This window comes from Puntigrus tetrazona, chromosome 7 (assembly GCF_018831695.1).
Source record: "Puntigrus tetrazona isolate hp1 chromosome 7, ASM1883169v1, whole genome shotgun sequence".
Classification (NCBI taxonomy): domain Eukaryota; kingdom Metazoa; phylum Chordata; class Actinopteri; order Cypriniformes; family Cyprinidae; genus Puntigrus; species Puntigrus tetrazona.
In genome coordinates, this window is record NC_056705.1 from 19,822,094 (window position 1) to 19,892,578 (window position 70,485).

Genomic DNA, 70,485 nt, shown 5'->3' on the forward strand with positions numbered 1-70,485 from the left:
TTTTTTTACAACATCAAATTTCTCACCTTATAATGTAAAAAAGCATTATAAGCATGCATTGTATTTCAGAAATAATGCAAAATATACCTGTAATATATTTGCAAGATAAAAAAAAATGAAACATCCTGAAATCATGGCTAATAATGACAGACGGTAAATTCAGTCATTTCCTAGTTGTCAACCCATAGAATAGAATAGAAATGTAACACTGAAAATTCACATATAAATAAATATACATATTTAAAAGGTTAGTTAATCAAATGAGAATGTGCACTGAAAAACAGATTTACTTTAAAAAGACTCTTGACAGTAAATTGTTAATAAAATAATTAGAGAAACAGCACGTAACACTGAAATTTTGAAAAGAAAATATGAAAGCAGTGGGCAGCTAATAACCTCAGTTTTCAAAAATCATGTTCTTTCATTGTGCAGTTAGGTTATTTTGATTAGGTAAAAATTTTATATGGGTATGGGTAGTTGACGTATGAATGCGTCCCATTATGTGTCATAAAAATGTAACAAATAAATAAATTAATAAATTAACATTGAAGATAAACTCCCCTCATGCTATTTGCATAGTTTTTTGATGTTATTTATTTTAATTATAATTTTTTTAATTACATTTTTGCTACGTCACACCACAGGATACAGTCCCATTTTTTTATTTATTAACTACACACACACACATTAATATATCAATGTATTACTGATGAACGAAAAGCTATCAATGAATTCTGAAAGTTAACAGTCACCCACTGACACGCACACACACACACACACACACACAAACAGATGAATGCCACTATGTGCCCATCAGGAATAAAATGAAGAATGGATTATCTTCTTTATATATCACTGTGGCCTGTCTGATAAACACTGGAGCTAAACAGCAGAACTGTGTCTGGCTCCATGGGGACCATATTGATTTCTCTGCTGCAGAGCTATTGACAGGAAATGCTGGACCGTCTACAGTGCCTCAGTCTTTCATAAAAAAAAAAAAAAAAAAACTCCAAGCCTATAAAAATATAATAATTCAAAATTATATGATGGAGCAAAGGCAAATATTTTTCCTCGGCAAACAAAACAGCTCGAAAAGAAAACCACTTCCATAGACACATACTTATCTAAGGGTTTGGGGTAATTCAAAGTACTTTTGAGATTCAAACGAGAGGGGGACATAGATGAAGAGAGAGAGAGAGGTCTTTGAAAAGAAGCGAAAGGGTAGGGAAATGGTTTTGGCAGCGTTTCAGGATCTGGGTCTAGCAGTGTTATGTCTGAAGGATGTTTAAGGAGAGGGCCGTCCCGAGCCAGGCTTCCAGTCTCACTATAATTACTACAGTGGCTGACAGACATAGTGCTTACAGAAACAAAACAGAGACAGGATTAAGAATAAACACCAATATGCCTACATGCCAAACTCTACACACATAAACGTATACATCACAGACACATTACATACATACACGGAGTAGAGTTATAGGGCTGCTGAATGATTTAAATAAAAAGAAAAAGGGTGAAAGAAAATAAAGGCTAAATATTATATTTAGATAATTACCTGATGACAGAATGATTTATGATGCTGTCTACTTTTATTTCACTCGCCATGCATTTTCGAGGCTTCATGGGAATAAAGAATGAAAAAATGAAATAGCCGATATGTAATTAAATGTTTTACGTGACATCAAAATGGCATCTCTGCATTTTTTTGATTGGTTTAATCTGCTTTAGCTCTTTTCCTAAAGGCCTCACGGCTCTGTCGTGTCATTGAGATTTTATTAGGTTCATCTTCTCAAGCCTTCATCAGGAAGGCTTCTTCCAACAATAAGCAATAACGTTACAGTGGTGATAAACACTCATGCGTTCATTGAATTTGGTCAATTATCCTCCTGTATGTTCCTCCAAAATATTATCTTTCTTTTCTTAAAAAAAGGTAGCGTTTGTCACACAAATTAGTGACTGCTGCATTGTAAATCTACTAACGGAAGTGTATGAAACAAATTGTGTTGCAATTTATTTGTCTTCTTTTATTTAGCCGTCTTTCTTTATTTTTACGAAATTAGCATCAACTCGAAGCACAAGACTGGCAAAATGAGACACACGGGTTAATTACATTAGCCACCTTAAAGAAAGGCAGTTGTTTGATTTGAAATGGGGTGTGCAGAGCTACTCTTCTTTAGGAAAATCAATATATAATCACATATACAAAGGGGAAGCATTTGAGCTAATTCTTTGCAAGTTAAACTATTGAATCCCAAACTAGTACGATCTGGTGTGGCAGAAACCGAATTAGAGCAGCTTCGGCTGAGCCAAAATCACCGCACTCACTCAGAAATCCAGTTCACTGTGAGGTCAGCCCACCATGGAGTTAAAAACACCACGGCTAGAAACCTCATGCAGAAACACAGCTGAGAGCCAGAGATCCCGCTTCCAGAAGGTGACAAATGAGATCAATTAGAGACAGAAACATTCATGCGCATAAGAGAACGGATAACATTATTTGAGCTGATTACGCCGTTTCATGCACAATCACCCCGACTGCTGAGAAACCTTGAGAAATGTGGGAGAATGCGATGTTGATTCAAAACGTTTCATCTATTCAGAGCGCCCCTGAAAAGCAGCATTGGCTCTCGAGGAGACAAACACGCTAAATGCAAACGCCTCCATTTTTCCATTTCCCTGCACAGATACAAATGTTCAAAGGTGCTTTTTCTCTTCTGTCTCCACAGTCATAATATGGTGTTCACAGAGCTGAAGAATGTGTCTGGAGCTGGGCGGCCGGGGCAGCGTGGCGCAGGGATAATGTCTATGTTGCTTTCTGGGAGTCCTGTTTTAAAAGGGATGAGGTGGGGCCAGGCAGACTGCTGAGTAAGCTAGCCACTACGCGGTCGCCCTCTAGAACAAACAACGGCACTAAAAGAAAGCTTCCCGGGACCCCAGTGCATTGGAACACTGAAAACATGTGTATGCAAAGTAACGGACACTTTGTACGTTAAAAAATGGAATGAAAACATTCGAGATTTTTGAGATGTTTGATAAATATGATAAGTCCTATTATACAGACAAATTAAGTACTTGAACTTTGAGTTCATTGGAAATTTGCAAAATGATCTCTAGATAACAGCTTAATTCATTAAAAATTATAGCATTTTTCTCATCCATTTTATTCGATTGTTTCATTTTATTTAAAATTTTTTAATTTAATTTTTTTTTTTTTGGTGAAACATAGTCCTATGTCTTTACTTTTGTCTTGTCTAATTTAATATTAACTTTCATACTTATATATTATACATACATATTCCATAGTCTGTCTGAATACTCGATTCTGGTTGGCTGGCAGGTATGCAGTAAAACAGTTTATTGTTATTTATAGTTTTTTCACCGTTCTATATTAATGCGCACTAACACCCCCCCACACACACACGCAAAGAAAGAGAGAGAGAGAGAGGAGAGAGATCGCAGATTGCCCTGCACACACACACACAAACAAACTTGTCAACGATGCCCGTGACTGTTATTAATAAAATAGCCTAGAGATACCAGCTACATTATATTTCTCAGCAAGGAGGTAAACACAGCTTAATTGTCTGAGAGATATACACAGATGCAGGTAATGCACACAAAGTTGCATCTATCGATCGAGAATTAAGACAAACGGTATAATTCGGTCAAATAAATGTGATCTTACCGCACTATTTCATCTGTGTTTGATACACAGTGGACAGAATGTTAGCACTACTGAGCCATAACTGACCAAAATAACCATCATTTTTACCTTTCCGGTCAAATATTGTGCTGCAATGAGCTGCTAGTTTTAACTTGTCTATAGTGACCATGGAATAAGCGGGATAATCAACGGCTAGCCATGCATTAAAGGACATGGAGGTTATATATATATATATATATATATATATATATATATATATATATATATATATATATATATATATATATATATATATATATAGCTACACACACAAATGAGTATAATATTACAAGAGATGTACATTTCACACAGAATGCATTTCTTTTGTTTTTATTTCCTCTGTCCATCCATAAAGACATTGCACCATACATAAATAATTATGTTGTAAAAATGACTCAGTATTTACAAGTATTCCATATAATACGTTTATATAAAACTTTATATTAAATTTAGATAGATTACATTTGGGTTTGTGGCTGTGGGCGTCTGAGCATTTGTAGTGAGTGTGTGCAGGGTGTGGTAAGAACAATGTATATGTCTGCATTTGTTCCATGTGTATACGTTATCTGTGGTTGTTCAGTAAAATCTCTAACCAGCATGGGCATGATGTAATAAACTGTCTTGAATAGCACGGTCCCCAGCCCTTGGCAAAACTGATCCTCACACTGTTTAGGTCATATGGCCCTTCCATGTGCACCAATTCGCTGGGGGGTTGAATTTGGCACGACTTCTCATAGTCAAAAACCTTTATGGAGTAGCCCGGCATGACTCTCCTCACAGTCAAACTCAGGTAGGGGTGATGTTCCAGAGTCGGGGAATTCACAAAAATAGGGTGCTGACTGCGATTGTAGGCCCAAACTCCATCTGGCTCTTTGCTGAGGAGGATGCCATGTCCGATTTTGCCACGGGTGCGCTGGACGGAGGTGGAACGTGGAGAGAGGGGGAGCAGGCCCAAGCACAAGCCTGTACCCTGAGGTAGGTCGTAGAAGATGCTAAGAGAGGCGTCGTGAACTGGGTACAGGCGGCCCACGCGTGTACGGAGCTCCCAATATGCCACGTTACACCAGTGGTTCTGAGCCACAGAGGAGGGAGACATACTGGCATCTGTGGAGTGAAAAAAAAGACACAAACCAATGTACAAATATTATTTCAATATTTCTTTCAGGGAAAAGAATTGCTATGTGCAGTATTCTTTCTATTTAGTTAAAAAAAGTATTGAAAATCACATATTTACATTTAATTTAATTTAATAAGAGACTGCTGCCACAACACGTTGTTAATATTACTAAAATACTGAGTAGCAATGTTGCTATAATCTGTCATGTTTACATTTTGATGATATACTAACCTGTATTGTCCCTATTAAATTAATAAAAAAATATGTTTTTTGTAAATAAAATCATAAATAATAAATAAATGTTAAAATTGAACGTACGTTATAAGTTATGTGACTTATTTTCTGTTTCTGATATTACCATCATACTGGATAATAATGATTGGAACAATGTTACTACGATCAGGAATATGTTTTGTTTTTTTTTGTAGAATTTGCATTGCCGCTTTAAATAAAGAAACAAATAATACTACTAATTTAAAATGATTTAAATATGCAATGTCTGAAATTCTTCTTAAACAGTTTTATAAGTTGCATCAGGTTTTGTGTTTCTGAAATCCATCCAACCTTATTTCTACAGTAACGTGCTGTCGTGTCAAGCAATGTCAATGTTTTGACCACTCTCATATCAGCTCCCTTATTCTTTTTGATGTTACACAGTACATGTGCACTCTCTACATCTCCAATCCTATCAGGAGAGGATTCGAAACTGAAGAAGCAACGACCCCCACTTACAGGCCCAAATCTGTCATCTCTGACTCTAACACCCCCCGCTCCTGCCTCAGCATTCCTCTCTCCCTGCGCGGGGCCGACTGGGGCCCCCTCTCCCCCTCCGAGGGCCAGCATTCAGCTCTCTGACCACTCAGTGAAGGCTCGCGACCCCCTGACCCCCCAGCCGCCAGCCTATCCAGTCTGATTAACTCAAACACAGACTGATGGCATTATTTTGCTTCACAGGCTCTATTGAGGGAGAAGATCTCAAGCCCTGGGCCTGTGCCCTCATTCTGCTCAGTCTCAACCCTCTCTGGCCCGAACAGACAGCAGAGGACTCACTGTTAATGAAGAAAGTTTTGTTCAAGGAGGGGTAGGGAAATACACGATCATTATCTCAGACTCTCTGAGAGCTCACTTAGTAAGTACTTTCAGATATATAAAAAAGGATACGCAAGTAAAAGACTGAAAAGCAGGACATCATTTTCATAAAGATTTGCATTAAACTTCCTGCGTTTAAAGTAAATACAATGGAAAAAGCATGCAAAAGAGGAAAACAATGCAAAAGAATCTTTTCATCTGTTTGTTCCTCATTGTTTAAATTTCATATTTAACTTCCTTCGATCTTATGCAAAGACACGCAAATAAAATTTTTGCTGCGTAGTTTAATTCAGTAAGCAACGCTATGGTGTATGATAACGTTTAGGAACGTTCGACCTCTCCTTGAGAAAGTTCTCTGTTTTGCATGCACAGTTGTTAGTGCCTGCAAAAGCATTCTTGGTGCTTGTGTGCCTAGCCTAAACCAACACCACAAAATGAGAGGGGGAAGGAGAGGATGGAGTCTTGTCTGTCCTGCTGTGCCAAATATTAGATCTCCCTCCACATATTAGGCCCTTCCACTGAGCCAGTGAATGGTGGGGGAGCTTAGAGGGGTGATAATGGAAATGCCACGACAAAAACTGCCAAAGAACTCTAGAACACTTCCAGTATTTTCACAACTCTAGAACTAAAGCAGCGGGCGAAATTGCTCAGCTCTAAAATTAAGCCAACATTTTCAGCTTTATTCTAAAACAACGCTTTTTATCGTAATTTACTAAGCTTTTTTAAAACATGTATGACATAAGGTTTCTTCAGTTTTTTTTGTAAATATATGTAGTGAAAGTGAGCCCATACACTTATTGTATAGGCAAGCAGTCAAAACATCCCATAAAACATAACTCCTTTGCGCTCTAAAGGAGAAAGTAAGTCATACATGTCCGGTGAGTGAATGATGATGGAATTTTCTTTTTTGCATGAACTATCCCATATGCCTCATTTTTAGTGACATAATACATGAAAATCAGGCATACACACACACACACATTCCCTTACACAGAGGGATACAACTGAACAAGTATCTTTCTTTGGCAAGTCATTTTGCAAGCTCATTCCGCTGGATGATGAATCTGTGGTAAGAGAATTGACTGCATATTGATCCCTATCTAAGATGAAGCTAACAGCTTGTGTCAGGATGAAAAAACAAAATGATTTCTCCCTGTCACAATACTGAGGAGAAACCGAGAGGAATATGCAGACAGACACATGCAATCACGCATAAACGTGATTACAATGCATCGGCCAAAAAAAGAAACCAGATCTGAAAAGCCTTAATATGCGTGTCCCTTAAATAAAAGGGGCAAATCATTTTCCAACAATTGATAGAGTCGTTCTTTGTCAACATCTGTAAAGAATCTCTGCAGAGACAGGCAGGATTTCATTAGTTAAATTGCGTGTTGGCCTGCGCTCTGTCAGGAAGAGGGGAAGCCACAGCGAGGCCTGTAATTTAAACCTTATTTTAAAATGCGACTGGCTGGCTGTGCCAGGGCTTGCATTGCAAAACTCAGCAGGAAGCAACAACATAAAAAAAAAAAAAAAAAAAAAAAAAAAAAAAACGGAGGAAAGAACGTATGTGACACACCAAAAGAGGATCTTGTTCCTTGTGTCCAGAGCTCTGTGTGATGGGTAATAATAAGCACAGTGAAACACACAGCAGATAAGAGCTCAGGAGGCCCTGACTCCCCCAGTCAGCATCCTGACAAAACTGCCCATTGTTGCACGTAATCTAATTTTGACTCGGTGCTGAAAAGTTGGTGGATGACGTCTAAGAAGTTTTAGCTATTTGCATACGGCACATCCTGATATCATATTCAAACCGGAGAAAGTCAACGGTTATGTTAATGAATCTCCAGAGAATTTATCGTATTAAAAACATCCTTGCGCAGAAGTGACAAAACAGAGAGAACCGTGAATCAGATGCCTAACGCTACAGAAACTAAAGCAAACAAAGGAAAGCAACGACGTCACTGCTTCCAAGAACCATTAAATAATCACTGAGTGAGTTTATGTTTGGACTTGGAGGTGAACGTATGCGTGCATTTCTGTATTATATAGAGAGAGGAATGCTTAGCTGACCAAATGCTAACAAAAATAACATGGATGAGCTAACCGTTTGACATGGAGCAGCTCTGAAAAAAGCAAGTTGCAACAGTCAGCAACCTTAATGTCCAAAGCGAAACATCACATTTAGTAAGCACACTAACATTATTTATTAAAAAAGAATGCATTAAATCTAATATTTTATGCATTTTAAAATATACATTTTATATTTAAATTTAGTCCTATGATGGCAAAGTTTAATTCTCAGCAGCATTGCATTTGCTGTTCTGGTTAATAGTTTATTACTTAAATAAGAAATCTTTTGCAATCTTTTAAGTGTAGCATACGAATAATCAAGCACAAGCCAGTTGATATGTAGTAAAAACACTCTTTCTTTTTTTAAATGCATTAATATACTTCAGACTTGCACACTAACCTGAATAGTCCAGCGACATGCCACCGAGTGAATGTGTGGCTTCGGTTTCTATGTAAGGCAGCACTGGGAGAGAAGAATCTGCAAAATGACAAAAAACCAAAAATGTAACCTTTTCTCTATTTGACTGCTGTTAAAAGCATGACATGAAGGGTTAAAACACCATGTGTCGTTTTAAAGAATCTTCTCTTACTTAACGTGAGAAAGAAAAAAATGACTTACTCTGTGGCTTGTGTTCTGGTAAGGGGGAGAAATGGGAGTAGGGAGGAGGTGGTGTGTCTGAAAATAGGGAGAAATGAGTTAGAGTTTTCTTTCAATTGAGCATCCCTTTAAAACCGAATTCATATCTCACTTTTCAAGGCTATGTGATCAGACCTAGACCTACAGATCTAATACTGCAACAGCGCTTGGCAGAGTTTCTCCAGATTTTCTACAGTGAATGAGAATGTTCTCAGCTGGTATGGAAATTACAGGTGAAAAAGAGTATCCATCAGAAGACTATGGATGTGTCGTCATGTGCCAAGAATGCTTGGAATCCAATCAAAAGTGTCCTGTTCTGAATCACATTGTAACAGTGGGAACGAAAACTTAATGGAAAAAATCTAATGTATAATACTATTAGTAATATTAATTATTACTGTTGGTGCTGTAGACTGTAGAGACATTTTTTATGCACGTCAAGGTTTCATGCACTATTGTGCAATTCATACCGCTTTAGACTTTTTTTTTTTGATGTATGGTTGTGCATTTACTAAACGGTTACGTTGTTACGTTTTTACAGTGTATTCCTTTTTGACCCTCTTCAAAGACGGCTGTTCAATCTGTAACTGTTCATTTATACACACAATGTTAGGGTAGTGTTTTTTGTGAATAGGGAGGGAGTAGAGAAACTGAGAATCCCAGAGGGATTCTAGTTGGGAATTCCACTTCCTGAACAGGAGTATCACTGTCCAACTCCCCTCCCTATCATTCACAAACACTCCATGTAAAAATCACATTTATATTAGTTTTGCCTGATTTGATGTTACACGAAACGCACTTACAATGCTTTGCCGGTCTTTGCTAGTTTGAAATGGTTTTGTATGATTTAAAATGGTGTCCTTGCCTGAACAAACATGTACTTCCAAAAATGACCCAAACCTCCTCTAGAAGCATCAGCAAATACGTTCTGCTTTTTTTTCTGCAGGGTTAAAAGCACATTTCAAATGGACAGCAAAGCCATTATAGCTTTGACTAAAAGCGGAGGTTTCCTTACCATCCTTGACTGGTCCACAGACACGGCTGTAGTGATGGGGGTTGCAGCAGAGGATCTGGCTGTCCTCTGCCCTGAAGCTCTGACAGTGACAGAGCGGTTTGAGCAGAGAGGAGAGCCGCAGATCTGGCCAGCGGAAGAGTCGACACAGCAGGTACTGAGGAGACACCAGCTGACCTCCAATTCGCACTTCAGTCTGTGAAACCAGAACACATCCACTTGGCATCCCTCCTTGAGACTCCACAGCTTCCAGTAAAACATCCAGAGACTTCTCTTTCAACTTTTTGAGAAACGCATAAGTGCACTTCTTGAGTTCTTGCTCGGTCACGGCACCATTTTTTCGTTCCCTGCCACTCAAACTACTATAGTTGCTATGATTCCTATGTTCTAGTCGACAAGCGAGTCTGTTTTTGCCTCTGGGGAGGTCTCTAAACAAACAGCATGTTACCGTCCTGCCCTCGCTCCCCTCGTTGAGGGGCCCATCGTGCTCAATAAAGATCCCCGGTTCCTCTACGCGTTTGCTGCAGGAGCCTGCATTGTTTCCCGGTGCGTATTCCGTTCTGGGGATCTTCTCGGGGTTGCTGTCACTCCAGTCATCCGGACCACCATCGCCCCCTTCTTTACCTGCGGTGACCAAACGGCTTCTCCAGAGTCGCCGAACTAGACCCGTGCGTCTCGTCCTGAACATACGACAATTTAAACAGTTTGCATCCGTTTTTCCTATGTTTGGTCAGAACCGCGGAGACTCCAAACGCTCGTGCGCTCGCTGTGCGACATCAATGATCTGTGCTCACATGCACAGCCAAGCAGAGCCTGAGCAAAGCCCAACATTAGACTCCGCTGCTACAATATATCAGCACTGTAGCAAACGGATGGCTATAATAATGATGCGGTACGTGAGGAGCCGTGCACCCGGTCTGTAAACATTCCCCAACAACGAGAGAAACTTCTTGTTGAACAATACGAAATGCACGATATGCAGAAAAAAATCTTCCGATAATCTCCGAGACGGACCTTTTTTTCCCCAAGCAAACCTTCTGCAGCAGTTTAATGCCGCCGAGCACATGAATGGATCTCACTATAATCCTTATTCATGTTCCACGCGCTCCTCGCGAAAGAAAATGATTGTGTCGCGATGGCAAAGCGGTCGTTCCGCGTAGATAGACGGAGGTGGGATGTCTTGAGGTTTCGTTCCGTGTTTAGAGCGGGATTAATGGCATTCTTCGATGGTCTTTCGCCGTTTCACTCTCTTTCTTCTTCAGATACACACACACGGGGCCCCTGAGGAGAGCAGTGGAGCCATTGGTTGATTCCCATCATGTGCTCGTCTAGACACTTTGGCGGCTGCGAGCCGCGCTGATTGTTGCGCAAACACAGTATCAAGTTTCCGAACTCTTAAAGGAGCAACATGTACCTGTGTGTGTGTGTGTGTGTGTGTGTGTGTGTGTGTGTGTGTGTGTGCTGTCGCAGCGATAGAACACAAAAATGTTACTGCTGCAATGATTAAGAATGCGCAGGGAAATGTATTAATTTGAAGGCACCAGAATGTTATCGCTTTATGTTTGTGACTGTGCACTAAAATTACAATAAGTACAAATAGTGAAATCGATACCATTTTTTTAATGTATGCAGTTAGGTTTTATTATTTTACAATAATAGAAATACTAATACTAGTACTTACCACCGCCACACTATTTAAATTGTTCTGCATATTATATAATTGTATATGAACAATGTGTGTTTATTAACTTGACATTTACATTTAGTCATTTAAATTTAGCATACAGTAGCAGCAATCAAAACCAACAAAAGAGCAATAATATGCAACTATGTCTCAGTTAGCACAACACAGTACATGTATATATGAATAAATATGTCTGATGTCTACCTGTTCTATCTATCTATCTATATATATATATATATACACACACACACACACACATACCTATATATACTTTCATTGACTGGTGAATGATATACAGATATAGAATGGTGAAGACCCTTGTTGCAAACTGTCAGCATTAAGAGCAAGAATCCTTGGGCTTTCTCCCTTCACTTATCATGGGGGTGATAACTGTTGTAGCCTGGCGTCAGGCTAATAATTGCAGCTACTCCCATTAAGTCTCTTAGATAGTCTATCAGCAGAAGTCTGGAGAAGAGACAGAGAGACCAGCACCAAACCTCCCCCCAAAATAACCCCAGTCCATCCAGTCCGGACAGACGTGGTCTTGTTGATGGGGTCTAGCAAGACCCAACAGGAATAGCATGTCAACAAGCCCCTTATTCCTAATGGACCTTAGGGAGAGAGGCGAGACAGTGGGAGACAGAAAAAGAGAGCACTCACATCCCTTAAGGCCTCTCCTTGGGTCCACACTCCATTCCGAATGGCGCTAGTTCCATGAATACTGCCAAAATGCTCTAGAGACAAAAACAAAGTCAAAGTACATTCAGATGACACCAGTGCAACTAATATAGGCTGAAGACAGGACGAGTTGATGAAAATATCTCCAAATCAATCGAATGCACAATTCGATAGTGTAAAGAAGCTGTGTGTTAAGGACCTGATTTTTGACTGCTGGTGTGGTGTGGCCTATGGCAGCAGGAAGTCGTAGCCACAGACAGACATTAGCAGTGTAATCTGTCTCCTGTGGAAGGTTCTGGCAGTCAAAACAAGAGTTTCGGCAAGGAAAACCTCATTTATGGTGAAGACAAGGAGACAGCCAGGAACTTAAATGAATGTCTGCTGTGTAAATGTGATGTTTCTACGTGGCAGAAGCATATGAAAAAAAGTGAATACCCTTAACAAAAGCAGAATGTAAGCTAGTTCTCTTCTACTTCTCTAAACATTTTAATATTATGGCTATAGCACGTCTACTCTTAAGGAATATTTACTGTAAAAATATTTTCTCTACTTGAAAATATTAAATAACATTAACAATGACAAGTACATTTATTATAGTTATTATTTATGTATGTTGACAAAACAGATTACAGCGGTTCATTATTAGCTCAGGTCCATAAATATTTTTAAAGGCACAGTTCCCCTTAAAAATGAAAATTTGTTGTCCCGAACCCAGAGGACTTTAATCTCTGAAACACAAGTTAAGATATTTTTTGAAAACTGAGAGGCCCAAACATACTTAAATTTACTTAAACAAAGTAAAAAAGGTCATGAGGCATAATAAAGTCAAAAGGAATAAAACAAATCCAAGTATTGCAAAGATATACAATAGCTTTAAATCATGAACAGATTTAATTTAGGCTTTTTTTAATCTAAATTTAAGACGTCTATACACAAAAGAAACGTAATTAGTTTCCGTGCGTCACACTCAGTTACGCATACACAAGCTTCCATGTTTGCCACATGTGATCCAGTCTGCTGTATGTTTGTGTGTGTATATGTGAATAAAAGCCTAAATTAAAATCGGTTCATCATACACAGCCCTCACATCCCTTTACAAGACATATGTTCATATTTTATATGTTTGAATCAATTAGCTTTTATAGCAAGATTAGCAAGATACCTTTTCGATAAGATAAGTTTTGGTGACTGACTTTTGAAATAGTTTTTTTGACTTTTAATGGAGGAACATGTTTAATAAACTAAGACTAATAAATTATTTCCATTGTTAGTTCATGTTAACTTATGAAACTATTGAACTTAATTGTAAATTGTTTTCATCATGTTATACCAGCATCTTTTTTTTTCCGTATATTTATGTTGCCACAGTAATTAACAGTATGTCCATGATTGATTGAATTGTAAGAGTTTTTCCAGAAGTTCTTTTTCAGCAATATATACAGTAAAATAAAGCGATACTTCATGGGCAAAAGTTGATCACAGCAGGTAATGTTTCTGCAAAGTTATTTAAAGTAGCACTATTTCACCTACCATGACTTTATATATAAAATATATCTGCTTTTATTCAATAAACAATCAGTTAATATTGAGCATATCAGACGCTGTTTATGGCCAATTATATTGTCTGTTTCAACACTGAAAACTACAACAGAGTGAGTCTGTAGTGTTGTTTCGTTACTGAATTAATTTGTACAGTCAGTCGTTTGATAAAATAATTCAAATGACTCTTATAAAGTCACCTGCTTTGCTCCTAAATGAGCCAGAGTTTTTGAATGAATCAGTTCAGTGAATGATTTAGACTTAAGACAGTCGTTACCCACTACCTATAATGATATAACCTATGGAAGCCCGTTTCCGCCACTGAATAGAAAATAAAAAAAAGAAATTGTGACTTTTTATCTTGAGAGTTTATATCTCACAATTCTGACTTATTTTCAGAATTGTATAAGTCGGAATTGCAAGTTTGTATCATGCAAATTCTGAGAAAAAAGTATGAATTGTGAGATAAAAAGTCGCAATAATCTTTTTATTATTTTTTATTCAGTGGCGGAAATGGGCTTCCTTTACAACCTGCAAAAATAACAAAAAAAACTAGACCAGGACTAATTATAAAATAAAGAAGTCAGAAAGAAACCTTTCCACTGCTGGTTTTCATTTATATTTGAAGCAACCAACATTGCATTAATTTCATTAAAAGAACACCAAAAGAACAATCCACATTATACAATTTAGCATGTCTGAGGAAAACGTATTTCAGAGATTGTTTCCTCTTAGAATATACAAGGGTCTCTGCATTGCTATGCAAAGCTGACTGACTCCTTCCATTCATTTTGTGTGCTTTTTATGCATGCCTGTTGTTGGCTCTATGAGTGAAAAGAGAATATCTGAGAACCCGAGGAAGGAAGTAGGCTAAAAACAGAGGAAAGGGAGAGAAACTCAGCTAGATCAGACCACTCTGTTGCTGTAGCTGATTGTAGTCTAGTCTCAGAGCGCCTGGCGCCGACGAAGCAGGCCATAAACTTCTAGACGATAGAGAGAGATAGAGCTCTTACTCTTACTTGGGCGAGTAAACAAAGAGTTTACTTCACTTAGCGTGCAATTGACTTTGCATTTGTGCAGCAGTCGATGCAAATGAAGTTATCTTGTGCCTCGTCATTTCGGGACTATTATCTTCACAATGGCACACAAGACTAAATGATTACAGTATCACAGGTAAAGATGCATACGACTGCGGACCACTGCTGAGATTCAAGTACGCTTCAGGGGAAAAAAAGAAAGGAAAACAGAGACAGAGATGTACAAACACAGACAGCGAGATATGAAGATTACAAGTGTTTGCGTTCATTAGTAAACCTGCATAACCAGAGACAGGCGTGTCCCGTCAACAGTAATAGACTTCGCGTGCATCTGTGCCAACCGGTGTTTACGTCAGTGGGTACAAAGACTACATCTAATCTCCTGGAGAGAGACAGAGAAAGAGGACGGAAAAGGGAGAAGACCATTCCAGGGGCCAGCAGGGCTCCTCGGGGTGAGCTGAATTAAGTAAGAGATCGAGAAAGAGAAACAGAGAGAGCGAGGGGTGGAGAGGCAGAGAGGAGAGAGTAAATCAATGGAGGAGATTTGAGACAGGAAGACTATGGCGTCAGTACAGGCTGGAGATAAGGGCTTCAGTTCCATACACAAACACACTTGTTCTCCCCGGGCCGAACAGCTACACATACTTTGTCTCACTGTCAACTGACCAGACACGCACAGGCAGGGCCTCTCTGCTGGTGCTTTTCATCACCGCTCTTGCTCTGCTATAGGCAGTTTATGCTCCTTGGTGCTCTCTGACTTCCCCTGTTGAAATGACTGCCCCTGTGATTATGGTTAGTACTTTTCTTTAAATTATCGTATGTGAGATGATTATTACTTTTCACTCGAAACAGTCATTCAGTTCGGTTTTACTTAAAACATACTGTTATACCGACGGTCTGTTTTGCTCCTCTCTTTAACATCAAGCTGAACTCTGTCAAAACCGTAACAATAGATTGGCTGACCTCACTTGCATTTCGTCCTTAAATAAGCAAGATCCACAGCACTATAAGGTGAGGAAACACGGGCCTGACTGAGAAACGTGTGAGTCTGGCCAGGGGTCAGAGGAACTTTTCCTCAAAGATAAGCAATAGAGACAGTGTACATACAGACCTAAAGGGAAAGCTACTTCTTTCAGGAAGAACCCTCTGCTTTGAAAGTAATTTTGATTTAAACTGAGAAAGGAGCAGGAAAAACTGAGGAACTGAACTTCTCTGGAAAAAAGAAGATAACTTGTTTTGTTTTTTTTCCCCCCTCACTGCTTGCTTTCAGTAATTTCTGTATTCTTGTGACTTAAACGTTATTGCATGATCATTGTCAACTTCATTATGGTAGCTAAATTACTCAGAAATTACTTTCAAGGCTGCATTCTGAGGTATTGAGGAACTATTTTAGTACCCCTTAAACCGCTGTAGTGTCTTTGAACTGAACATTGATCTGTGAGTAAACTGATCCTGTGTGGCTCTCTTTTTGTGTACAGTATCACAGCACACATCCTGAAGCATTCAGAACAGAACAACACTATCTTTTAATGTTTTTTTGTCTTGTCTTCCAGTAAAACTATTTAAACATCCTTATGAACTAATTATTTTCAAGCGTTCTCATACAATGTATGCTTTACAGTACTATGTTAAAGAATAAATATATTAACAGTATTTTATTGGCCACTAAAAATTAAGTTGGATTGGTGGACTCGTCAAAGGATTAATAAACATGGTTTTCCGAAGAGTTCACTGAGAACTAAATTAAGCACATCACAGTTATGTTAAGGTTATTTATCCTAAAATATCATATATATATATATATATATATATATATATATATATATATATATATATATAACAACATTATGCAAAGAGTTCATAACAGGCTTTGAACAGAAATAGAGACAGAGAAAAAGACATACATTACTCTGTTCTTCCTTTTTTCTGATTGTGGTCATATAGGCAATACTTTACACTCTTTCTCTCCCGAGGAAGTTCTTCACTCTTTTACTTACTGGACTCCTACATAGCCTTAAACTCGAGAGAGCAGGGCTTTGGGCACAAAGCAGTACCACATTTTTTGAGTTACGGTTTCTTTGCGGCTGAAGATTTCTGCACACATGTCTCGAGAGAAGGCTAAGAGTAAGTTACTAAATGCAAGGAATAGGTATGTGGGTAATGCATTCATGCAATTTGTGTGTTTGTGTGTATTCCTGCATGTTTCTGGAGGGAATGGGTGGGATGTTTTTATGGTGTGATTCATTCAACTGTTTCTAAATCTTTCCCTGATTACTGTATATCAAATTCCCAACATTTGGCAAGTCAACAACTCTCCCACTAGTTCATAATTCTTGAGAAAAAATGTAAGCCCTCAGTGTGAAATGGAGAGAGGGAGAGGATGTGTTTTTGAAGAACGTGGTTTATATCGCAAGTAATTGCATGTGATTCTTCTCCCAACTTCAAAGCGAGCGGATCTGTAGTTCAGGGTTGGGAGGCCAGACCACTACCAGATCAGCTCTCAATTTCCTGTCCCTGCCTGGCTTTGAGCAGAGAGAGGATCGAGGCAGAAACGTGTGAAATACAGAAGACAGCTTTACAGATTTGTTTGTGACCGTTAAAGGTTTCGGCATCAGAAAGTTGACCATTTAACTTCATGTTATAACATCCAAATTAACCACTTTTTTTCAAGTCCAAGCAATGACACGCCAATGAATATATCTACGCAATACTTATTATGAGTACAATTAAGCAGAAGTAACCGATAAACACAACTTCACTTTCACTATTAATTTGTTAATATGTATCCATCTTCATACGAAAGAACGATTACAACTTTGCAAGAAGTTGCAAGATTTAGAGCCTCAAAAATCAAGCAATCACAACAGAGAATGCCCAGAATAACTTTTTAACTTATTCATAAATAAAAAGGAAATAACTGTTATGTTTATTAATATCGTTGGGTGTTCATTCTCTGTTATCCTTCATGGTCAATACATCCACTCAAACACAGGGTTTCCGTTCTGCTACATCTCACATGACTAATCCAATCCTTCTCTATGAACGTTTTTCCTTTCAAGCTTGTTGAAAGGTTTTCTTTTGTCTGTGCCCATGACATAGAGCAGTAGCCTATCTTATAATGATCATGCATGTGAGATAAGACAAGACATACATCAGATGGCCCAGGGAGGAGCATGACAGATAAAGCTTTATCAGTGGGTTCAGGACTGGTTTTTATATGAAATCCAAATATGAGATATCTATAAGTAATCTTGGTCCAGACAGACTGGCCGGTTTTATTATGTGCATGGTCAGAGAAAATAAAAACATACACGTGCTCATGCAAAAATATTCTCTAAAAAGTTATGAAACATCATTTCTGTTTATATAAAATGTTGGCACTGGCAAGTCTCAAGTCACTCCATTTGCCTGAGGTGAACTGTGCTCAGTTTTATTCCCTAGGTCCATGACTGGCACACCACACTCACACGCACACAAGCTCTAGATTACAGCTTCATGGTCCCTCTCACAGTCCATAGCTGGGATTGGCAATGACATGTGAATGCAGACCAGCTCTAATTTAAGCATCCACATTTATATACTCATAATAGGGTCAGTATAAGCGCTTTTGGAGCGGGCCAGAGACTGTCCAGAGCTCTCTTTCCAGAACTAAGGCAACACATTATTCCCAAAACTGCCCAAAGAGCTCTTTCCAAAAGGCAATACATTTTTGCTATAGGAAAATAAGTCATTGCTGAATGCTGAAACTGTTGGTTTTCAAATTGTATTCATACCTTATAATGCAAAAACGTCTAATTAATTTCATGGAATTCGTGAAAAAAATAGTTGAACGAAATGATTTTGAAATCTAAGATCAAAAGCTGTTAATTATCTTGGGGTGTATTTATCATATTGTAATTACGCATTGGATGAATGTGCAGCACTAAATATGTCGCATCTAAAACTAATGGCAGAACAACTTTTACAATTACACACCGAGCGTGGAAGAAGGATGGAGGGATGGTTTTGAAATGAACTGGTAGTGCATATCTCTGCAGCCAGGCAAGAGGGCTGTGGCATGCCTGTGTTATTGAGTAAACCACTTTGGCCTGTGTTTGTGTTTGATAGGATCAGGGGCTCAGTGGGTGGTGAAGGACTCTGGTAACTGAGTACTGAGGCTTTAAAAACTCCTTGCTGTTTTTGGGGCTTTTTCTTCAGCCCATCCTCCAAGCAGCCTCCACGCTGAAGGGTAGGACTGAAATGTAAACATCCAAACATGCTTGGGCCCTTTTAAAAGGCTGTTTTCCAGCCTCCACTCTTAATTGGAAACAGACAGTGGCCTTGTATGCAGAGGTGGGGTTAAGGCTTAGAAGCTACTTTGACAGGCTGCAAATCCCACTAGCAATCTTTGATGTGATGTCTCACTCGTTCTGAAACATTTTAAAGCAAATTAAGTTATATTTTAAGATAAAGATTATATCGCCAGAAAAAAAGAGGGCAGAATATGAATGCGTTTCAGAAGGTTGATAATTCTTATGGTAATTGTGGTAAATGTTTACTTCAGTTTATTATTTACATGTTTATTCCACTGTAAATAGTTTTCAAGAAACATAATGCACGACTAAGTGCAAAGCAGTCTAGCTAGTGACAAGATGAGCATGGCAACAACATTTCAGTACTTACTGAAGTCCTCTGTGGTCATCATTTTAACTACAGTCGATAACTGAGATGCAAGATGGCGCAAATTATGTTTGTTTGAATCAATTAAGAGAAGCGCGAATCCGTGATTCTGTGTGTGATACGTGTGTGATAGTAGTACTTCGCTTTCCCTTTCCAGCGAAAGTAAAGAAAAAGCAACAAAGTTGTTTTCACAAACTTTGCAAAAGAGGGGAAATATACAGGGCTGGGTTAAATCTGTCATACAATAGGAATATTTAAATTCTCTACCTCAGCAACAGCATTAGAATTTATATATTTAAAACAAAATAAAAACAAATGTTGATGCATGTCACATTGCGTATTTAATTATATATGTCATACGACATATATAACTTCCGTTCTAAAATGTTTGACTACTGAAAGTCACAATCAGAATCAGGTATTCCTGAAAGCCATCTAATAAATCGATTTCAAAATTCTGTCAATTTTAAATTTCTGTCAATATATATATATAGAAATTGTGCCGTTTACGTAATTACTTGGCAACCCTTTAAATACAGCTCATACTCACACACACATTGCTCCAAGAGTCATTACCGATGAGTGAGAGGGAAGTGAGGGAGTCATTCCTGGCATCACTGCAAAGTTGTTAGTGCTGGCTGAATGGAGGTGAGTGCACGGGATGCTTAATTGGTCCAGTGTGCATGTGTTTGAGCACTGGTGATAATTGTGGTTCACAGGTGGCCACAGTGGTGGCCTGTCCAAGCTTTGGGTTCATACCAGGGCCTGGGACAAAAGACAAAAGATTCCAGAGCTCTTTGTTATTGACTGTGGTCAAAGCCTCTGGCCGTCCCCGTGTCTACCTAGACATGAGTTCATGAGTCTCTATCCTGAAAATTGATGCGAAGAAAATAACATTAATGTTAATATCTCATGCCAGTATTTACATGCAGAACAAGTATATGGAAACTGTAACGCTTTTCTAGCTTCTTCTGCCTTTAAATTCTTAATAAACCACTGGATTTATGCATAAAGATAATTAGAACTGCAGAGTAGTGCCAACAGTTCAGTACAGCCACATGATGATGAGCGCAAAATTAGAACGTGTTCAAATGTCCACTGGTTTCACATCAAAGAGATTAAGGAAATTTTACTGGCATTATAGCACAAATACCACAGTAAAACCTTTCTTGGCGCCTCCTATCAGATATTGTTATCAGATAATGGAGAAATTCCTTCAAACATAGATATGCCATTAGCATTGAGCATGCAAGTCTCCCCAGGCACTTCCCTTCTTTGTTGACTGAAGGACCAAAAACATGTTGAAACAAGATGCCACGCTGCAAAGCGGCATGTAGCATCAAGATTTTCCTGATAATCATACTGAAATAGCTTGTCAGACATGAAAGAGTTTGCGTCTAAGCCTCGCAGGGTATTTTCTGGTGAGATAATCTTTCTGTAACATAGACCAAGCAAAATGGCTGAGAGCACAAAAACATTGTGCACGATGGAGTGATATCTACGCTGCGAATTTAGTTAAAACACACATATAGTGTGACATATGTTAGGATACCTACAACATACAATTTAGTTGTGCTTAACTTTAATGTTCAACAATATATCTTCTACAGAAGATGGTGGAATGTGAATAGTTTCCTCATTTTGATGTAAAATCAATGATCAAACTACATCTCTTTGGTGTCAGTGTACTTTTCCTCTTGGGCCTAAATCAAGTAGGTGGAGTTTCCAAGAATGGTTTGACACTAAACAATGTGACATTCGTGTCTGTTATTGCCTCGCTTGAGAGAGCGTGAGTGAATGTCGCACCGCTGAAGGTCGAGGGTCACACTCGGATAGAAGCTGTTTCATAGGGAAGTACCTAAGGATTTAAAGACTCTGTGATACTGTGTGAACGAAACCAAACCAGACTGAGATAATAACTGCCATTAAGGTGTGCTGTACTGTGAGGTGTGTGCTTGTTTGGCCCTCTGTCACTTAGTACTGTAATTATGTAACATGAGGACTGTGAAGTTTGGCTTATGGATTACAAAGAATAGGAAAAGAGGGCAAACAGCTTTTACGGTACAGCCAGTGTGTGGTATGTTTGTAAGCGTAAACATATATATCATATAAACACGTTTAGAGAAAGAGGGACTCAAATTGTGATTGTTAAAACATGACTCACAGGTTGCCATGTGTGCATGTATATGTTTTTGTGTAGGCCTATGTGTTTGTGGGACTGAACTCAAGCAAGAGGAATGCTGCATATGGGTGGTCAATTAGTTTACCACTTCATCTGTGACCAACTGCCTTACTGGAAAGAAACATAGGATCCTTCCCATTCAACAAGCCATGCCACCTTCAAGGTCAAACTCTGACTGTTTGTTTGTGTGTGTGGGGTAGAGAGGGAAAAAGTTTTGTGATGGACTTCCTGCCCTGAGCTCCCAAAAAACAACATACTGTGTATGCATTCTTATTTGTTCTGCTTAAATCAAGGGCCTTAAATGTAAGGCCAAAACAGCTGCATTTGCCAATCATTTCTATTGCTTACATACAATACTGTTCGAATACTGTTTAAAGCTGGTACTATTTTTAAGGTTCACCAAATTCACCCATACTGCAATTGTTTGATGAGAAACACAGTAAAAATGATTTTCTTAAAACATATGTTAAACTGCCATTTATTTTTTACAGGTTGATCTAATAAATAGAATGTTCAAAAACATCTACTTGTAGAAATATTTTGTGACAACCAAACCTTCGAAAGGTATGCCAAATTTGTTTGTCTCAGCATTGTTTCAAATCAGCAGAATCTCTAAGATATTAAGTTGTTTTTGCTGTTCATTATACTTATACAATATATTCATTCATATATATTATATATACTTCTTAAATATATATTTTTTATATATATACACATGCATGTATGTGCATTTATACATACATAAATATAGACAGTACAAACGTATATTATGTAATAAATTATTCTGGATGTGATTGTGATTAATCGTTTGACAGCACTAAATATATCGTATTATATTATATTACTTTTTTCATTGTAAATAACAATGTTTATTTAAACTGTTAAACCTTGTTCATGCACTACAAGAGCAAGAGTAACTGCAGCTGCGGTGGTAACAGTGAAAACAGTTGTAATACTAGCTGCTAGCTGTAATGCTAGTTTTATAGAATAAATGAAGTGCCAGTGGTTAACATAATGGTTGTGTCAAACATTTGTTTATAATCACATAAATTTCGCTCTCTCTCATTCACCCTAAAGCAGTTTGCGCTCTCCCAGCCCTCCTCTGTGTCTACACTGGTGGGTACCTCCAGGCTGCTGTGGTGACCATGAGAGAGATGTAGCACAATGTCATCGGCACGACAGGGGCACAGCAACTGCTACTCCCACGACCCACAGAAATACCTCACCGGCCTTTAGAGAGCACTACAGCATGTGTCTCTCAGTCCAACACAGAGCTAAAGCCTGTGTGAATTCCTCAACGTACGCTCAAATACACACAGATGAGCTCCACAGCTGCTCTTTAAAAGATTCGCATCATACAAGAGAGGGCCTAGCCATGAGCTCACGGATCCTATAAGCATCCCACATCCCATCAGGGCAGGACAAAAGAGTGCTCTACCATACTGGGAACAATCCTGCGAACTATCTTAAGATGGTGGTTGCTCTGGCATACCAGGTAGCAGTAGACCAGACTGATATTGCAGAAGTGTGTTTTACCACCAGAGGGCAACACCAATGCTTATTCTTGCATTTGAAAACCCCTGAGCTGTTGAAGAACGTTTCATCTTTATGATACCTGATGTAATTCCTGTTTGATAACTTAAGCACAAACAACAATAATTGTCTTTTTCATCAGTTTATTACTAAAATAGGTCTTCTGTGGGGTTTGTTTCACTTATAGCTGGCATATTGTTTGTATAAAGAGCTGACAGATGTGGGTGTTTCGCAGGGGGTTGTGTTTAGCCGAAGCGGACACGGCGGATTGAGCCAATGGTGCTGTTTTGAGCACCCCAGTCAGAGAAGTTGTTGTAGTCCTTCCTCTCCAGGATGTAATGTGCTCCTCTGTAGTTAGGCTCCTGGTACGCCACCCAGCTGTGGTCAGGAGAGAGAGAGAGAGAGAGAGAGAGAGAGATTGGGTAATGTGCACACAACACTGAATATATACACAGCGCAGAATACATAGCTCAGTTTTTTAACACAACTCACGTTCCGCCCATTACTCTGATGGAGGACACTCTGTTCAGGCTGTAACGGCTCATCAGGTTGGGGATGTCGTCATGGAGGTCTGTCTTCTTGCCTGAGAAACCTGCCCTCTCAAACAGCTGTGCACGGGGAGAGTTGTTGTCCTAGATCATAAAACACAGGCATGCAAACCATTTTTACACGCAGGATTTTGGATCATTCCATCACACGTTTCAGTGGAACAAGTGCAAAGATTGATACTAATGATACTGTTTTTAATATTTTTATTATTATTGAAAGTCTCACTTGTTTCACAGCACGAACAGAGGAGATGTGGTCACCCTGAGCACACCATCTATCAGTGCAGTTGTACTCCCCCCTGTCAAACATGTCCCACAGGTACTGACGTCCACGGAAGTTTTCATGTTCATATGCCACCCATCTACACAAGAACGTGTCACAGTAAAAATGCTTAAATTGGCAAAAATGCGCATGGAAGAGAAATGCAAAAATGATTTAATATAGCTATAAAAATGTTGATTGAATAAAAATATGAGTAATCGTTCATTTTACATTTCTAAAATGTTAAAAAAAGATCTTGTTATACACAACTATCATGTACTCACGCTCCACTCTCCACTTGGACAGAGTTGCATCTGTCGGGAAAGTTTTTTTCGCTCAATTTCTGACAGTCAGAGGTCAGGTCCAGTCGCCGACCTGCGAAGTTCCTCTGCTCGAAAAGGGTCACCTGGAAAACGCACAAACTAATGTTAAAAAAACACACCTGAACATGTACATTCATTTAACTATTTAATAAGCACAAAATGATTAAAGGTATTTGGAAGAAGATACCCTGAATTTAAAAATATTACTTTTTTAGCTAATTTTCTAATTGTTTTAAGAACACAAAAAATTCCTATACTAATAAGTTTATGCAGGCATAAACTATTGGCATCAAAATAAACTCTTACCCTCCCACTGGACCCGTAGAAGGCACGTTGGAGCACAGACCCCAGCTTGCTAGAGGAAAAAAAAAGTCAAACACTCTTAGCACATTTTCAAACATCAACAATCAAACAGTTTCTATAAAACATGAGAGAAACCAGTTCTTTGAATTTATAAAAAAAAAAAATATTTTCAAATGTTCATGATATAATATTAAATTAAAGTTCAATTTTATTTGTTCCGTAACAAGGTAAATGTATATATGTGTATGTGTGGAACAAATCGGTTTGTCAATTAAAGCACAGCAGTATATTATTTCAGGGTTGTCTTAATGGTATGGTTGTGAGCAGAACTATACATTTGCACTCTTCCACATAAAAAAAAAGTCACGGGTGTTGGTCTTTTATATGTCTTTTTCTGCAATGATTAATACAGTCCTCTTGGGAGGTGCAAATTGAAACTCAAAAAGTTAGTGTCCAAATGCACCGCAAACATACCTGGTTTGTTTGGCTAGTCCGGGGACCTTAGTAAAGATGTTCATGTCAGCTCGTAGTGGCCACTAAGATGGTCCTTAAATACAGCAGGTACATAGAAACAGGGAGTGCTAGAATGCTCATACTCTTTCTGCTGCTCTCTCTGTAGCCTGTCTGTGTATTGATATGCTAAACACATACAGTATGCTATGTTTTGTAAAAGCCTTTAGCTATATGTGCATAGAGAAACTGAAACGCACGCATACAAAAGCTTAAACACTCACACATCGGTAGAACGTGCAAGAGAACACATGCACACCTTAAACAAACATACATTGAACAAATTCTCCTTCATATGCACCTAAACACATGAACATACACGTACAGTAAAAGAGTGCTGCGTCGACACTTTCTGAAGCAATTCAACATTCTTTTCAAAGCATGCTGTAACTACTCACGTAATGAATTGTATTAATGATTTTATATTATAACGATCTATATTTATTTTTCTAGCCCAGTCAGAATTGTATTCTAGTAGTAATATTCTGCACCTTATAAAAAACATATAAACGTATGACTAAATTTCATACTAAATATGACTAAATAACAGCTAAACAACAAATTCGTTGTTGTTTTTGTATTTGCTCACTTATTTAACACGGCACCCATCCTTTATTTAAAAAATAAAGCAGAATTAGTTCAGAAATGCTGGCTAAAATCTGAACATTTTCAGCTTTTTTATGGCACAAACTTGCATTTCCCCCTTTGGGGGCCAAAATGCAAATGTATTACCCCCACCGACATCAACTTTGCTTACAGAGTCAAATGTTCAATTCTATAAAACATGTTAGGAGCAGCACTTTTCCCCTCTCAGCCCATTGAATTTGAATAGTGGGTATTTGAGCCAGCATGTGGCTCCTGAATGGAGCTCGGATCTGCTAGATGTTTCGCTACTGTTTTGTGCTCGCGGACGCACAGGCACTGGGCAGCTTTGTGAGGGTGAATGAAGTTCAGAAGCCCAGGTAACCTTCTGGCACTTTGGAGTGGATTCCAGTCGAGAACAAATGTGAGGCCTGGAGCAGGTATATGTCTATATGTGCTTGAGTGCAAATCTAGATTGAGGGAGAGTTTGAGAGAGTAGGGAGAGAGACATGAGACAGGGCAAAGCTGCTGGTTCCTGCGATCAGAAGGAAGCATTTTAATCACCATCTCATCCTCTCTCCTTTCAGAAAGAAAATTGCATCTCCACTCTTCTGGATAAACACTTTTGAGATGTCTTTCATTTTGGCAGCTCTTGACAAACTGACTTACTTTTTGTCACTGATAGCCTTTTGTGTCAGTTTGTCTTATAGCTGGCTGAAATGAGAGACAATTCTTCTGATCTGATCTGGGTTCGGAAATTTTTGGGGGCATTTTCAGCTGATTGCACGTGGATTGTGACAGCTTTTTAGTTTGGGATGCATCATTGATATGCCTCAGCTTCGAATGCTTTGGAAGTTGACTGCTCCGAGTATGTTTTTTTTTTTTTTTTTTCATGAAATGAGGATAAATGTCTCTATATTCACATTTTAAATGACTGAGGAACTGAAAGAACTGAAAGGATGAAATACTTTCAAAGGTAAAATGAGTCTGTTTTAATCTGTGCAGGTGCTACTGGTGAAAAACAAACCCTTATGAGAATAAGAGGATGCTACAACGCAGTGTGCTGAGGATATGCCACTTTTTTCTGTTGGCACTGTGCATTTTTGCCAGTGAAGACTTTGACTGGACCAAGAATGAAATGGGATCATTTCAATATGGTACATTCCCTTCAGGTAAAGTCTTACTCATAACAGCAAACTCTTACAAAAAGATTCATTGAATTTACAAAAACAATACATTATATATATCTATACATTTAAATAAACAAATTTATTTGACTAAATTCAACATTATATTTAATTTAAATGTTAATATTAATAATAATTTTGAAGTAAAATTTTGTATCAAATTAAAATTTGTTATCAATTTGTTTAGCTGTACAAATAACAGTAGATATAAGTGTGTTTTTAAGAACAAGGATACTTACATCTCATCCTTGTTTTGTTCCAAACCTGTATACATTTCTTTATTCTGTTGAACACAGTATAAGATATTTTGAACAATGTCAGTAAAATCTGATATTATTATGTATTATAATTCTATATTATTTAATATAACTCTATTATATTCTATATATAAATTATACATTTTCAGGGTACATAATGAATGCATATACAAACACATATACACAAAAATTATATTTACCGTTTTTATACAAATAGTGTTTATGCATACATTTTCAGGATTCTCTTGGGGCGCTGGCAGCTCAGCATATCAAACAGAAGGGGCATGGGATAAAGACGGAAAAGGAAAGAGCATCTGGGATGTGTTTTCTCACAAAAGAGGGAAAATTTATCTAAATGACACTGGTGACTCTTCCTGTGAAGGCTATTTTAAAATAAAGGTGCAAGGATTTCCTGATCAGAAATACTAGCATGTAAAATGATAACATGTAGATGTTTTGGATGTAAGATAATCTTTTTAATGTATGCTTTAGGATGATATCACACTGATGAAAGACATGAAGCTGAACCACTATCTCTTTTCCATCTCCTGGCCAAGGATTCTGCCCAGTGGCATTAAGAGTAATTCAATTATTATGCCAAATAATTTAAAAAAATCTTGAAATGTTTTAAAAGAGTCATTACCATAGTTTTTCTGATTGTTTCTTAGATGACTTCATCAATGACAAAGGGATGGAGTACTATGATAACTTGATTAATATGCTTCTGGAGAACAGAATCACACCGATTGTGACATTGTACCACTGGGACTTACCTCAGGTAAAACACAAAAGTCTAAAATCATATATTGTGCATACTGTCTTGAAGCTTCTACATTTTGGTATAAAACTGACTTAATGACAAAAAACGTTCTATATAGAATGAATATGGCTAGTGTGAATAAAATTTGGACAAACTACATCCGCAATGTCACTCTCACTCCTCTCCTGAGGCATCAAAGGATATTAAAGTGTCCACGAGATGTGCAAATTAGAATGTGATAGTAGGTCATTCAGGTTCTTGTCACCTACTGTTTTAAGAATTCAAGTAGTATGAACTATATTATCTGGCATACCATTTGTCACCTATATATAGCTGTGAATTAAGCACATTCAGTTCTTTTTCAAAAAACATGCATTTCAGAGTACACATCTTTAAAGAGAGTATACGTCAACTTGATTTAACTTTTAAAATCCTATCTGTGGTTTTTCAGCTTCTGGAGGAAAAATATGGAGGTTGGCAAAATGCCAGTATGGTCAATTTCTTCAACGATTTTGCCAATCTGTGCTTTGAGAGATTTGGCAATCGAGTCAAATACTGGATCACCTTCAACAATCCTTGGGTAAGAATTGAAAAAGTAGTTATTGTCTGGTATTATCTATTTTAAAGTCCACTTTTATATCCATATTTCCAGTCAGTTGCAGTGGAGGGCTATGAGACGGGAGAACATGCTCCCGGTCTGAAGATGAGGGGTACTGGTGCCTATAATGCTGCCCACAACATCATTAAGGTGATCAAAATCCACTGCAGTCCACTATAGTCTAATAACTATAATAAATGAGCAAACAGAAATCATTTATATGCTAAGTTAGCAATATACTGCTCTGGTCATGAACAGCAGAAAAAAAACTAAATCTAAATAAATTAAAAAAAAAAGCAAACAATCATGCATTCAGGGATATTTATGAACTATTAAAATGGCTGTTTCTGCTAAAAATTCAAATGCAGTGAAATAAAGCTCATTTTGATCCTCTCCTGCACTGACAGGCTCATGCCAAGGTCTGGCACACATACGACGCCCAGTGGCGAAACAAACAGAAAGGTAGACAACATTTAGATACGGAAATGAGCTTTTACCCCGTCAAGGCATAAAGGTCCAAACAGGTACAAGTGTTTCTACCATTTTAGGCATGGTGGGCATCTCCCTGTCAGCTGACTGGGGAGAACCAGTGGACATCTCCAATCAGCGCGATATAGAAGCTGCTGAAAGATATGTCCAGTTCTACTTGGGCTGGTTTGCCACACCACTCTTCCATGGAGACTATCCTCAAATAATGAAAGACTACATAGGCAAGCAAACCATAAATATTATGCAGCCAGGGCTGATGATGATTTACAATTATTACATATGCATTTGTGTGTTTAATTTCTGCAGGTAGGAAGAGTGCCCAGCAGGGCCTTAGCAGCTCTCGCCTGCCTACTTTCAGCCCTCATGAGAAAAGTTATGTCAGAGGCACTTGTGACTTCCTGGGCATCAGTCACTTCACTACGCGCTACATCACACAAAAGAACTTTCCTTCCAGCCGTGCGAACAGCTACTTCAGTGACCGGGACCTGGCTGAGCTGGTGGACCCACGGTGGCCTGATCCTGGATCAGAGTGGCTTTACTCTGTGCCCTGGGGTTTCCGGCGTCTGCTTAGCTTTGTAAAGGTACATCGACACATCTCTGTAAACAACTACACAACAACTACTTTCAGCCAGTAGTCTGACTATAAATGGCACACTGACTTGAATGCCTTTATTCTCAGACACAGTATGGAGACCCTGTTATATACGTGACAGGAAATGGTGTATCAGAGAAGATGATGTGCACAGAACTGTGTGATGAATGGAGAATGCAGTACTTGAGGGATTACATCAATGAAATGCTCAAAGGTCAGAATCAATATAGAAATCTATGCCTTCTATTTTTAAATTCTCATACCAGTGGTTCTCAACAAGGAGGCCAGAAAAAACCTATATGGATGGAATGATCAAACAGAAATCCTATTCCTTTTTTCCCATTTTATAGAAAAAATTGTTTGAATTTACTTCTATATTCCCAGTTTCTATTAATACGAATATTTTAAAACACTGTCAAATTGTCAGCATTGTAATACCTTCAGCAGAAATATAAGAGGAACCATTTTTAACCATTGTGATGGTTATGGATGGACTACGAATATTGAGTTGGAATATTGGAATATTGAGTCTTAGAACAGACTGAATAAACTCCTATTCAACCTGATTGACAAAAACATTCAGAACATGCAATCCAAAATTGACAGAAACTTGACTACAGACTGAACATATGACATATGAGTGAGGTCTATAAAAATTACAAATGCTTTCCTTCGAACACAAGAGCTCTACAGAGCTCAAAATCATAATGCTCTCCATAAATAAAGTCTATACAACCACACAGAGTAACCTTTTTGTTTTTTTTTTTTTTTCCAGCGGTTAAAGATGGAGTGAATGTGAAAGGCTACACAGCTTGGTCATTGCTTGACAAGTTTGAGTGGGATGAGGGCTACTCCGAAAGATTTGGCCTGTACTACGTGGACTTCGGCAGCAAAAATAAAGCACGCTACCCAAAAGCATCGGTTCAGTACTACAAGCGCATCATCAGCTCGAATGGTTTCCCTAATCAGAGAGAGGTATGACTTCATCGGGTTTAGCTTAAAACTGCACGCTAAATTCATTTTTTCAGAGTCAAAGAGTACAATAGTATTAGCGTTTGTGTGCAGTCTGTGTGATAAATATATATTATGTCTTTTATATTACGTCTAAGTTTACATTTAATGATTTTAAGTTCGATGATGTTTACCATAGACCGAAAGCTGGAAAAGAAAGGCACTGGAAACATGCACCTCAAGCAACCAGCTCCTTGCGGCAGGTCAGTGTAACCGTTGTTGACTTCTCTCTCTCCTCTGGGCAGCACAGCCAGCAACGATCTAGCTGGGGCAAATAAAAGAAAATTCTGTCACACACTACATTTTCTATTTATACCCAAGCACAATATATAGAGAAAGAAAATTATATGGTAACTTTCTAACAGGAATTTTCTTTTGTTTGCCCTTTCAGCTAGAAGAAAATCCAAGGAAAATAAGGAACATGCAGATATGCCAAAGGTTTGGCCTGTGCATGATGAAGTTTAGGTACAGGGCTGAGGATGTTCTTGTTTTCTGGCCGGTTCTGTTCATGTTTTCACTGAATGCGTCTTTCGTGAGTTGACTTACTGACTTATTTTTCTCCAGATCCTCTGATCAGCCACATGGAGATGGTCACAGAGATCGTCGTCCCCACCGTGTGCACTCTCTGCATTCTCCTCAGTGCAGTTTTTCTCATGTTTCTGCTTAGAACACGAATATAACACAGACTGCTTCAAATTTACACAACTATATTTTTTCACATTGCATGTGTCCGTACACTTCTCTCTTTTTTTTTTTATTGATTATTATTAATAACAATGACATGCCGAGACTCGTTTACATGTAAATTCCAATAAAATGGTCCACGAATGTGCATCTGTGTTCATGAATTGTTGGACCATCCAAACGACTCTCAACAAATTACTCGGAGAATATGTTGAGATTTGGGTGTTTGATTATGAGGTGAGAAAAGTTAGACGGGAGTTTCTGAAACTTTTTGAAAGCAGTTATGTAACCCTATTAACAATGGCGTTTGTATATGTGGCAAACAATCAGACAATAAAATAAATACCATAACAAATGTGTTTGTGAAACATTTTAAAAACATACACACATTCAGGGCTTGACATAATTAACACAACCTGGCAAATGCGGGTGGATTTCAGCTGTGGCGGTTGAATTTTATATACAGTAATATAACACGACATTAATGCCTGTCTGATACAAGTAGTTTTTTTGAAGGGGCAAGTGAAAGAAGATAATTTTACTTGACCGAATCTGATTAAAACATCTAATTGCACCGAAATGTATTGAGGGAGGTTCCCTGAAAACCACGATCGCAAGAGTTCAAATGAATAGTTGATATACACTTTAGTTCAGTATGTGAATTTGAGTTTATTGAAAGGATATACTGTGGGATGTTTTTGCTCCATTCGGTTAATAAAAATAGTTGCAAACTGTTGAAAAACCGCGTTTATAAAATACACAGAGCAACGAATAATTCGTTTTTGAGGTTAGAACCAATGAGTCAATGATTCAGTGGTCCATTCAGGCACTTTGCTTCATTCTTGAATGAATCAGCCGTCTGAACGAATCGTTGGAAAAGGCTTCAATGACTCATTAATTAAAATAGTCCCTTGCTGCCAGCTGCTGGCGAATGTAGATGCTGATTTCATATGATTGGTAACAGGTGACATTGGTAATATTAACTTTATTTTATTTATTAAGTTACATTTTTAATAAAGCGTAAGAATTTGTTACGAAACATTATACACGCCTTCAATACAAATAGGGGAAATGCCCTTTAAGTAGGTCAAATGTCTGGTGTATTTGGAAAACCACTAGCCACAGTGGCCGACGAGCCAAAAAGTTCATGTCAAGCCCTGCACACATCGCATTATAAGATCCACGTGTATGAAATCTGTGCTTTCAATAAAGTTAAAAATCTGAATTACAGCTGTATTTGGTATTTACCTCTGTAAACTCGGCCAAAATCATCCGTTATGTTTGTTGTGAAAGTCTGTGAATCCAGTTCTCCGCAGCGCTAGACGGCGCGCTTCTCCTCAGCAGAACCACTGACGTGCGCCGCAGCGCTCATTTGATTGGCTCAGAGGAAGCCGCCGGCAAAAAACTTTGCCTGTGATCGGTGTTGATGATTTCGTGCTGCTGCAGTTGCTGTTGAAGTTTTGTCATTTGGCACCACTAATTCAGTAAGTTCGGGGGACCGCGTTGATATTCAGTTTCTCATTGAAGTCCGGTGACATCGGTTGGGCTTGATATTCAGACACAGGCGAAACCAAGGGCGATGTGCGGATTGACATTATCTGGCGCCAAAACACTGTATCAGTAACAAACGGCTCTCCTCTAGCGTTACGTTTACACGAATCTGTTCGCTTCTATGATTGTATGTATGCTAATATAAGGGTTAAGTGCGATAATGACATTATGTCACATTGTTTTGAACGGGTTAATTACTTCAACGACTATTTCTAAAACCATAAACTTTCTTATTTTCATAAATAATCAATGTTTGACTCTTAATGAACCAATGAGTTACTGCAAAATAAGTTTGTTTTTAGCAATGAAGCCATTGTTAAGCACTTTGACATTTTGTGTCTATTAGAACAAACAGCGTTGATGTATCTGCCTCAGTACGTGAATATTAAATGCTGAGTAACTTTATTGTTGTAAATTAATATTGGGTCAAAACACAGACTTCAGAGGGTGACAACTGCTGTTTGGTTATTTGGTCACTTTAGTTATGTTGTAGATATATTCTTCACCAGTCTTCTTGTTTAGAAACATACAAAAGAGAAAAAAAGACCACTCAATGTGGAATTAAATTGTATTTATGTACTAGATTTGATCATATGCCCCTGTTTCTCTGCAGGATCCCACGCACCATGCTCGATCCATTAGAAAATGGCTTGTTTGATATACCAGATTATGAGCACATAGAGGACGAGAGATTCCCTCCTCTCCCTCCTCCATTATCGCCTGGTCAGGGAAACATCGAGGAGGATCCTTTTGGCAATGGAGAGGGTTTGTTTTTCATTCTTTATCATTAAAAACTATTTAGATATAAAGAGATTAATGGTGCTGAAAATCATTAGTAAGGTGATTTAAATTTTTTTCATAGAAGTGTAAGTTGTTCCCATGCTACATAATCCCTGCTGTTCTTACGCCGCATGGCGCAGTCTTAAACTCACGTTAGGATGAAACCCAAATTGTTTTGTGTTTAGGTGAGGAGGAAGGAGAGGTCTCAAAACTAGCAGACGTTCCAGTGGCAAAGAGACGAACAGTGATGAGGCCTCGGCCTAAACTGGATGCAAACAGGTACTGAACCAGATACCAGTTAACTGATAGTTAATAAATAATTGTTTGTTTTTATCAGCGTGTCTATGATTGAATTGATGCCTTACTTTACCTGCGTACTTACAGTATACTCCCAAAAAGCAATGCATGATGCATCAGCTGCATGATTGTTTATTGTCGCAAAATGTAAACTCTATTATTGCACAAATCTGTATATAAATAGATACATATAGTGCATACATATAGTGTGTATAATGTATAGCAAATCTCAGCAGCCTGTTTTTAATTTTTTTTTTTTTTGTAAAATTTAAACACAGCTTTTTATAGTTAATGCTAACATACTATGTTGTATTTTTAAACTGCTTTATTTCTTGTATAATAACAAAATATAAAGTATATTACAAAAGTGAGGGCTGCTTTAAAACAATATATGAAAGGTGAAAGTACTATAAAAATGATTTTAGTTTCTCTCCATTGTTTACCTCTTTCATCTCATCTCTCTTTTTAGGTTGATTTCTGAAAAGGGTCTTCCAGCTTTGCGTACATTATTTGAAGATGTTAAATTCAAAGGCAAAGGACATGAGGTAATTACTAATTTTTCACTTCATCCTCACCATTTGTTTGTGAAATGCTGAAATAGTCTTGAATTCAGGTGCCGTTATTTTAACATTTATAAAATGCGATGCGATGTGTAAATACAGTTTTCAGTGTGCACCCTCTTCATTTATTTCTGATTCAGGCAGAAAATCTGAAGCTCCTCTTGAAGAAAATGGAGAACTGGGCCCATCGCCTATATCCTAAAATGCAGTTTGAGGAGTTTGTTGATAAAGTGGAGAGTCTGGGTAGTAAAAAAGAAGTTCAGGTAAGATCTTTGGCACTATTGAAAAAAAACTTGGGACTTAAAGCAGCCTTCTGTTTAATCAACGCAAGAATGAATCCTGTTTGAACTTGATATTTGATCTAGGTAGCATTTAAAAACCCTCCGTGATATTGTACATGCTTAATGGAAATTTTCTACATCCTTTGTTAATGCTTTGCTTTGTTTCTCTATTAGACATGTCTGAAACGAATTCGACTGGACATGCCAATAACACATGAGGACTACGTTGGTAACGATACTTGAACTTTTGGCTTTTTTCGCACTACTATTGAAAGCAGCAGGTATCAATTCATTATTTTCCACTTCCCTTCAGAGGAGCCTGAGGTTCAAGTACCAGAAGAGTCTGATCCAGTTGAAGACGAAGGTTTCCCTGAAGATCCATTTGTCCATTCTACTCCCGCTCCAGCCTCCCTCACAGAGGAACAGCAGCGGCGCATAGAGCTCAACAAACGGCTGGCTCTGGAGAGGAGACTTGCGAAGCAGAAACAGTTAGGTGTGTGGAGTCATTTACGTCATAATGTCATCACCATGATCTCATTTGCCCATAGTCCTGGAAAAAATCTGTTATGCATATAGTGTATCATTATTTTATACTTTCCCCCAGAATCCTCTCAGAATTCCATCCAGGCAGATGCAGACGAACCCTCAACCAGTTCTTCAGGGCAGTACCTTAGTCAAGAAAATCAGGGCACTTTCGACCAGAGCACCTCAGACCAAACGCCGCTCAAACAAAAGTCAGCCGCGCTTCAGAATTCTCCTTTGTATGATAATGAGTGTGCTAGTCCAGTTCCAAATGGCATAGTTGATGACGATGACGACTGAAGCAATCCTCCCCATTTGTACCAAGAGGACTGTGAATAACTGTGAGTGATTTTGGGAAAGGCAAAAGGCTTTTTCATGTTTAACCTTGTACAACCTTCCCAGTCGTATGCCAAACATATTTTAAAGCTTGTTGGCAGTTTTGAAATGCCAACCCAGGCCTTGTTCACCACATTGATCTTAGTTAAGTTTGCTTGCATTTTGTCATGTTTCATCCTCCGTGAGGATTTTGGAATACATGTGCTCAAATTGAAAACATTTTCCCTCCGTTTTATTCTGAGGGTTCACACTACGTTCTGTGAACCTAAGAATAAATTCACCAATTGGCTGAAGTTTATTATAATGTCCCAATGTAAGCACACTTGAGGTTAACCCATTTCCTTTTTTTTGAAAATGTTTATCCCTGTTATTTCAATGTACTTTCTATTTTCTGAATAAAAATGTTAATGTAGAAAACCATATGTGTGTTGTGATTTGTGTCGAGTCATATTTTGAAGTACATGACACAGTCTGAACAAGTTTTAAAACACTAGGCATCACACAATACCAGTCATTCAGAGACTAGCTGCCAGGAGACACAGCAAAACTAGGTTTTCTCTTATTTTAGCTCAAGCTAGTTTTGACTTTAAATAGATGTTTAAGAGTCTCCCACTTGAATTCTATGGCATCATACAAGAAAAGGAAATTCGGATCATAAAATGTCACCAATATTTTTATTAAAAAATTTTTTTTTACATGATCAAACAGGCTTCTACATTTTCAAGATGTTTGCATTTGCCAATTTCAAAAAATATTTAGGTTGCATGCTGTTTTCTCTTAAATAATGTTTTTCATTTCATTTGCCATTTCACATGACACATCACAGGAAGATGATACCTAGAGAGAGTATCTGCAGTCCAAAAGCTGATCTTCATATAAAGCCGTTGACTTCACAGGAAACTAAGGTGAAGAATCTGACCAACTTGAGACAACTTGTATTGAACAATCCAGAAACCAGTGTTGATACATTTTTTAAAGTTTTTGTCTTACTTCAAAACCAACCTTAAAGAGCTAAGATGATGCAGTGCAAGTCTGTTCCTCTGTCCTCCTGATTTGACAGTCGGACAGATCCAGTAGGGCGAGTTCACTGATCTCCTGTAAAAGGACATAAAGGTTTGGTGTTCTGCTCTGTCTGAACTGCCTCTCCTCCCTGCTCAGTTTAGGCTTCCTTCCCTTCTCTTCCTCCGCCTGGAGCGTGGCCTCTTCTGCCCAGCGCACCACTTCCTGAACCAGCTCAGACCGACCACGACCAGCTGGCTGTGACTCAGGTTGCACAGAGCAGTGGGGCTTGTTGCTGATAATCTCCAGACACAAGCTGTCAGCATGGCAACGGGATGCTTCTACGGATATTCGAACCTGTGGAGGAGGACAAGCACAAAGGAAAGAAGGAAAACATGATGTTAGAGGATGTAACGCGAACATATCTATGGCAGTCCAAATAAAGACACAAAGAACGAGATTTTCGTTGTTTTATGATAATATACTTACTGTAACGTGGCTGAAGAGGTAAAATGTATGAGTTCCAGTGCTGGTGCAGGTGCTGATCTTGTCAGGGTATCTCTGCAATGTCCCAGCCTTCCATTCACACCTTCCTTCTCCATCGACACTGACCACCTGACCCTCTCGATCTTTAAGGTACACAGCTCCCTTCACACCATACCTGTGTGAAAAGATAAGTGTTATAGCAGCTTGAAATCAAACGTCGTGTTACTACTTTTGGTGTACACTTTCATTCAAAAGTTTGGGGTCAGATGTTTTTGTTTAAAAGAAATTGTTTCCCTTTTATGTATTCAGCATTAACTTTCTTTTCATCAAAGCAAAAAGCACAATTGTTTTCAACACTAGTAATAAATGTTTCTTTAGAAACATATCAGTGTATCAAAATGATTTCTGGATTCCACAAATTATAATTATATCTTTTATATTACTGTTTTAATGCATTAATGTTGTTGTCTCATTTGTCTCGTCTTTGTAGAAACACTAAGTAATATTCCATAAGCAGGTCATTACTGTGGTATGAAGGCAAGAAAGCCATTAGCTCGGACAGCGTAGATCACAGCATCAGCCACACAGCGCTCATCTGTGTTGGAGTCCTTGTCTCTGAAGTAGAGGCACTGGAAGAGCTCCGTGGACTGTTTCTGTGCGTGCTGTGCTGCCTGTCACACAAACAGAGTGCAGAAAGTGTTGAGGCAGTTCGCAGTGATTTATATTACTGCAGTTTTACTGCAATAAAGTACTGATACAAAATTAAATGGCCTCCACTTACTCTGTTTTTATTGTTGATATGCTGAGCTAGTTCATCGAGTTCTTTGTTACTGGCCAAGGGTTTGCTTGGCGATCCTTCCCTCTCCGGCTGAATAGCAGCCATGAGCAGCCGGTGAACTAATACATCAGCATAGCGTCTGATTGGAGAGGTAAAGTGAGTGTATCGATCCAGAGCGAGACCTGAGAATGACAGAAGCAGCAAGACCGGATTTATGATTTCATCTTTTTCTTAATTCTAGCAAGCAAATTTACCAATATGCCACCATGTCACTAGTTTTAAAGGGATAATTCACCCAAAATTACATTTTATCATCATTTACTCACCCTTGTTGAACATAAAATAAAGTATTTCGAAAAATGCTGGTTATCAAACAGTTGATGAACTGTTTCAAATATCTTCTACAGGTTTGGAATGACATGAGGGCGATTAAATGATTTTCTTTTTAGGTGAACTAATCCTGTAAATCATGGTAGAATGTTTATTCGTACTACTACAAAAAATTGGTGTAAAACAGTAACAACAATGAGCAACCAGCTACTTAAATTAACATTTGTATTAGTAATAATGAGATTACAAATGATCTGTAATGAAGACAGAATGAAAAGCATGTACCGTAGTGATAGTATTGTTCTTCTGGGCAGGCTCCTGTAGAGAAGTAAAGGGCATTAGACATTGCCTGGGTAGCCATCATTCTTAATAACTTGTTCACCAGGGGGTCCTGAGGATCCACAGCTTGTTCCAGAGAATCAGCAAGAGCTCTGTTTGACCTAGATGAAGCAATGCAGAGACGTAAATATACATTCATGTATGCAATTTTCTCTCAACATACTGATAATGTTATTATTCTATTCTATTTATTTTGGTTCTTAGATATTTAATTTAGATATATAACACGGTTTAAAAAGAAAAAAATATTCAGCAAAAATGTATTAAACTAATTGAAAGCAACAGCAAAGGCATTTAAAAAAAATGCTATTTTTCAAATAAATGCTGATCTTTTGAAAAAAAAAAATTAATGTATTATGGTTTCAACAAATATTAAAGCAGAACAACCGTTTTCAACACTGATAATAATACGAAAAGATTCTTAAATAGCAAAACAGCATATTAGAATGATTTCTGAAGAACCTTAAAGACTGAAGTTATGACTGCTGATGTTTCAGACCATTATTTTACAACATTTTATTTATTTTGATCAAATGCATACAGCTTTGGTGATTTTTTTGGTGAACTTTTGAAAACATTTTTTTTTACCTTGTATCAATACTGAAGCCAAGCGCCTTGGCACAGTCGATGAGGTTATTGAAAAACTCCTGTTTGGGTGGTGGATGATGACGCAGGAGAGCTTGATGTGGAAAGCTCTCCTGTATCTTGCGTGCCACCCAGTGGTTGGCATAGATCATACACTCTGCCACAGTCTCATGAACTTCCAGAGGCTGTTTTGGCACAAGGGCTGTAATGTTCTTTTCCTCATCCAGCTGAGCCCTCACCTCCACCCCCTCCAACTCCAGGGCACCACCCTTATCTCTTTGTGCACGTAGGTGCCTGGCCACCCTCGTCAGGGTCTCTAGGGCCTGCAAGAGCTGAGCCGCCTTTTGGTCTCGCTGTGAACCCTTGAGCTGGCTTAGCTCAGGTACCTCAACCTCCTCACCATTCAGCAGACTCTGGGCCAGCTCATAGTGAAGCTGATAGGAGGAGCGGATTAGAGTGCGACCGTACCAAACCGTACACACATCTAGAGTCTCAGCATCCAGCTCCCACAGCACACTCATGGCATATCTGGAACATATCACAAAGTGATTCCCTGTCATTTTCCATCAAAGAATACAGACAGAGAAACTACAGCAGCATATTAGGTCAAGTCTCAAAAAAAGCAAAGGTTTGTGTTTTACTCACCGGTCCACTCCTCCGAGGAGAGAGCACAGATCAGCACTCAAAACTGCTGGCAGCATGTCATATCTACGGTCAGCCAGGTAGTAAGTGGTTGCCCTGGGTTTAGAAAAGAAAGATGCAACTTACACTTTAGTTACTGTAGCATTAGGTGCTATTTAAATATGTACAAATGCACATTGAGCACAGAAATGTGATAATAAATATATATTGTCATTCAAACATTTGTGATCAAGGCCAGTAAAGAACAGTAACCATACTAACCTTATTTGTGCCCATACATATGTGTCTCAAATTTGATGTAAATATTTTATTTTGCAGTTTACAGAAATGACTGATTTCTGACTTTATTTGCAATTTTGTGCCACTTACTATTATAATTTTGGCCCTTGGGCATTAGTGCACAGCCGGCACACAATGTTTCCGAATTTTTCTACGGTGGTTTCATGTCGATCAAAGTTTCTAAGTTTACGTTTCTAAGTTTCTAAGATTTGTCAAAAAGTATCTTGTGTACGATCAAAAGATGTTTTACATAAACATTAAACTACAATATATTCTATGAATCCACCACTAAATTCTGAGGAACTGCCAAATTTCCATACCTTGACCGTGCCTCTAGATCTGTAAGAGAGCCCTCTCTGACAAAGTAAGTGACATCAGCAATGTGGACACCCAGCTCTAACCGCTTCCCCCCAGGCAGAGTCCGCACAGACAAGGTATCGTCCACATCCTCACAGCCCTTGGGATCAATACTGAAAACCAGGTGTGTGTCTCTCAGGTCCCGCCGAGAGGACACTTCACTGCTGTCCATGTGCCACTGGTTCTCCTCCGTGTTAACGGGCATCTCTCGCAACTAAAGAAACATTCAAAAAACACTGATTTTTATAGTAATGCATTGTGTTTCTTTCGAAGGCTTTACTATTGAGGGTTGATTCTTTTCGTAAGGCAAAAATCACAGTTTAAACATTTGAAAATGATTTCAATCAGATGCTGACACAATGACTCTACCTGTGCCTCTGAGAATGGTGGCACATGGATGCAGTTCTCCAACAGGATGGTCTGAATCTCAGTCTCCAGCTCACCTGCTTTCCCCAGGACCCTCACACAGTGGCCATTGGGGTAAACGGAAGTACTTTCCCATGAATCCAGCCGCACAATCACTCTTTGATCCTAGACACAGAAAATATATTAAGGATTTAATATTTTAAGCATTTTGAAAACAAAATAACAGTGAAAAGAAGATAACATTTTGAATTTATTTTGAATTGTTTTGTATTTTAAAATACAATTTATTATGTAGTGCTGTATTTCATTTTGATCAATTTAGTGCACCTTTACTGAATAAAAGTATTTATGTATTTAATTCTTCAGCCTCATTTTCTGCTAAAGTACTAACAAAGGGTGTCAACAATAATGTAAACGTTGTTTACGTTGTTGCACATAAAATGTTGAATTGTATCTCCACCTGCAGAGCCTCGGCCTGTTGTGTGCTGATACGAATTTTAGGGATGCGGTAGTCCCACGGAATAACCAGAATCTTTTGTGAATTTCGACTGTGTGACTGCACCTCCTCGAGAGGAGGAAATGTCACAGCATAGTCTCTCCAGTTCCTCTGCAGAATACCAACCACCCTGCCTACAGGAAAGAGAGCAAAGAGCAAAAACAAAACAAAACACACCACATAAACAACTATACATCTACAGCATAGTCCAAAAATCTTTGAAAATGTTAACACATAATTCTATTTGTAACTAATAATAAAAGCATTTTCACCAGTAGTTCTCAGACGTTTGGACAGCAGCATGTGTGTAAATACATTCACTCTAAATGTGCATCAATCAATCAATCTTCCCATTCTGCTAAGAATTTTATAGACTAATTGTAATCGGCATATACCCATGATTACCTGTAGGCATAGGCTGACTCTGTGTTTCCTCCAGTGGCTGCTCCTCTCCTTGACCCTCTGTAAGTGCCATAGTCCTGCCTTCCCACTCATTACGGGGCAACAACTCAACGACAACCAGGTCTCCATGCACCGCCCGGTTACGATGCTTTGCCCCATTGATCAGCACATCACTATTTAGCTCTATAAACATGATCACACAGTCATGGTCAAACGTAAAAGACCATTAAACCATCAGTATCAGTAAGAGCATCAGTTATATATAACATTTGAACAACTGATACAAGCATGTTGGTAACAACCTGTATTTTTGCTGGCTGAACCCTCATAACGGACAAAAGCCTCATTCTGTGCTCGATGTTTGTTCACACTGAGGATGCCCTTTAAGGGAAAGGAGTGTAGTTTCCATAAGCCACTATCAAGAAGGAAATGTGGTTTAAATAACAGGAGTGAGAGAAACTTACCTGGATGTACCTGCCAGATTTTATACCAGCTTCCAGCACCTCTGCAGGCAGGTGTTCAGTGTACACTTTCTCTGCTCCCTCACTCTCTCTCTCTTGAAGAGTCTGAGCAATGGAGTTGTACAGATCATGGGCGGCCTGAAGGTCTGGCCAGAAACTTAACAGGTACTCCTACAATTAGAGTTGTAGAGTTGTAGACAAGTATGTTGGTCATTTATTGCACTCATTTCTTCGCAAATGCAAAATACAAAAATCCCAATTTTTCTATTTTTTTTTTTTTTAAAAACAGATGCATAGATAATGTATAAGTCACTTTCACAAAATAAACCCTTGAAGTTTGATCGAACATTATCCTAAATAAATAAATCAAATTGTAAAATAGATTACTGAAGCAAAATGTTATTAAACATATCTGACTCCAGAAAGACATTGACAATTCGACACCACAGATTTCACAGGAAATACAATAAAATAATATACCTGTATTGAGATGACATACACTCCGCTGTTTAAGGCACTGAACTTCGAAACAGCGTCACTATCTTCTGTAATCATCACCACCGGCTGGAGTCCAGCTAGATGATTGTAGTACCAAACTGCTGCGTTGTACACATTTCTGGAACAGAAAGTACATTGAGATTTTTTTCCCCCTGCAGCTCAGGTTTAGGAAGTGCCTATGCGTTCACTTTATAAAAAAGTTACATTTTTTTACTTGCTTTTTTAAAAAAAAATGTATAATAAAAGTCAAAGCGCATGACATTATTCACACATGAGGCTGATTCAAAAAGAAAACTTTATTATATTATAGCCAGGCTTTTTAGAACGTGGGGTGCATCTATCTCTGCGATTGCACTAATTTGTGTTAAAATACTTTAAAGTAATAACTTTTTTTTTTATTGTTGCACTATACACATACATTTTGAACTATGAAAATTAGTACAAAAATTAGAGGAAGGAGAGGGGCCATTGTGTATGTTGCATCAAATTTGCACTCTTTGACTTTGAAAAGCCTTTCTCTAAGTCTATTAATCCTCTCAATAACCTTTCCTCAAAGTAAACAATGCCTATAAGAAAGCATAATACTCTATAGTCAGGACTTGCCTTGTATGCCATTTGTCCTGAGACTCGCCCTTGTCTCTGGGGCAGTAGCAGTATTGCTGAAACTCATTGGCAAACAGCACACAATCATGGCGAGGGTCCTTCAGTAAAGCACGCAGTCTGTTATAATGCCTGTACAAGACAAAACACAATGCAACTATAAAAGCAACCTGTAAAACTTACCCTTCCGATTTTCCCAAGGGAACTGTCCTATTTTATTCACACACAATGTTAATTAAAATCTGGTGTCACAAATGATATTTGCGGGGTTGACCTGCGTCCACGGGTGTGCTGAACAGTCTGGTAGGCAGTCTGGGTCAATATGATCCCATGCAGCTCCCTGAACTCCAGTATCTCCAGGAAATCCCGAACCACTCCCACATCAGGAACCACATAGTGGGTCACATCTCCGGACAGCACTTTCCCATCTATTGAACCGCAAACGGTGAACATTATATTGCAAACCATTATCATCTTAATAGTTATTTTAGGAAAACTATAAAATAATACTTCACACACAGAGAAGTATTATTTGCAGGGCGAACTACAAAACTATTATAACTTTTAATGACTAGAAATACTTGTTTGGTAGTTCACCCTGCAGTTATTGTTTTTATTTATTACCATGCAATTAATGTTTGCATGTTTGAAGAATTGTCTAAAGTAAATCACTGATCACTTCCAGTCTAGTAAGGTGAACAAAGGGTTAAGTAGGACAACTTGTAAACTTGCGTTTGTTCCAGAACATCTACATTAATCATCTAGTTTCGACCTAAACCAATATCAGATAATCGATTATGACAACATTACAGAGGCGTGTTATACCACATTTGGTCACCAATATAATGGTAATAAGTTAAATGACAAAGATTTCGGAGTCTATGTAATTTAGCAATTCGTAAAGCTATAGTTTTACCGTAAAGACCACATAATTTAAGATTGCCTGTTGTTAGCTACCTAGTTCTGTTGACATACTGATCTATTTACTCTAATAATAATGAATTATAATGATAATACACAGGTATTTGATGTTGTTTTTGATGTTTGGTTCATGTTCTCCCTACCGTTATGACAGTCCGCTTGACAGAGGCAGCTTCCACAAGGCACCTGTTCCCTCACGTAGTGCTCCCGAACCACACGGACCTTTCTACCCTTTGAGCTATTCAAATGTAAAACTTTCTCGGTTTTAATCATGAGCGGACCTTCCATAACAAACCACTATGGATAACGTTCAACGACCAGATTCCGTCATTCGTCTTTGCCATGTTTATCAAATGTTTTGAAAGGAGTCGGCGCCATCTACAGGACTGGAGGACGCTTCAAGTAGGCCTGGACCTTAAAACCAGTCATATTTTGATTCTACAATAATCAGACACTAAGACCAGTATTATCTCATCATTTTATTATTTATCGTAATCTGAGAACCTACTGTCATGTTTATTCATGTTTATTTAGTTCATAACATTTGTAAACTAAAAAACTGTCAAATATTACAGGCTCAGAGGAAAGGTATTATGCCTGTGTCTGAAAACTCAACATGACAAAAAGCCAATAGACGTTCTGCCAGTTTACTGACATAATCTTAATCTTCTAGACCAAACACACTGTGCATAGAGTAGTTGTGTCATAATGCTGATCATTTGCATCTCCAGGTTTTGACATTATACAATAATTATGTCAAATAAACAACCTTCTCGAATAATCAGATACAAGCAGACATACAATCCAATACTTTACAGTCCAACAAAAAGTGCCCAGTATAGAAATATTCTTCAGATTTTGGTTCCTTCGGATAGTCTAAAACATTCAAACAAAAGACACTACTTAACATTAAAAAAATGTTTTGATTGTTCAGTAATGTAAAATTGCCTTGTGATCGATTTGGCAAATCACTTCAAAAACGACAATGATTTCTAAATTACATCCTTTTGTCTTCACATGGGTGCAACATTAAATAAAATGTCTTTGGCATCACAGATTTGATCTCATTTTGAATGTCCCTGTGGAAAGTTGGTCATCTGGATGTTGTCTCCTTGTAGTCCTGGGTTGTAGTAACCAAATCCATCGAACTTCAGGTCTAGCGGCTCACTGTTATCCAGTCTTAGAACTTTGGGAAAAAAAACAAAAAAACAATATGAATGATGCATCACAGTGGAAAAAATGATTCTGTATTGTGTTCATAGAAGCCCTCACATATATTCACATGGATCTTGGTTCAAAGTGATGCAAATAATGACAAGGGAGTTTTATATTACCTGGATCAGGTGACATCTCATCTACCAGTTTTCTGTGAGAGAAGTCTCTTCTGTTCCTTCGATTCAGGAAGACAAATGCTGCCAAGGCCAGGAGGCCCACTACAATCCCAATAACTAGGACAATGGTCCATGCTTGTACTTTCTTGCTTTCGGTACCAACTGAAACATCTGAAGATAAACCTGTAAAGACAAATTTCATGTTTATTGTAACAACAAAGAAACCCTTATGTACATTATTGATAAAAACACATATTAGACTGAGTAATATTGTGGTTGCCTTTACCATGAAGGTGCTGACCAACACCATCAGAGGCTTAAAATGATTATTAAAGTTACAATTATTAAACAGCAACTTATTAGTATACTTCATCAGGCCAAAACCACCATACAATCTAAATATATAAAAACAGTTCTGATGCAAATATAACTCTTCTATTCAGTTCAGAAGGCTGTTTGGACACATATTGAGTCACATTCACTAAAAAGGTCATCAATGTCAGGTGTTCTTTGTCACATTGGTCCACACCTGACCCCGAAAGGAGCCCCTCCCAATATCTGCAGGGTGAACACCACTCTTATTGTGAGGGAAGTAAGGTGTCAGTAACGGGACACTCTGGCCCAGAGCAGAGGACAAACAAAGCCTGAAATCCAATCCAACTTGGAGGAACAGCAGCAAATATGTCTTTTATGACTGAATTGAGAGTTAGCTTTTGCTATGGAACTGGAGAGTGAAATAATGCTTATTAAAAGGTCAAAACACTAACAGCGACCCAGATTTGGAGTGAGAGTTCTATTTCAGCATCTATTTCTATCTTCATATCATTTCAACACTAACTGTTCCAAGGCTGTATCTGGCTTTGTAACAACTATAATAACAAAGCCGAATTTTCAGCGGTCACTCCAGCCTTTAGCGTCACATAATGATTTAGAAATCCTTCTAATATGCTGATTGGGTTTTCAAGAAGCATGTCTTATAACTATAAATTAGGCTTAGTCTTTTTATAAACACTGATTATTAGTGCTCGATCAATGCTGACTGTTGAGTCTCACCTCTTTCAGAATTCTCTCTGGTGTCAATAGCTTCGGTCTGGTTTAGTTCTGTATCCTCTGGGGCAGCAGTCGTGTCGTCTTTGGGGAAGGTGGGTAGAATGGCTGCCGTTGTAGTCCTGTATACTGGTGGTTCGGTTGGACTCGCTGTAGTTTTGTTCTGGACGCTTTCATCTTTTGTTGTGGTGGTCGGACTTTTAGTAGTGCTGTTGGTGGGTTCGTCATCCGAGGGAAAATATCCAGAACCCGATTCATCATGGCTGCTCTCTGCTGTGGTAGTCTCAGGTTGTGGAGTGGTATTGGTGCGATTGAGAGCAGATTCATCTGTGTGTTCTGACTCTGGCGTGGAGGTATTTGTGGCTGTGTCCTGTGTCAATGTATTGTTGACTTCTGCTGATGTATTTGAGAGCTCAGAACTTGAATTAAGCGCAATCATTGGAGGTGGCGCTGTAGCAACGGGACCGTCAGAACTAGTTTCCTCAGCAGACTGCTCAAGGCTTTCGTCCAATTTAGTGGAGTTCTGCTCTCCTCCTTGACTATAAAACATTGAGCCAAATGTTTGTCCTTCATTTTCTGAACTGTTCTCTGGTTTGTCTTGTGCATCCTCGTTGCTTTGTGCGTCTTCCTTACTTGATTTAGCAGTCGTTTCCTCACTTAATGATTGTTCTCCATTGTTGTCCGTGTTATCACTGTTTCTGTGCCATTCTTCAGGTATCTGGGTGGACACTTGTTGAAACGTCTGAAGTATCAAGAGAAGTGCAAATGTGATGCCTAGTGGCAATTTCATATTTGGCTCCTCTACCTGCAAAAATAAGACATGTTACTGTATGGAGTGAATATGTATATCCCAAAAGCATAAGCAATGCCGAAAATATTCCACTATTTCATTAAGTCATTTTCCATACATACACATCATGGTGGCATCAATAAGAAGATAAATGCTGCCAAAATGAATCAACATTTGGGAAAATCAAAACCTGTGACGTCTACAAAATGAAAGTGTTCTTTCTAAGAAACCTCTGTTTAGCAGCCCTTTGTTCCGCTCCCATAAGTCTTTTTCACTGAAGTGTATCTAAGCCCTCTCGATACAAGGGTAACGTACACCATTCAGCCGTGTCACTGCATTGCAATAACAGGAGGTGAGCGCACAATATTCTGTGTATTGTAATGAATGTACACACCCAAACTATATTTAGATGCACATTTTGAGCAAAATTATGACAAAACAAAACACAAAGAACGAAGTGGTGCTAATGAAAATATATTTTGAAATATTTATATATATTAAATATTTTTCGAAGATATTTTCGAAGATATTTCGAAATATCATAAGCTTTGATGAGACATAGACGTGGCATGATAACGTCACTTATTGTATCTAGTATATTTTGATATGCTGTTTAACAGACACACCCACACTTAACATGTGACTAAAAGAATAACTATTTCCATATCATCGTCACTTCACAGTTATTCCTGTTTGTCCAGTTCATCTGCTATCATCTATTATTGCCGGCCGCTAACAAAAGTACAATTAAACAGTGATAATGTTACAGAAATGAAAGGGCTTGAAGGAATAAATACTTAGGCTCCACAGTCGTGTCTTGTTTTTGTGTGTATTTAGTATATAGTACATTTAATCTGTCATATCTGAACCACGTGTTGTGTAATTATTATTATATTATTGTTTACAATAAATTTAAATTCATTATATTGCTGTTATTGTACGGTCTGTTTATGAATATATTTGTCAGTTATTATTATACTAATATTATAGTGTGTATTATAGTTTTTTCCTAGCAATATGTCAATATGAAAACGTAAAATTCAAAAGATACAGTACATGTCTATTAAACTGTAAAATAATGCTTTTTTAGACACACTTTTAAAGGAAAACATTCTATTAATAATCTTAGAATTGGCCAAAAGGAGTTTGAAGTATCTCATCAGTTTTGTCAGTTTTATCATGTCAATAATACAATATACTGAGAAGATATGTGAATAGTTAAACTATAATGTAACATATTTCAAACCTTTGTTTGAAGGATACCTTTTGGTTCACTGTTTATAAAATAATTCAGCAGTGCCTTCCAACAACTTTTATTAATAACTTTCAGGAATTAAAACCTCTATAGGTACGAGCCACCATTTGTTAAACATCTCAAAAGTTATTTGTAATCATGACTTCAGCAGCATTCATACCACTGACATCTAATACCTCCTCTCCATTTTACGCCAAACTAGGCCAGATGAATTTTAAAGCAGTACAATATTTCTCAATAGGCTTCTATGTATTAAAAATGAAAACCTACCTGAGCGCTGCCTGTTGGACTCGGGTGAGATGATCGAGTTGAAGTAAAATGGTTTGAGAGTTCAGAGAGTGTGCATCCAGAGACAACAGGCAAGGGGAGGGATCTGTCTCGCTTGTGGCTACCTGGGAACTGGCCTTTCCTGAATTTGCACCTGCAAACCACACCTCTGCATCAGGCTTCCTGGATGCAAATGAAGCGCTCATGTGCGTCAGAAGTAAATAGGACTGAAACTCAACGTCAATCTGCATTCATACGTCAGTCATACACACCTCATCAGTGTGCAAAGGTTTATTTTGGAGGTAGGTTTTGAAGTCTAAACTAAAATTCCCTGAAGGGAGAAGCACCTGACACACTGGGCCTCCGAGCATTCCTCCCATGCCCCGTGTCCATGGCAACACACAGGTTGCTCAGATCTGCTTTCCTCCACCCCATATCTTTTCAGCGTTAGCCGGTAACAAAAGACACATGCTATTTTTTTATGACCGATGACCATGTGCTTCTTTTGTCATAGTGGGGTCATAGGTTGGAGTTTAACAATGTCATAATGTGGTGGTGGTGAAACAATTGTGCTTCTTTATGTGAAATATAGTTAAAATATCTCATTGTTAATCATGGGCCTCAGTTAACATTTCTGTGAACAACCTGTGAAATATCATTTGGTGGGAGAGTGGGCACACTGGTCTGTCAGATGACTTGCTTTTTCAATAATGGCCCAGCAGAGGGCAGAGTGTATTATCATTTCTTTCTTTCTGTTCTGTAGGGAGCGCTTACATAATTGTTCTTAAACTAAATCATTTTAGTTGCTTTTTACTTTTTTTGTATTAAGGTAATGCCATACTCGTCAGGCCAGAAAAAAATGTCATGTTCTGCATATTAAAGGTATACCAACAATAGTTTTTTTTTTGTCATACATATTCTCAGTTCCAAAATGTTATCAACAATAGTGATGGCGTTCTGTAAGGATGGTAATGCTGTGCATAAGTCATTGACTCCCAGAAACTGTGAAATCACATTTACAATGTAGCGTTATGATTTTGAATCTTGTTAAAAAATTCTTTCAGTAAAGAAAGTTTAGTAAATTTTATTTTAGTAAAACAATAAAAGAAAATATGTAAATAAAATATATTAGTTCATTAAAATACTAATATTTATAGACTATGTGGCAGGACAAAAAAATAAATATTGTCTGGATTGGTAAACAGACAAGTACACCATTAAGCTTTTTATGTAACAATTTGCTCATACAAATTACTCCTTTTTCGAAGTTGTTGAACAAGTAAAAGCATTTTTGTCCACCTTTAAATGATTATTAGTATCTTTCCCTTCGTAAGAGACTACAGACTGTCCTGACTCATATCCTGCTTCACAATAGATGTTTGATCAAGATCATTTGCCAAAATGGCTTTTTTATTAGAGAAGCAGTCAGTGTAACGGGAACGAAGAGTCGAAAGGCAAATTTGAGGCTTCTGTAGCGTGTGTTTGACTGGAGGCAGCTGTGCAAACAGGTGAGTATGTAATTGAATGCAAGTAAAACCAATCTGTGCAAAGGAGTATGGGCGATGTGCAACAGTCTGTGTGGTGTGATAGATAATGTGATGGAAAAGGGACCTCTGGTGGCGACCATGGACAAAATTCAATACAGTCAGCAGTTAAACTGTTCCATTTGGACTGTTTGTGATGATCACATCCATGAGTAATCGGTTTGATTGTAGAATGGGTGTGGGAGAACCAACTCAGACTTCATTAGAATACAGATCATAGAGCGACGTCATTTACATTACAGCTAGTAAACTGTACAAGGGAGTTCAGGGTTCATTCTGACGCTCGCTTTGAATGTCCTTATCATTTATTCCTACGCCTTTGTTTAAAAAAGAAACAAATCAGTGGAAATTATGTTCAATGATTAAAGAAGTAGTTTAAAATTTAGTAAAAGCTAAAAATGTACTCACCTTTAGTTCATCAAAAATGTATATGAATTTTTTTTTTATCAAAAATGTCAAAGTAAATTGTTAAATGATGTTACAATTAAAAATAATGATTAATAATTATTAATAAATAAACTTATAAGAGTAATAGTCATGACAAAGGAAGAAAGCCTGGCAACGTTTTTTTAATGTGGGCTGTTTTTGTTGGAAATTTTCCTTTATAGGGAAGGAGCAACCAACATCACATTTACTTTATTTGCTTCTTTGACCCTTTAAATTAGGCAACTTCTGTCCAAGTGTTTTCAGTTCACACTTTATAGGGGCACTGGAAAAAAAAGCTTGCAGAAGGTTCATATTCAAATGAATAAAATGAAATTGAGCCATAAACTGCCCCTGGAGAACAAAAGCATTGTGCCCACAGGCCAGGCTATTAAACTACAGGGCTTCACGTTATAAAGCTGCAGCACACAGTAGCTGTCAAGCTCCGACTTTACAGAAAACACAAACTGTATTTATGGAAAGCCAAATAAAACTGAAGAAAATATGAAGTGATCATTGTCATGTACGACAGCGTACGACGAGGTCAAATGCCTAAACAAGGAAAGTGCAATACCTACGAAAGCATACAGTAGATGTTTGTTTTTTTAATAATTCATTTGGGGCCTCCTGCAATTTAAGACCTCATGGGGGAGCTGTGAACTGCATTTGACTGGGGGAAGCTGATGAATGGGGAAGTAACAGACTTACGCAGTGAATGTGTCAAATATGAATTATTACAATACCACATGAAATATGATTAGCAGCTGGACACTACAAGAGCATGAACATCATGTCCTTGAGTAATGATTTATTATATAGGGAGAAGCAAGCCAAACAATTTAGATCACAACAAAGCCAGTTCAATCCCTTAAGGTTTATAATAGTTCAGCAGAAGTTTTGCTCAAACATTTTAATGGTATTCAAAGAAGCCAAAAGAAAATGTTTTAAACAAGGCTTTTAGATAGACCTTTAGGCCTTCAGAGGAAAGTTTTGTTCTATTGGGATACTTTGAGTTAAGTTCACTGGCTTCTAGGATAACAGTTTCCGAATTGAGGGCCAGAATATTTTAATATATTTTTGGCATGTGTTTGTTGATGTTGATGCGTCTGTGATACTGTCTTGGATTCAGAGAGTGAAGGGAATATTTTAAGGTGTATTCCACAACAATATGAACATTTTGTCATTAATCTCCCATGTCTTTACCCCCATGTAGTTCCAAACCTTTAAAAGCTTTGTTTGTCTTCGAAACAGAATGTAAGATATTTTAGATGAAAACTGGGACTGAAAACTTCTCCAAAATGGCACTATGGTGACAAGGAGACAAAGAGGAGACATATTCTTTTTTATTTTATATTCTTTGCATATAAAAATGTCATCTTTTCATAAAGTTCTGATAAAACCACTGATGGCAGATCAAGTATTCTGTCTATGTTTTTTATACTTTGCGGGACCTTGACAGAAGGGGAGGGAATTAAAGAAATAGATCCTCATCCCAGAGCGTTATTACGGTTTTCTGCTATCCAACAAAACAGTTCTGGCTCTGGTTTGTTACACACAACGAAAGCAGATAAAACAAACTATTAAGTAGCCTAACTTACCTTTGGCAATTACAACTTTGGCAGTTATTTTATTTAGTTTTCCTCCATCAATGAAAACAGTTCCAGTTCTGAAAAAGCCATGTCTCCGAGCAACACAGATTACTTTCTAAATACATCCATGAGAAGCAAACTGTCAAACAAATCTGTTTACTGAATTATTTGATCACTCACTCATGTCACTAAATCTTTTCTGAATATACCCCTGTTGTATTGAATGATTCACTCAACAACACAGTCACTTGTCGCCACCTACAGGCATTAATTGTTAAATGATTCCTTGTGTGGTTGTCATTTCATTTTTGAAAAACATTATGACAGATGAATTAGTTTGTTTTTTTAAGGTGAATCTCTTTAAGATGTAAATGTATGCTATGTATTTTGTGGTTTGCTCAAAAACCATTAGCATGTTGTAAAATAAAAAAACGATTGGCAATTCTTCATCTGAATGAAGTTAACCAGTTTGTGCACCTTCTGTGTATATCCATGGACTACAATATTTATGTGGAAAGTTTAAAAAGTTACATAATGGCTACCATATTCATGGTTTTATTATTCATTTTTAATAACCCCAGTCAACCTGCAAAGTCTAAACAGAACAAAAGACACGTTCTGCTGTCCAACATGTGATTAAAGGTGAACAGACGTACAATGATATATAAAAGGTATGTTAAGAGCTGGAAACTTTTTGTCCAAACAGCAGAACCCAAACTCCATGACCACAGACTTTTCCTTTTCTTCTCCCCTCTCTCTTCTACAGGTTTTTCACCCCAGCTGCTTTTCCGTTTATCACACTATTACATAAACCCTGGAAAAATGTGGGAGTGGAGCTTTCCCAGTCAAAGACCATCTTAGATGCAGGATTATAATGATTAATATCCTCAGTAATAGTATATGGTTCACAGTGAGAGGTTTTCTCTCCTCATAGACATGTTGTTCACCAAAGAACATCACAGATGTTTAGAGATCAGATCACTTGTGTGACATTAATTCTTCCACGTTTGGTCTAATGAACAATTGAAGGCTATTTGCACAATCAAACTGAACAGATAAAGTACTGCCCTACATAACGTAACCACCAGGTACAAACAATTCAACAACAACTTTTGATTTGCAGTTCTGGCAACGATATTGACCTTAGATATGGTGTCCACATGGAGATGGTTTAAAAAAAAAAGAAAAGACTTTGCTAGAAGAAAACAAAGGAAACAAATTGTGCAAACACTTAAGGGCATCTGGTGAGTGACTCAGAATAAGATCAGGGCTAAGAGCTATACTCTTTTCCTAAGAACTGTTCGCCTCCTAGGCAAATGCGACTGCAGACCAGCACAGAGATAGGCGAAGAGAGAGAGAGAGAGAATCCAGATCTAAAACGCTTCCAGATTTGGAGGAAAAACAGAGAGAGATAATAAGAAAGAGACTTTCCTCAGACATGAGCTCAGCATCCTGCTTCACTTATGTTTCACTGCTGATTGATGCCCTAAGGAGGCCAGAAAGTGGCCTGTTTGAAGACTAGAGAATAAAAACTTGGAGTAGCGCTGCATCTTAAATTTAGGGAATGTGAGATAAAACATTCCTTTGTGATATTTTTTGGATTGGCATTCTGACCCTTTATCCATAAAACACATATCAAAAAACTAGGTCACTTGGACACATTTTTTGTATTCAGCTGGAGTCTATCAATTACAGAATCCATACGGACTCCACACACACAAATAATGAAACACAGAAAACAAAGAGTAACATATAACTTCATATTACACTAATCCATGACAATTACTTACAATTATGGTGATTTATTAAAGCTCTCATTTACACAGAAATATGCAGGTATGTGAGAAAATCAAACAATGCATATTTTCACAATGGGCCAAACATTTTTTACCTTTTCTCTGTTTTATTTAATTCAACCCTTTATCCATCATTCGGTCTCGCTGCCTTAATGCACATATTAGTTAAATTTAATAATTTTAGTGCAGAATATATGATGACTATGCAAATGTCATTAGAAAGATGTCATTCTATCATTGTAGATCCACATCATAGACTTTTATTATCATTAGATCTGCCATTTCAGTCTGTACTTTTGCATTTGCAAATGCTTTGGTAATGCAAAAAGAAAGAAAGAAAGAAAGTGCTTTTGTAGCACTGCACTAACAAAAACAGTTAAGGTCTGTTCCAGTAACCATGGATTGTTCCTAAACAATAAAATAGTAAAAAGTGCAATCCCTGAGAGAATTTTATTTTTAGTTTATAGCATTAGGCACAAGACTCACAGCCATCTGGTCAGAGTTTCTGTCACACTTTTATCACTGTTCTCAATAAATACAAAATGTTATTGACTAGACAAAACAACACTGGTGAATTTTTCCATTTTTTTTTCGTTTTTAAAATAAAAAAAATCCAATAGAATTAATTTGCTGTATCATTACTAACATGCCATCATGTCCAATCTGCTTTGACGTGTTTTTAAATAAAACACAGTGGCAAAAAATACAAGGCTAAAATTTAAAAGAAAACAAACTCACTGTCAGCTGTATTTTATTAAATGTGACAGATATTTTTAAAAGCCCAGAATGACCTTGGCACTTTCCCTCTCAGTCCATTGGAGAGGAATGTGGAGTTTAATTAGGAAGAACTGAGTTGAGTTTTAGCTTTATCATCCACAGAACAGACGTAATCACTGCTAACAGGGGGCCACCACTGTGCATTTTTTGACTCACTTTAATGAATAAGTATAGAGTCATGAAACCAGTCATGACTAAATGAGCGATATATGCAGGGGTTGGACAATGAAACTAAAACACTGGCCAATGTAGTGTTGGCGGCATCTGTAACCCAGACAGCAAGTCTTTGTGATGTATCAAGAGCCACGGTATCCAGGGTAATGTCAGCATACCACCAAGAAGGACGAACCACATCCAAGAGGAGTCACTGTGTATGCAAGAGGAAGCTGTCTGAAAGGGATGTCCGGGTGCTAACCCGGATTGTAATCAAAAAAACATAAAACCACAGCTGCCCAACTCACTGCAGAATTAAACGTTCACCTTAACTCTCCTGTTTCCACCAAAACTGTCCATCGGGAGATCCACAGGGTCAATATACATGGCCAGGCTGCTATAGCCAAACCTTTGGTCACTTGTGCCAATGCCAAACATCGATTTCAATGGTGCCAGCATGTATTGTTTGCTGATATGTCCACCTTCACTGTCCTCCCCACATCCGAGAGAGTTATGGTGTGGAGAAGCCCCAAAGAAGCGTACCACCCAGACTGTTGCATGCCCAGAGTGAATCATGGGGGTGGATCAGTGATGGTTTGGGCTGAAATCATGACATTCCCTAGACCCAGTACTTGTGCTTGATGGGCCAAGGACAACCAAATAATTCTGCACCGATACACACAGCAAAACTGGTGACAGAGTGATTTGATGAACATGAAAGTGAAGCTGAACAACTCCCATGGCCTGCACAGTTACCGGATATAAATATTATTGAGCCACTTTGGGGTGTTTTGGAGGAGCGAGTGAGAAAACGTTTTTCCTCCACCAGCATCACGTAGGACACTATTCTGCAAGAAGAATGCCTCAAAATCCCTCTGACCACTGTGTAGGACTTGTATCGGTCATTCTCAAGACAAATTGATGCTGTATATATAACGGTTAGTTTATTCCTGGTTTCTGATTGGTCAGCAGCTGTGTTTTGTTTACAATACAACACGACTATGACCGCTTAACGGTTCTGTGTATCACTGAGCAACACCCTTAGCAACCACCATTAGCAACATAAACAATCAATAATACAACATAAATCATAGCAGAAGGGGTTGCAGACACTCCACTTTCTATACACACATCCTTTCGTACCTTATTGCTTTCATATGTAAAAGCTTATGTTTCATTTAATTTATTACTATTATATAACTTACATAATATACTTTTCTTGACCATTGCACTAGACACTAAGCCTAATTTTCCTGAGAACTTAATTGACTGGCCCTGGACTAAAACTGTATAAATTGCTCTTTTTTTTTTTAATCAGACTCTTATGCTGGGAATATGTCTATTTTCAGTCACAGTGTGGTAGGACATAGTGTGGCGTGATCTGCCTGACTCTGGCAGTGTTTTGGGCACAATGAAGGCATTTATGAAGCTCAGACGAAGTGAGACAGAACTGCTTCTGCGGCAGCGTTCCTGGCAGATGCACGGAGGTTTAACACTACCGCAGCTATTCCCGTTGAGCACGCTCCAACCATTACTGCACCAGAGAAAGCCCAGTGTAGGTCCACCGTTGGCCCAGCGTGGGTCTCTTCCAACTGCTTCAGTGCTCCCAACACTTACTGCATATGGAAAGCATGTGTGATCCTCCTCCCTGCTTTAAATGAGGACCAAGATGCTCTAAACATTTCCACTGTTTGAATATTTTGCACACCTTAGGAGTTTGCAGCACCACTCAGTTATAATGAAAACTGAAGCGTGTTTATGCATGTGCTCTTTCACTCTCCTTCTCTAGACCTCATCCTGCTTTAATGCATGATGGTGTTTAACAGGACTTGGAATGACCAACGTGCTTTGTGTGCCCATTCCAGTTAAAAAGGACTCGTCATTATTTGCTTCTTTTAAACACTTTGTAATGCTGACATCACTGCTCTGTTCAGCAGGAGATCCTTAAATCGATCCAGAGTGGCTCAAAACTTATAATCCTCCTAACAGTGCAATACATTAAATGGCCTTTCACCAGCATAAAACTACTTCAAAGCGCTGAGCTGATATATTCTGGGTGAAGCGTAAAATATTGTGTGAATGGTGAGCTCATATTGTTCGTTAGAGCACAGAACAAGCAGCCAAGAGAACATTTTCAGTGTCGCGATATCAGAGTGATTTATGCTATCTGTTACAACACTTTTCAGAACTGGCCTCTGCATATCACCACAGACCATACTTCAAAGCTCCGGCTACATAATATTTACCCAGCATTTATCTGTTAGGAAACTTTTTTATATAACATCAGCTTCCCGGCAAAACCAAGTCCTGATAAACATATTATGGCTTCAACACCTTTTTTTCCTTTTTCTTTTTGGTAAACTCACTACAGCAATCCATTAATATCACTGAAAAAAAAGTGTGTTGGAATTCTGTGGTTTTTCTTCAGATTTTTTTTTTTCACTTCCTTTGTTACTCCCCTCGAGTTGAATCAAAGGCTCAGGTCGTTCTTGGTTTCAACAGACATTTATTTGGACACGAGTCTGTAGTATGTCTTGTAAATTATAGTCATGCATCCCTTTTATGTCCCGACAATGCCGTCAGAACTGCGAAAAGCAATACATAAAACTTATAATAACCCTCTAAAAGTGGTGCTTGCACATAATAATAAACAAAAAAAATACATACAAAAGGAATAAATTAAGTGCACATTCAACACGTAAGAAAATACACTTAATTGGCTAATTACACATTAACACGCGATCACGTATACGGCAAAGCAATTAACAAGATAAACACATACCTCATTCGCCTCTCTCACTCAAGAGGAATAAACTTGGATGGTTACAGTTTCTTAAACAAGCAAAAAAAAAAAAAAAAAAATTATATATATCTTCCTAACTTTCTTGTAACATGTTGCTAGCGCAGCGCCTCATGTGGCTGTGCTTGCAGAGCACCGGAAACAACATCCTGATTGCAACAATTAAATAATTCCCAAGCTAAACAAACAGAAATACGTTCCCCCTTTTTATGGTTTTAATTAAGTAATATAAATGAATTGACACATACTAAACAAAATATACTTAGTACTACTTATGAACTTATTTTAACTATTTATTAGCCTTTCAACTATAAATTTAAATATGAGAGTTTTCATTCACATAATAATTTTTGGGGTTTTTTGTAACTTTTTTGTTATTCATATAATGTACCAATGTAACATTTATAAACATCAGTTCTTGCATAAGAATTAGTGGGATGAATTGTTACAACAAAGCTTTTGATGCCGTTTTCACAAAACTGGCCAGTTTTTAATTAAATATACATGCATGATCATATATAATTGCACATGATCCTTATATGGATAATGGGACTGAACTTCATGAAAATGTAATTACTGGCACCAGATCTTTTATTTATACTATTTAAGACTTGTGTAATGAGTGTAAAATATTATGTTATAGAAACAAAATCTATGTAAAATTATTGATGTGATGACATCAGTACTAGTAGTTGATAAATTTGTCATTTTAGTGAACTTTTGGGGGTTAAAATGAATAATTGATAAATAAATAAATAAATGAAAATAAATAAAAGCACTACCAATTAGCAACATTATAGTAAAACAAGCACAAATGGTAACACATCGAAATGTATAATAATTCAGAAGATTAAAAAAGAGCATTTGCTCTGAATTGCTACATTTTTATTCCCTTTTCATAGTCCAGGATGATAAATTGAGCACAGAGCACAGAGAGCCCTCTTGTGTGCAAAAACACGGAAAATGTCCTTCCTGCCAGACAGATCATCATTTACAGTCTTATCCATATTTGTGTTGGTAGCTGTTGCCCTGCATCTCTCATTTTTCACCCTTTCCTTTCTGTCAGTTTCACCTTTATTGCTTGTTATTTTCCCATTTTTCGAGATGGCACATTTTAGACTGGTCAACAGGGAACAAGGCGAATCTCTCTGTCTCGCGGTCTTTGAGTACTCATTTTTTCCACTCATAATGTCAGAGCAGTATACATACTGAATCCTCCTGTGTCTGCCTGCAGGGTTGGTGTACAGATGACTGCAGTCTTTGGCTTCTACTCCTGCTGTGCTCCTCACTGACTAATAACTCAAAAACCTGTGCAGCCACTTAGTCTAATCCTACACAAACACTGAAGTATTTACAGGGAAGCTTTAAAAAGAAATATAAACCAGAACAACCCATTTAATACTTAGGTTGACTTAACATAAGGTGCACTTCTGCTAAAGCAATGGGTCACCTGAGAGGGAAAGAACTCCCACATTGTCCAAAAATATGAAATTAACTAAGGAAACACTGATATATGTGTTTTAATTATTTATTACAACCATATATTTATAATACATTTATAAAGGGCTCCTATAATGAAAATGACCTTTCATGCAGTACATAACACAGCTCCAAGTGAATGAAAACATCAATCCTGCAAAGTTTTAAATCTGAAAGTGCACGGTGTACAAAGTTCATTTCTCTCAAAATAAAGAGTCGACTCTGAATCATTCAAACGTGTCGCGTCGTCACAAGCTGTTTCATGTTCAATATAAAACATTAGCACACTGCCGCCCACTTGTTGGTCTTTTTCTGTTGGTCTGATTGATAATGCACATCCATTCTTTACACTAGGTTCAACAGTATTAATATAGTTTTTGTGTCAGGCAGCTGTGTGATGGGACACTGTCATTAATGTCTTCGCCGTTAAACGCTGTCCATGATGCATCAAAATCATCTTCCATTGCGATGTCATGAACTTATATATATGTTCATCTACTCACAGTGAAAGGTAACACTTCTTAAAAAAAGTTTTAATAAATTAATAAATGCTTATTTAGTATGCTTGTATGCAGCATTGTCTACACAGAATTTAGAGCAGGCACCAACTCAGCCTCCTCAGAGCAGCCTTGACTGTGTACTGTATTTCAGGATTTATTTTAGACTTACTTGTGTCTCAAATGCCGTGCGCAACATTTCAGACAGAGAGGAGCAAACAAAAGGAACATGTGTTTTGGAAGTTTCTATGCCTTACAAGCAATGCAATAAATCATCATGAATTAATAAATGGGGGGAAAAAGAGCATCCGCACAGAGTCATTTGTCCAAATCCACATGTGTAGCTCATTAGAGCTGGTGGTTCTTTCTAAACATAAACATCCTCTGATCTCACTAATATGTACTAGCGCTTTGGGAATTTACCAAATTACACAACAGGGAAGGGGTGCATTTGTTTATTTCTTTATTTTATTGTTTACTCGTTTCTTGTTTGGAAATCGGGCAATGGGAGCCATTCTTGCTCACTGCAGAGGTTTAGTTTCCATTTGTGATCATAGGGGAATAATCATAGCATAATCATTCTGGCATAGTTTGAATGGAGGCTGATGCACTCTTAGTAATGGAGAACAAAATGCCCCCCACCATGTTGGCTGTTTTGTGCCATGCGGATACCGTGAGTAGACAACAGGAGAAGAGTCTCATGCTGAAGTTAGGCCAGGAAAGACTGACGAGTGGAAGATGAGGCATAAAGAAGCGCCTATATGACAACTGCCACTGATTATCGGATTCATTTAAATGTAAATTTAAACCCCGGTCTGACATTTCACATTCCTTCGCATACACTGAACACATTTATTTATCACCTGACCTAGATGACCATACCTGAGTAAATATTGGGCCGATTAGAGTTCAGATTCTCTCTTTCTTGAAACTGCAGGACTGTAATGTGCGTGTATGTACATTCGTCTCAGAATATTTCCATATGGAAAATGTATAAATGAATAAAGGGGTTGCGGGGAAAGCAGTTGACCACAAAGCAGCTGGAAAAATCTCCTCAGCACTTCTTCAACAAACAACTCCAATTCCTTCGATTCTCCCTGAGGAGATTTACCCCGTATTCCATCCCTCCCTCTTCCTGATTGCTGTGGACCTTTATGCATTGTGAGACAGATCTTTATCCATAATGGCTAGTTCTAGATACAGACATATCATTTCTGCTGAGTGTGATTCAGTAGCTTTACGAACACATAGTCAAGTGGGCCTGTTTTCTGTCTCTAGATTTCATCAACATTCTTCTTGCGGCACATTTCATGCATTCATAATTCTCCAACTTGTTTTTACATCTGTGCTGTGTTTGTCTTAGTTACAAGTAGATCTGGTTTGTTTTTTCGTCTTTTCAGCGGATTATTTAGTTTGATTAACTGATTCATTTGAATGTGTGGCTGTTTAACTATGCTTTCTTCCAGGGATCAGCATGGCTTCTAGAATTGCGTCACAAGGCTTTTTTAACTTAATGGACTTGTAAATCCAGAGGTTTATAGAACTGGGCAGTAGAGCAGCTATCAGAAAAAAAGCTGGTGTTAGGTCACCATTGGACTGATTTCCTGGAACATGTGTGTGTGATAAAAGAAAATCTCTAAGGGACCAAAGTCTTCATTAACCTTCTGACGCATCAGGGAGCTCGTAACCAGAAGAGATTTGTAAGTTTTCATGCTTGTCTAACCTAATCAGTTGTATTCCCTGCGTATGAGTGCACCTGTTGATTGTTACATTCAGCTTAGATTGGGACAGTGATAGCTTTGTAACGTTTGGTGGCCTCACATGTAGTCATCTGGCCCTCATCACTGGCGTTTCCATCCCAGTAACAATTAAGATCTTTCCAAACTTAATAAAGGTATTATATGTATATAGTCTATGTGCTAGTGTTCTGAAGCTACAAGATAGGACCAAAAATTCAGGCTGTGAATGTGAACAAAGCCTGAACAAAGCAGTTCTCATGTCCTTGCTCTGTCTTCTAGTGATGTTTAGGACTGATTTAAATCAAACAATGGCCTGTGACCTAAATACTTTGCAGGTATTCTAACTGAATACCAAACGGACCACTCAAAATATCAAGGGTTCACACAAAAAAAGGGGAGTCTGCTTTTAGCTATTGTGCCGTCCGCAGCTGGAATCAGCTTTGAGAAGGAATCTGTTTAGCTGTGGATTTATTGAATGAGTACTGTGCTACGTCTGAAGTGATTACGCTGCATTTTATGTATAATCATTTTCTATTTTTAATTGTTTTGTATTCATTTAAAATAATGTTTAAATGCTTAATGTTAAATTCCTTGTTTTGTTGTTGTGATTATTTATTTTTTATGATTATTTTACTTCCTTTTATCTAAACACTTGTGCTTTAGAAATGTGCTATAAATAACCTCTATAAACAACCTTACAGGAAAGGAGGATTATCAATGAATAACAACTCAAATTGCAGTCTGTTCTTCGCACACAGCATTGTATGACTTAAGCTGAACATGGCTTATATTAACTGCTTTTATGGCATCTTTGCTGTGCTTTTGTGGTCTTTCTGAAGCTTAAAAGTTTCAGTCAACATCATAATTCTTCAGCATTTCTCGTTTTAAGAATGAAAGTCAGGTTTTTGAATGACATTGGGTGAGTAGATGGCAGAATTTACATTTTTGGGGTAAACTTTTATTTTAATGTGATGTTATTTTATGAAGAGTGCATGCGTGTGCCTGTCCTCTCAGTGGTCTTCTAATAGGCTCTGTTCAACATGCTGTCGGTGTATTCTGTTTCACAGCCTCACTGGCCATGTTCCTCCAGCATCTGTATCTTTTATGAGCGTCTTGCTCAAATGTTTCAGTAATTGAGTCTTATTGCCCTGCACAAAATTCCATGGATTAATGATGAAACAACTGTTCTTCCATAATTCTTCCCTCAAAAGATTAGAACTGGCCTGGAGTTCCAGTTCATGCAAGGTTCAGGGCATTTAAGTCAGTGCCCATTTTATCCTTGCCAAGCTGATGGCATGAATTCAGTCTAACCACAAAGGAACTGTGTGCAGCTTTCATTTACTTAAGAGGCCCATCCAAGGGCGACATGATGACTTCAGTAGTATTTATGATGCATCCTGTGAGTGAAAAGTCTGGCAGAGGTGTGCAACTCGCAACATAAGTCTCAGTCATAGTTTGGGATCATTTCATGCAAGTTTAAGCTGATCTTAAAGTTAACATGTTTTATAAAAAAATACTAGACAGCTAACATAACTTATAGACCCCTGTTATTAAGATCATTAGCAGGGCAACAAGTTCTGCAGGAGCTGGCATCGTTCCATCCACTAGGGTTTAAGAGACGGGGTAAATGTGGAGAGAAAGAGAGAGAGAGAGAGAGAGAGAGAGAGAGAGAGAGAGAGAGAGAGAGAGAGAGAGAGAGAGAGAGACGGCCCCCTTGTAGTGGATATCTGTAGGAGGAACATTGGGGGAACCAGGTTCAAAGGGGTACAGGGCGTCTGGGAAGAGGTACTGAAGACTATAAAATTAAAGCACTCATAAAGAATAGATTCTAGTGGAACGAATTCCAGTGTAGTGGAAAACAAGACTCCTTTTCTTTCTCTCTCTCTGATTCCATCCCTGTGTTTCTCCACTCAAGCCAATGCTCTGCTCTGCATCTTTTTTTAACAGGTGTTTAAAGGAAAGCTGTTATTCTGCAGCAACTTTGTCTTAGCATCAATGAGACGGTAGGGCACATAATGAAGACACATCACTGCGGTATTCCCTATTACCTCACGCTCACAGACAAATACCAGACTGAGGTACTGTTTGCCAGGATTTAATGTTGTAAAAAAGCACATGTGAGCGTCTTGAAAAGTTTGTGCTGTGTGGGGTGTGTCTGTTGGTGTGTGGGTATATGCATTTGCTTAAGAGACATATGGTGAAATGAAAGAACGCTGGCAGTGTCTGTACAGTGTCTGTAAAAATGATGAAAGACGGTTGTAAATCCAACAAGGCCGAGCAAACGAGGCTTTCCATGGCCAACGTCTGATGATCCAAGTCTTGGAGTGTATTTGAGAATCCATCTTCATACATCATACATGACATCACCGTTTCTGTGACAGTTTCCACAAAATGTTTGTCTTTTGGTTTTCTTGGAATGTGTGGTTCATTAATGCCTTGGGCTTTTTAAAAGTGAACAGAGTATATAAGTGTGAGCTCACTGCTGTTCACCCTCTGAATCTCTCTACAGGGGCCCCCGCAGGAAAGTAGCACATCCTGAGGCCGAAGCAGAACAGTTTCTGCTCTGTCTCACGCTCTGTCACGACCTTTCGTCATCACTCAGTCATCCTCTTTAGGTAATCGGCATATGGAGCTGGGAGACCTGTCTCTGACAATGAAGACCTCCGGTATAAAGAGAGCACCCTCTATTCAGAGGCCTGTCAGACACAGCTCCCGTTGAAGAGAGAAGCATGCAAGGTGGCCATCTGCAGTGTCTGAAACGAGGACGCTCACATTCTTGGCTTTCATGACACTTTAATTTGACACGTTCACGTCACGTTGCTGCTTATGTTTATAGTATTGAAATGAGATGAGCATGTGTTATTGCAAAAGAGAGAAAATGCAAGGATATACGCATTTATAGAAACTGATGGAATTGTAATGTAATATGTCAACATCCATTTTTCACAATAATAATTGCTTCTTGATCATTTTAGTTTTATTGGTTATGCAGGTTATAACTGTATGTTTCAAATTTCCATCTATTCAGTTTTCAACATTTTTGTAGCAGTGTTGCACTTTATTTTTCTCCTGTTTTTAACACACAAAACTGGATCGTTTTTATCCCGTAGACTTCAATGAATAGTAGTCTAGCGCTAAAGTAGTTTTATAAAGTAGTTTTTAATATAAATAGAGCAGCATACAAAACGTAAATTCTCCACATCAAATAAAATGTACTAATATAAAAATGCATAAAATGTTTTTTATGATTAAATACATGGAATTTTAATCACTTATTTCTTCATTATTGTATAACTTTATCTTACCCCACAATCATTTATTTTTTCACGAGTTAGATAAATTTGATGTAATGAAGTTTAAAACGAAATGTAACTTGTATTCGTTCTAAACAAACAAATGTCATTTTGCTGCCGCTTTGATTTAGGTTTAGTCTAACGTCCAGCCAAATTCTATAGTTTTGTAGCTTTCAGGAGCCCAGGTCTTTTAATGACAAGCCCTGTAATGCGTGCTGCCAGTAATGTGTGCTGCCTTTTAAGTGAAGGAGTGACGGGCTTGTAATTTGAGAGTCTGACCGGGGGTATTATTATCTAAACCTAGCACACAGAGTCTGAACGGTCCAGATGTTGTTCAAACAGACGCAGAGAAGGACGCGGCGAGGGTCTGTGTGGCTCGCGCCTGTTGATTTAATCAAAAACACAGGCACGAAAGCGGACTGGAAAGTTGCGATATCAAATCAAGGACGATTCTCCGCGATTGAGCTGTTTCTGTGTCGGGATCGCTCGGCAGCTGGGGCTCTGGACATGCGTGGGGCTGGAGCAGGAGGGCTTGTCTAAAGTTTGAACAGCAGAGCCTTAGGTACTGTTGACTGTGATAAGGCAGAGGTGGCTAGGATGGCTTCCCCCCTCTTCCTACTGATAGCCTGTCTGCTCTCGTTTCGTGTCGGAGGGGCTTTCTTTTCGGGACCCCTGCACCCCGAGATGTCCAACGGCACCTTTCATCATTATTTCGAGCCTGACGGCAACTACGAAGAAAACGACGATCCCGAAAAATGCCAGATGCTGTTCAAAATGACCGACAATCGCAAATGCACCCTGGACGAGGACCAGGACTCGGTGATCCGGGACGATTTCATCATCATCAAGCGGCACATCGAGGACGCGGCGCGGGTGCTGGAGGGCATCAGCAAGAGCATCTCCTTCGACCTGGACGGGGAGGACAGCTATGGGAAATACCTGAGACGGGAGACGACCCAGATCGGCGAGGCGTTTTCCAACTCCGAGAAGTCCCTTCTGGAGCTGGAGGTGAAATTCAAGCAGAGCCAGGAAAACGAGCTGAAAGAGGAGCACAAGGTCAGCGACGACTTCCTCAACATGATCGTGCACACGCGGGACGTCCTGAAGGAGACCCTGGACATCTCGCTGGGACTGAAGGACAAGCACGAGCTGCTGTCGCTCATCATCCGGAGTCACGGGACCCGACTGAGCCGCCTGAAGAACGAGTACATGAAGGTGTAGAGAGGACTGTCTGCCTGCTTCAGGAGATACCAGGCAAAGCTCAGTCGGACTCTGTGGCAAGGCATTTTAACATGAACTCCTTCGAATTAAGTAGTACTTGTTTTTAGTAAATAGCCAGTGTTCCAAATAAAATAGTCCCAGTCGTCTTTATGTAATAGCTATACTACTGCACGTAATTATTCGGTTCAAATTTATTGCTGTGAGACATTAGTGTCGATCCTAGCTGTAATTACTAATAAAAATCAGGAACATATTTAGAAATGTTTTTGTTACTTTTCCCATACTTATAATATGTATTAATCGCTATTGGATTGCTTACCAAATTAAGTACTAGTAGCAAAACAATATACTATTTATTTTGAAGGAACACATGCTATTTCTCTCTAACTACTTGGCAACATGATGCAGCTATTCTGTGCAATAAATGAAAGCCAGTATTCACTTAATAGCGGCAATCTTACGTGATGGGCAACCGTTTAAATGCTTTAAAGTTGGCAATACTGCCCTTAAATTCCAGTCTTTAACGACACTTGCAGATTATGATAATATGACTGGAATCTCAGTCTAACCAATATAGAGGCTTTACCTCTCAGAGGAGATATACAAAACACTGAGTTAGTGTCAGCGTTGACTTTCTCCGATAATGATGTCGGGTGTATTTGCATTTGCTCAATTGCATTGGCATTACTTGAATGTTTCAGAGAAAATTCATGTTGGCTAAACAGAAGGAATATAGTTTTCATTGTACAAATGTTAACTGTCATATTAATATTTAGTTTATATAAGAGCATGTACTTGGAATAGTTTTTAGCATTCAGTCCGACAATCCTCCCAAAGATACTGGCACAAACATATTAAAAACGACATTTTTTTATGACACACTTGGAGGAATAAAAACACATTTGCTCTTCTTTGTACATGTAATTACGTTCGGTGTGCCCCAGGAAATCTCTATATTTTATAATGAGCTTTTAAAATATTAAACTGTGAGTGTTTATATTTATGAAGAAGCATAACTGTATTCATTTTATGAAACTGTACATGTTGCATTAAGTATTCTTGTAATCCTCTGAGAAGTATGGGAAAAAAGACCATCTGGGGTGACATATTCCAGACAAACCAAGATGACTGCGGGCAGGATTATTGGACTTGAAGTGATCTACCATGTGTGGTTCCATTCCTGAAATACAGTATATGTTGTGTATATTCCTTTTTGTAATAAAAATCTTCAAGATAACATCTGTGTCATTTACTCAGACCTGTGTATGTATGACAAATTATTAACAAATCATTCCTTTGAGTTGGCTGCTCTGACTCTCTAACTGCTTCATTCACAAACTGGACTGATCTGGATCCTGAGATCAGCTTGATGATAACGGCTCACTGGAAAGGGAAGATTGTCATTTACTTGAATTATAAAGAATTTTGGTTTGTTTCGATCATGTGATACATTTATGGCGCTTTTTTATTTTGACGCTTTAAAGCTTTACAAATAGATTCGACACCGATGTTAAAACTATTCAGAGGCCTCAAAACTTTTCATTTGCCATTTGTCTGTTAAAAGAATTATACAGAGATGACGTATTATGAATTAAAGCCATACAGGTTGATACAGAGCATTAAGGTAGGAGCAGTGTGATAGTTGCAGGTGTCGCATGGGTTCATGTTAAAACACTGAAACAGCTGCTGCAGGACACCAGTGGGAGTCCTCCTCATAAACAAGCATTACAAGACAGCCAGACTAACTGCTGCACTAATGTGATCTCTTAGGGGAAATGTGTTTTTTTGTTTGTGTGTGGGTAGTCATTTATTTTAAAGACCTATTCTTGCATATTACTAGCATACTGACTGTTTATTAGTACTTATAAAGCACATATTAACGCCTTTTTCTGTACGACCATATTTTAGACCCCTTATTGCTAACCCATACCTAAACTTAAAAACTACCTCAATAACTATTAAAAAGAAGACAATTAGGAGTTTACTGAGGGAAAAGTCATAGTTAATAGTTAATACGTCTTTCCTATTCTAAACTGTTACCATGTTTATATTTACTATGTAATTACTATTAAATACTTTATTAAGCAAAAAGTTAATAAATTCTGAACAAAAAAACACTAGAGTTATTTATAAGTACACTCTTGGTTGGGTTTATTTGGTACTTACTGTATTTGGCAACCAGTCATTAAAGATGTGCTAACCTGATAACATAACAAGTTTTATCATGACTGACAGTATAGGGACAGTTGCAACTATGCAAAAGCTTTATAACATTTGTACTTTAATGGATCAGTAAAGAACCCTTTCAACATCCTTTTTAAAGCACATATTCTCAAACCAGGCCACAATGTAGTCTGCATTTTTTCCTTTTCTCATAACCTCTCTCTGTCACAAGTACACTACCTTACAAACACACACAGTTTAGGTGCTAACAGAAAAAATTCAGTACATTTTCAGTGCAGCTTTTCAGTAATAACTGTTCATTTTTTTACGGCAGACCAAATAATTAACCGAATGTGGTTATTACGTGTTCTCGTACCAGTCTTTGTCTTTATACAGCCAGTTTAACAAATTTAACCATTTACATTTTATCTTAAACTGTACATTTATTATCATGTCGCCCGACAGATGTGGGTTTAATGTACTACAAAGTGGGCTTTACACAAATAACTGTCTCTTAGAAACTGAAGGAGTGTTGCAGCCGTCCTCAGCCTCCCCTAACTATCTCAACTGAAATATAATTAATATATAATACCTAAATCGGATGCAGCATAGTAGGAAACAGCCTATAATGTCCGCATGACAACTGCAATAAAACGCAGTTTAAAAAAACAAGCATCGAGCGGAAGTTGTCGAGCAAAGCTGCACGTAATTTTGAGAGTGTCAGATCCAGTGGCGCGCGCACAGCAGCACACATCAAGATGATTACAGTGTGTGTGTGTGTGTGTGTGTGTGTGTGTGTGTGTGTGTGTGTGTGTGCAGCGGCGCTACAGTGCATCTGACCCTTCACCCACTTCCAGCACTGTGAGTTCTCACGCTTCTCAGCGCTATATAAGGCTGAAATAACCGAGACCACCTTACCCACGGCTTCACGGTAAGTGCATCCTGCCGTTTCTGTTCTGCTCATTTCTCGTCACATGCAAAGAACGAAAATGAAATTCAGTGGCTGAGCTCCGTTTATTAAACGGGACGTTCGCGCGCATCGCTCGGCGTTGTTGTGTTTGTTGTCAGCTACGTGCTCGTGATTCCTCACGTAATATTTTATGAATGGAAAGCTCTAGAGTGGACCTTTAGTCAGTGAGTCGCTCCACAGATCATTAACTAAAGCGCGCTACAAAGAGGGCGAGTGCTAAAAATACCCGGAAACAACAAAGCAGATGCGCATTTAGCTGTCAAGACTGAATAAAGTCAATACATTTTGTAGTTCGGTTGCTTAGTGTTTCACGGCAGCTGCGGTGTTTGTGTGTGTACGTGCTGTAGTAAAGCTGGAGGCAGTAAAGTGTTTGTTTGCAGGAGGAATGAAGTGGTGACCTTTCACCTACTTTCGTGTTCCCCGAGACACGAGCTAAGGTGTTTGCACATTACATAACCACTGCTCAAAGGTCTGTTTAGGGTACAGTGATTATATCATTATGTTTATTTTATATCATGGACCCACGAATATGATTGTCGCTTTGCTGCCTGAAAGTCAAGCTATACAGTTTCAGTTATTAAACAATATTTGTAAAGTGTGGGGGAAAATAACAAGCGTTAGGGTTATTTATATATTATAAAGATAACCTGTTGTTTGCAAAAATGAAAAATTAGTATAAGTGAAAGCCGAAAAGTCTATCTTTGTATGGGGCTGACATTGTATTCTAGACATAATTAGAATAATAGTGTTATATAGTATAGTATACACATATCACAAGAAACCATGGCTGTCAACAGAATAATATAACTGGGATTAATGGATCAACAATGGATTAATGGAGAGTTGCCAAAAGAACTCGACATTATCAGTATTATTATAGTGATTATGAGACTTTGAGCATGGGATATTGATTAATATATAAATTTGGTATTTGCAGTGTTGCCTGTTTGAAATGATAATTGATAAGCTGTTCATGTTTTATTGTTTAGATTAAGAGATGCGATACAAAGGTTGCCTTAAGTGTTTCTGTAAAACTGTACATAAGAAATAAATCTAAATCTAAGAAATCTAAATCCTTCCTACTAAGTAGAGCAAAGTAGAACTGAAGTGCAGAGTTCAGTAAGGCATAGTTTGATTAGTAGGGCAGTGTAAAAATCATTAGGTCACCTTAGCCCCATTAACCTTGCCTTTATCTTAGTTACATTTATGTAATACTGTTTGTATTAGTGTTGTGATTTATGCACCCTTTCAGTCATTCAGATAATTCAGATCTGGATGACGTGATTGCATTAATCATTCATCAAGATCTATCTCATCTGCTTGGCTGTCAGACTAAATGTGGCATTCAGCAAATCAGTGACTGGCCTTATGTAGAGTAGCAAAATAATAATAAAAAACCCTCTGGATTGACTCATATACTACCATTCAAAAGTTGTTAG

General features: G+C 38.2%; 8 protein-coding genes across 8 annotated transcripts in view; 4 read left to right on the forward strand and 4 right to left on the reverse strand.

Moving 5' to 3' along the window:
• Nucleotides 1-4,017: 4,017 nt before the first annotated feature.
• Nucleotides 4,018-10,948, reverse strand: smad6a (SMAD family member 6a). Its single transcript, XM_043244706.1, has 4 exons — nt 9,632-10,948; nt 8,599-8,655; nt 8,380-8,457; nt 4,018-4,807 (listed from the first exon to the last, which is right to left on the reverse strand). Exons 1-4 carry the CDS (start codon nt 10,314-10,316, stop codon nt 4,266-4,268), a joined length of 1,362 nt encoding a protein of 453 aa, XP_043100641.1. The 5' UTR covers nt 10,317-10,948; the 3' UTR covers nt 4,018-4,265.
• Nucleotides 10,949-22,197: 11,249 nt separating this feature from the next.
• crybgx (crystallin beta gamma X) lies at nt 22,198-24,923 on the reverse strand. The gene is made up of 6 exons (XM_043244708.1): nt 24,851-24,923; nt 24,380-24,428; nt 24,035-24,156; nt 23,715-23,850; nt 23,433-23,572; nt 22,198-23,318 (listed from the first exon to the last, which is right to left on the reverse strand). The coding sequence occupies exons 1-6, from the start codon at nt 24,892-24,894 to the stop codon at nt 23,186-23,188; spliced, it is 624 nt and encodes a 207-aa protein (XP_043100643.1). The 5' UTR covers nt 24,895-24,923; the 3' UTR covers nt 22,198-23,185.
• On the forward strand, nt 24,922-31,062 carry lctla (lactase-like a). Its single transcript, XM_043244709.1, has 13 exons — nt 24,922-26,640; nt 27,151-27,311; nt 27,405-27,492; nt 27,581-27,690; nt 28,124-28,252; nt 28,325-28,420; nt 28,678-28,732; nt 28,819-28,980; nt 29,066-29,340; nt 29,439-29,565; nt 30,127-30,326; nt 30,502-30,565; nt 30,927-31,062. The coding sequence occupies exons 1-13, from the start codon at nt 26,514-26,516 to the stop codon at nt 31,040-31,042; spliced, it is 1,710 nt and encodes a 569-aa protein (XP_043100644.1). The 5' UTR covers nt 24,922-26,513; the 3' UTR covers nt 31,043-31,062.
• Nucleotides 31,063-32,375: 1,313 nt separating this feature from the next.
• Nucleotides 32,376-35,790, forward strand: tipin (timeless interacting protein). Its single transcript, XM_043244707.1, has 8 exons — nt 32,376-32,530; nt 33,211-33,362; nt 33,563-33,656; nt 34,144-34,219; nt 34,375-34,497; nt 34,690-34,744; nt 34,829-35,008; nt 35,120-35,790. Exons 2-8 carry the CDS (start codon nt 33,224-33,226, stop codon nt 35,335-35,337), a joined length of 885 nt encoding a protein of 294 aa, XP_043100642.1. The 5' UTR covers nt 32,376-32,530; nt 33,211-33,223; the 3' UTR covers nt 35,338-35,790.
• A 238-nt stretch (nt 35,791-36,028) lies between these two features.
• On the reverse strand, nt 36,029-44,248 carry dis3l (DIS3 like exosome 3'-5' exoribonuclease). The gene is made up of 17 exons (XM_043245799.1): nt 44,056-44,248; nt 43,266-43,419; nt 42,995-43,123; nt 42,374-42,509; nt 41,897-42,064; nt 41,735-41,813; nt 41,436-41,615; nt 40,995-41,164; nt 40,538-40,699; nt 40,132-40,382; nt 39,536-39,628; nt 38,894-39,418; nt 38,252-38,406; nt 37,640-37,818; nt 37,384-37,529; nt 36,862-37,033; nt 36,029-36,729 (listed from the first exon to the last, which is right to left on the reverse strand). Exons 1-17 carry the CDS (start codon nt 44,198-44,200, stop codon nt 36,385-36,387), a joined length of 3,189 nt encoding a protein of 1,062 aa, XP_043101734.1. The 5' UTR covers nt 44,201-44,248; the 3' UTR covers nt 36,029-36,384.
• Nucleotides 44,249-44,378: 130 nt separating this feature from the next.
• On the reverse strand, nt 44,379-48,756 carry muc15 (mucin 15, cell surface associated). Its single transcript, XM_043243360.1, has 4 exons — nt 48,606-48,756; nt 46,297-47,095; nt 45,247-45,426; nt 44,379-45,098 (listed from the first exon to the last, which is right to left on the reverse strand). Exons 2-4 carry the CDS (start codon nt 47,078-47,080, stop codon nt 44,977-44,979), a joined length of 1,086 nt encoding a protein of 361 aa, XP_043099295.1. The 5' UTR covers nt 47,081-47,095; nt 48,606-48,756; the 3' UTR covers nt 44,379-44,976.
• Nucleotides 48,757-64,705: 15,949 nt separating this feature from the next.
• Nucleotides 64,706-67,150, forward strand: fibinb (fin bud initiation factor b). The gene has a single exon (XM_043244395.1). It carries the CDS (start codon nt 65,290-65,292, stop codon nt 65,911-65,913), a length of 624 nt encoding a protein of 207 aa, XP_043100330.1. The 5' UTR covers nt 64,706-65,289; the 3' UTR covers nt 65,914-67,150.
• Nucleotides 67,151-68,820: 1,670 nt separating this feature from the next.
• The window catches only part of bbox1 (butyrobetaine (gamma), 2-oxoglutarate dioxygenase (gamma-butyrobetaine hydroxylase) 1), a 13,153-nt gene continuing 11,488 nt past the window's right edge, over nt 68,821-70,485 (forward strand). The window contains exon 1 of the mRNA XM_043244394.1: nt 68,821-69,007. The gene's annotated coding sequence lies outside the window, so the exon portion shown is untranslated. The remainder of the gene's footprint in view (nt 69,008-70,485) is intronic.

Excerpts from the sequence above, each read along its gene's own strand:
- smad6a (XM_043244706.1), bottom strand. The coding sequence starts at position 10,316 with ATGTTCAGGACGAGACGCACGGGTCTAGTTCGGCGACTCTGGAGAAGC. Across the intron at positions 8,656-9,631 it reads CTGTGGACCAGTCAAGGATG|ACACACCACCTCCTCCCTAC; the intron begins GTAAGGAAACCT and ends CCCTATTTTCAG. Across the intron at positions 4,808-8,379 it reads CATGTCGCTGGACTATTCAG|ATGCCAGTATGTCTCCCTCC; the intron begins GTTAGTGTGCAA and ends TTCACTCCACAG.
- crybgx (XM_043244708.1), bottom strand. The coding sequence starts at position 24,894 with ATGAACATCTTTACTAAGGTCCCCGGACTAGCCAAACAAACCAG. Across the intron at positions 24,429-24,850 it reads GGACTAGCCAAACAAACCAG|CAAGCTGGGGTCTGTGCTCC; the intron begins GTATGTTTGCGG and ends TTTTTCCTCTAG. Across the intron at positions 23,573-23,714 it reads CTGTTCGTGCTGTGAAACAA|GACAACAACTCTCCCCGTGC; the intron begins GTGAGACTTTCA and ends TTTATGATCTAG.
- lctla (XM_043244709.1), top strand. The coding sequence starts at position 26,514 with ATGCTACAACGCAGTGTGCTGAGGATATGCCACTTTTTTCTGTTGGCA. Across the intron at positions 28,421-28,677 it reads CTGCCCACAACATCATTAAG|GCTCATGCCAAGGTCTGGCA; the intron begins GTGATCAAAATC and ends CTGCACTGACAG. Across the intron at positions 28,733-28,818 it reads GTGGCGAAACAAACAGAAAG|GCATGGTGGGCATCTCCCTG; the intron begins GTAGACAACATT and ends CTACCATTTTAG.
- tipin (XM_043244707.1), top strand. The coding sequence starts at position 33,224 with ATGCTCGATCCATTAGAAAATGGCTTGTTTGATATACCAGATTATGAG. Across the intron at positions 33,657-34,143 it reads CCTAAACTGGATGCAAACAG|GTTGATTTCTGAAAAGGGTC; the intron begins GTACTGAACCAG and ends CTCTCTTTTTAG. Across the intron at positions 35,009-35,119 it reads TGCGAAGCAGAAACAGTTAG|AATCCTCTCAGAATTCCATC; the intron begins GTGTGTGGAGTC and ends ACTTTCCCCCAG.
- dis3l (XM_043245799.1), bottom strand. The coding sequence starts at position 44,200 with ATGGAAGGTCCGCTCATGATTAAAACCGAGAAAGTTTTACATTTGAAT. Across the intron at positions 41,814-41,896 it reads AATCTGGCAGGTACATCCAG|GGCATCCTCAGTGTGAACAA; the intron begins GTAAGTTTCTCT and ends TTTCCCTTAAAG. Across the intron at positions 39,629-40,131 it reads GATCTAGAGGCACGGTCAAG|GGCAACCACTTACTACCTGG; the intron begins GTATGGAAATTT and ends TTCTAAACCCAG.
- muc15 (XM_043243360.1), bottom strand. The coding sequence starts at position 47,080 with ATGAAATTGCCACTAGGCATCACATTTGCACTTCTCTTGATACTTCAG. Across the intron at positions 45,427-46,296 it reads CAGAGAGAATTCTGAAAGAG|GTTTATCTTCAGATGTTTCA; the intron begins GTGAGACTCAAC and ends TTGTCTTTACAG. Across the intron at positions 45,099-45,246 it reads TGAGATGTCACCTGATCCAG|TTCTAAGACTGGATAACAGT; the intron begins GTAATATAAAAC and ends TTTTTCCCAAAG.
- fibinb (XM_043244395.1), top strand. The coding sequence starts at position 65,290 with ATGGCTTCCCCCCTCTTCCTACTGATAGCCTGTCTGCTCTCGTTTCGT.